Raw genomic sequence first — 72,089 nt, 5'->3', positions numbered from 1 at the left:
AAAGTCTATGCCTCTTGCCATTTGATGCTATTCAGATACTTTAATGGATGCAGTAATGTATGGCATTAATGATATGAACTTACATATTCCTAGGGAATGTCTTGAGATTTGCATTTGAGCTCGGTTACATGTCTTGGACCTTTGGTTAGTTGCTAAAGTTCTTCCACACTTATGAGCTTGAGAGGGCACTATATGTATTTCTCCCTTATGTATAGTCTTGATGTATCTTAGTTTTCGGATGCTTATGTACTTCATGTATTGAGCTTTTCTTGCTCAATTGACATTCAATTTTGTTCTAGTGGAAGTCACTTGAGTTGGTTGCCTATTTTTGCATTTGAGTAAAGCTTTGGGCTTTATGCAGTTGAGCTTAGTCAATTTAGATCATGGGACTCGTTGACATGTGTACATGCTCTCTTTATGCTTACTGATTGTAGTTATCTTTTAGTAGACTAATTTGATTCATGTATTGGATGCCGGCACTTATCTTTGTTACTGTGATGTTAGTGATGTATTCACACTACTTGGCTATGTATTGAGGTTTGCTACCCTTGCTCAGTCAGTCATGCATTTGGCAATTCTCTTGTATTCTTCCTAAGACCTACTACATACATGATGTCTATGCCTACTAGATGTATAGTTTACTGCCACATTGAGGTGTGACAAATCTTGGTACTAGTTGTATGCCTCTTCACTACTAGTTGCTCTTTACATATCGCAGTTGTCTCCCTAGATATTCTTGGTAGTGGAAACTTGGTCTTTTGTTTGGTTTGCCCACTGTTGGATTCTTTTATTGCTCCATTTATTATAGCAATGCTGCAGTTGGAGGTTCATGTATTATTTATGAGAGTAGCAATATTGCAATTGTAGGTTTATGTATTATTTGAATTTTTTTTAAAAAGTTGGCAGTTAGTGGATAGCCCAGCACTTTGGTATTTCCCTCCATTTAGATTTATCTTGGTTGTGATTTGGGGTTGATTTGTAGTCATTTACAACAACTCTTCCTCTTGTACTATGCTTTCATTTTTTGGCATGATGACTAGTGGATCAAATGATAGTGTTATCTTAACAATTGACAAATTGGATGGCACTAATTACAGTTATTGGAAGATACAAATATGGCAAGTTTTGGTGTTAAAATTATAGACTAAGCCATTCACACATGAGGGTGTCAAGCCTGAATGCTTTGATGTACAGGATTGGAATCAATTGGATAAGTTATATAAATCTACAATCATTTTATCACTCTCTAAGCAAGCATTCTATCATGTTGCCTTTGAAGGGTAGACTACCTGGTAGCTATGGGAGAAGATCTATGATGTTTATGATAAGCAAATCCCTGCCTCTCAGATGTAGTAGCTGAAGCAACTCACGAACTTTCATATGAAAGAGGGGACTTCCGTGCATGTCCACTTAAATGAGTTTCATTCTATCATTTTAGCCACTTCTCTTTATAAGGGATCGACTTTAAGGAAAAGCTTCCACCATTGTTCTTGCTGATTATATTACCTGAATCATGGGATATATTTTGTATTGTTATGTGTACAAATATGCCTACTAATGGGCTGAAATCGCAAGATGTAGAGGGTGCATTACTAAATAAAGAGATTAATAGAAAGAATATTGATGCTTCCCGTAGCTCTCATGCTCTTTGATAGTCAAAGGCAGTAAGGTAATGACTGCCATAAGAGAGACTCTTAGAAGTCTCATTCTTAGTCACATAGACAATCTTGCAATAAGTCCCATGGCCATAAGTTCGCATTGACTTGTCATTATTGTAGAAAAATAAGGGTCACATTTGGCCACAGTGCCATAGAATTCGTGATGACAAGCACAAGAAAAAGAGAAAGGACAAAGTGTAGAAAAAGAGTGACGATCGCAACATTATCCCCAGTAAGAGATTAATGTAGTGTAGACTAATTCTAATAATGATTGCATACTCATAGCTTCTTCTCTTGATGTTTTGTAGTTGATTGATGCCTCCTCCATCCATGCTTAATGTTGCCTAATTGATTCAAGGGCTTCATTTCATGTTACCACTCATCAAGAGTAGTTCCACTCCTATCAGAGCATGATAGCATCTATCGAATTGGGTAATAACCTAGCATTGGATATTGTTGGTATTAGAGATGTACAATTGTAGTTTTCTTTAGGTAGCATCTTTACTTTGCATGATATATGCCATGTTCTGACTTTGACCAAAAGCATACTCTTTGCTACACAATTGGATGATGTAGTTTACTTTGTCTCTTTTGGTGATTTCTTGTGGAAGATTACCCAAGCATGAGATATCAAGTTTGACACTCTTTATCCCTCACTTATATTTGGTTCTATTGAACATGTTTGGCAATGGCTCCAGTACCACATGTATCATTATGGCATCATCACCTTGGACACATGTCATTAAAGGGTATAAAAATGCTTATCCGTTTGCAATATTCTGCCCCTTGAGTATAAGAAGTCAAGCATTATGCACATAGGTGAGCCTTTGGCTCTTATTCATTCTAATATTTGTGGACCTATGGTAGGCAAACATATAGTTCGTATAAGAAGTCAAGCATTATGCACATAGGTAAGCCTTTGGCTCTTATTCATTCTGATATTTGTGGACCTATGGCCAACAAGTCATTAGGTGGCATGAAGTATTTCATTACTTTCACTGATGAGTACTCATAAATAAGATATGGGTAATACCCCATAAAGTAAAAGTTAAAAGTCTTGGCTACATTTTAGTGTTGGCTTGCTTTTATTGAGAATTAGTATGGGTATAGACTGAAATGCCTATGATTTGACAATAGGGGTGAGTATGCATCTAAAGCCTTTGAGCAGTTTTGTGATGAGAGGGGCATTAAGCATAAATTTACTGCCCCCCCCATACACCCCACTCCAGAATGGTATGGCTGAGTGCATGAACATGACAATTCATGAGAGATCTAGTAGTTGTCATTGCTCTCGCAAGCAAACCACCAAGACCCATGGACAGCTTATTACTTCAAGCATTTCAAGTGTGAGAGCTATGCCTACCTCTCACATAGCCATGTACACTCTTCCACACACCAATGTAGTGAGCTTACCTCCAAATCTAATTGAGTACCTCCTTCCATGAATCTGTTGATAGCTCCATGATTCAAGATGTACCTTCAAGAAAGCTCTATCTCCAAGCTTTGAGCTTTGACCTCCATAGCCATGTATGCAAGAAGTGGGAAGAGAGAAGAAGAAGATGGAGAGAGGAGAAGAAGAGCTTCTCCATGGTCCCTCACTTACACACACACACACACACACTCGCTCTCTTCCTCTCTCGTTGTAAACCTTTGTATAAGGAAAGAAAAAAAAAATGCACAAGGCAAAGCAGAAAAGGGCGACCCGACTGAAGAAATAGGAGGAAAAAATGCCAAAAGAAAAAGGAAAACCTTAAAATTTTAGGGCAAGTGCAAAAAAGAAAAGGTGCATTTTAAATGCAAAGGTGCACCCTAAATTTTTGTAAGAGAGCACCATGCTTCCTCTTGTGCAATTTGTAAATATAGACGGGCATGGATAAATGCACAATATAACTAGGAAGGGAATAGGAAAAGAGGATCTAGGCTAAAATGATCAGTCATGTAAAAAAGGGATGGGTGCCCAAAGGGGATTAGGGCTTGTATAAAAGGTAAAAAGTGAATGAAGAAGCTGATTCTTGTATGTGGCCAAAACTAGCTCTCTTCTTCTTCTTCTTCTTCTTCTTCTTCTTGCTTGCTTGATTGCTTGCTTGCTTGCTTGTGCTTGTGCATGAGAGAAGGAGTGTGAGGGAGTGAGTGTGTGAGGGTGAGGGACCATGGTGGAGAAGCTCTCCACCTTCTCCTCTCTTTTTCTTCTCTTTTCTTCTCTTCTCTTGTCTCACATGTGATAGTGGAGCATGCAGCTTGGAGCGGAGTACTTGAGGGAGGATGCAACTCAATCGAGCATGAAGATAAGCTCATTACACTTGTAGGTGTGATAGTGCACATGACTATGTGAGAGGTAGCCATTGCACTTGGCTTGAAATGCTTGAAATGATAAGTAGTCTGTGGGTCTTAGCGGTCGAGCATGAGCTCCCACACTCATGCACAAGAAGGAAGCAAGAGCAAGAAATAAGAAGAGAACACATTTGGCCACATACAAGAATGAGCTTCTTCATTCATTTCTTGACTTTTATACATGCCATTATCCCTTGCTTGGGCAACCGTCCCCTTTTTGGTGTGTTGTTTGTCCTTCTCTCTACTCTCTTTTCTTCTCCTTCCTATCAGTGTAGGCCTCAATCCACGCCTCTCATTCTTTACAACTTTCATGGCAGAGAGCCCAATACTCTTTTACAGAATGAATTGCAATGTGTCTAGTGCTTTTCTTGCTAACATATTAAGATGCGCTTATTATTGTGTGCTTCCTTTTACATTTGAGACATTTTTCTGCTCAACGTGTCTTTAGATTTTTTTAAGTACACCTTTCTCCTTCATCTTCCTCTTGCCTTGGGACTATCTTCAATTTCTAATTTTTTAACTTTTTCATCTTGGTCTTTTGAGGGCGTTGTCAAAGGGGTTTTTGTCGAAAGGTCGAATCCACCGGGGATCAGAAGTAGAAGGAAGTAGATATAGGAGATGGAAGAGAAGATAGAGAATACCCAAGTGGTAAACACGACAAAAACAAATCACAATGAATTGAATCAATATGTATTGAAAGAACCTGTAATCTTTTCCTTTTAGTTTAATCTGCAGTTTTCAGCTTGTTTACAGCGATCGCGACGCGCGCAATTTCGTCCATCTGTCTTTTTATGAAAATCCCCTGATTGGCTGAAAAAGCAACTAGCTTTTTGCATGCCATCTTAATCTAGAAGTTTTTTCTAACTTTTTGGGATTTTTACAATAAATAATATAAAAAATAGACTAAAATTATCCAAAAATCTAGTATTTTTGGATAATCCATGCAACTCACACTAGTACTAATGGCTCAGATTACATTGACTCTCTAGATCAATAGAGAAGTCAGATGATGATGCATTCCATACTTTTTCACACTATGTCCTCATAACATCATGACAATGTAACATTAGCCCTCCTAGCTGGGTGATGCCGGTCCCATGGCACTTGATGGTATGGTCTAAATTTGTAGAGGCTTGATGAGAAATGGTTTTGAAGATCATTGGGGAGGTGGGTCACATTGAGAATGCTTTGTGAAGTGAATTTGGGAGGTTGCCCATATCAAAGATTGATGATTGGTTGAAGAAGGTCTTTGTAGGTATTGGTTTGTCACACCGTTGTACAATGATCTTGAAAAGAAAAAGAGTGCACTTCCTAGGGGATTGTGTCTACCTTACCATGCAGCGCACTGTGCAGGTGATGGTGGAACTGGGAGATGGGTCACAAACCATAGGAAAGCCTAAGGTGTCATTCCACACTTGAGGACCCAATTCATGTAAATGGATGTGCTATGAGTGAGTAGCAACTAGCTTTGGATTTTTATTAGGTTATACTTGGCCTATCCCTTGTGGGTTTCATGCCTTGATTTTGTTAGAGGGTAGGGTGAGAGCTATTCTTATGCTTTCTTGAGTATTCTGTTTTGTAGTAGCTTGATGCTCTTTATGGTTGTTGTATGTGCAAATTAGTTTGTGGATTCAATGGGCTGAGTCACCCTATCCCGTGGTCGCCAATGAGAGTGGGATTTAAACACCCAACAAAAGCCAGATAAGTACTGAATGATGCAAATTTAAAGTGGAATTTAAAGCTCGTTGGAAGCGAAAGATGCGGATTCGACAATTTTAAGTGACTCGAGGAAGATGGGAATTCAAATTATTTTAAAATACCAATTTTCATAGTGGTTGTGGATTTTTCATAATTTTTTCAAGTGATGGGTCAAAGCAGGACCAGTTCCAGGGGCCAGTTCGGGACTTCAAGACGAATGTGTAAGATTTTTTGGACGTGAAATTGGGTGCGCTGAACGAGGGAGAAGTGGGAGGCCAGGGGTCAAAATTTGACCAAGATTGGAAGAGTCATGACCCTTAGGGCCAAAGGGGGAAATTTTTTTCACATGATAGGGGGAGGGGGGTGTTTTTGACACACGCAAGCAGAAAGAGGGCACAATCATGTCGTTTGATGATGAGGGGGGGTTGGAGGCAAAGAACAAGCTATCACTTTGATCATTCCCACATATTTCTTCAATTTTCACTCTAATTCACTTGTCTCCATGTGGAGAATGGCTGCCCAATTGAGAATATGGAAATTCAATCTTTCTCTCTCCTCCAAGAGGCAATTCATGCGGGTGGAAGAAAGAGAAGAACGGGATGAAGGATGCTTGTCCAACATGCACCGGATTGTTGCAAGATGCTGAGAATTGATGTTCGATGCTATATAGAGATTGAGGATGGGTTTGATGGCTATCCATGCATTCAATTTTCGTAACCCAAAATACACGGTTTAACGATATATCTATTTTATGAAGAAAATTTACTTGTTTTTTACCATTTATGATCCAAATGAAGTGCATATGGAATGAAAATTTATATGAACCTTTTTTGACATATCTTTGAGGGTTGTGAGTGATAATCTATAGAACTTTTAATTAAATGTGGTCGTTATTAATAAGTAAAAGCCCAAAATGCGGTATGTAAGCAAAAAAATATAAGGCCTTTACATGGCCACAGACCATTATTATAAAAGGCATTATGGACTATACTCGTGGATTTTTAGCCATTAGCAAATTCTTTGGGCTTAATAGGCCAATTAGCAAACATTTGAGCCTTAATAGGCCTTTAGCTAAGCTCCTCAATCAAATTATGACCTTGAATGATAAAAATGAAAAATAAAATATTTGAGTAAACAAACTACTAATACTTTGGCACTTATGGCCTTTGCTTTTCCAAATCATCCCAAGCAACCTTATTTTTTGGCCCAAATATATGGCCTTTGATTTACCTTTAAGTCATTGGCCTCATTATTTTCTTGAATGGTCTATGGCTAATTAATAAGGCCAACTAGCCAAATGCAAAGGAATGAGTCCCAAATGGCTTATTAATGAGGCCTTGTGAGCACACTTTATCCACACAGCCTTACGGTCAAATATTAAAGTCTTCCAAAAGTCTTTGGCCTTATTATTTTAATAAACTACCTATTAGGCAGATTCCAAGGCCTTGATGGTCCTATCAGCCGAATAGTAGGCCTTAATGGCCTTAACACAAGCAATCACTTGCAAGTTAGTAGGAAGGTCTATGTGTCCTTAGCACAAGCCATCATTCCAATGCTTGGTAGTAAGGCCTTAGTGGCCTTACACAAGGTATTAATTGGTAGTAAGGCCTTAATAGCCTTACATGTTAGCCAAATAACCTTTTGGCCTTGTGCACACAACCCATTCCCCAACTTGTATCCCTAACATGCAATGGTCGAATTCAAGCAATATGCCATACGTGGATTCTTTTCCATTTGTGTGCATGGCTCAAGGTTGCCCAAGGGTAGCGGTCATAAGGAAACCTCAATAGAGGTGAGATATATGAGTATAGATTTCAAGAATTCAAACAAGCATAGGACACCAACAATGAAAGGCCATGGACATTGTACCTATAAGTTTCTTGCTTTAAATGGGGTCGAGAAGGTCCCTCATTTCAATCGAGCCTCACTTTCTCTCATTTGCCTTTTTGAGACACTTTAATTCCTCTCATGTCTTTTGTGATTCTTATAAGTTCATTACCCATGAGCTTTTTATTGGCCTAATTTTGCAAATAGCACAAATGCAAAAGCCCAACATAAAAGCCAAAAGAAAACATGAAATACTCTACGTCTCAAAAGGCTATAGACTCATCTCAACCCCCTTACTTCCTAAACCTCCTACTTGTGATTTTCTCTTTGTGGACTTACAAAAATGGAAAAATATCTATAGTTTGTTAATTAGCCTTTTAATCTTAATTTATCATGCTTTTTCTCCCTTTAAAAATGGAAATGCCTACAACTCCCAATAAAAATCCAACTCACACAAACAATGAATCAATTGTCTCCTAACTCGCCCATCCTACCCTAACCCTATGATGTTTTGGAGTGCAAGCTCCTATTTTGTTTCTTGGTGTAGAGAATATGCACCTAATTACTTGATTTAATTGGTCTAGGCAATGGAACCAAAATGTCATTGCTCTCATAAGCTAGAAATATGAGACTTGATAAATTGCTTATTGTCTTAAGTGCTTCGAGAAACATGACTATGGCTACCTCTCACATAGTCATTACATCCTGTAATGAAGGAAAAATGCTCATGGAAAATAGTTTATGGAGTCCATTATTAAGCTTGGGAGAATACAACTATTGGAGAAGAGAGGAGTGACTTAATGGATTCAGAGAGAAGTATAAAAGAACACTTTGTGCCATTGTAAATAACTTCTTGCCAATTCGATAAATCGCCAAGATCTCCTTCAGCTTAGCATTAGTTATTTCTTTATTGTACCTTGCAACAACCATGGTTTCATGGAGCTCTAGGTTAATGGAAGACCATCATTTCTTGTCCCATTTCCATGTTTTCTACAATTAGATGCTAGTCTAATTTAGTTAGAACAATGCCTCTTTATATTGTATTAGAGCTATGGGTTAGATATTGTCTAGTGACATTTTCAATCCATGGATTTAGTTACAGAGAATAAGACATAGGACTATTGTTAGATTCTTAGTCACCAAACTTGGTTGCACCTAACTATGACTAAACACGACCTCTATAGCAAACCGATACTATTCTGAAGAAGATGGACAAGAACTTGGTAAAAATGGTGGCCTTCATGCCATTTTAGCAAGTCATGATCAAATTTCCAAGCAAGTTTGGTTGTGATTGGACAAATTAGGGTTAGCACACTTTGGAGGAGACTAAAAGTCCTCCTATTTTTGAGAGATAGGGTTTCTTCTTTTCCTTCTCAAGCTCTCTTGTAAACTCTCATTTTGGATCTCACTGATATCTCTTCATTGGAGTTTATATGGCTCAAATAACCTTCCTATCTTAACTCTTTATGATCTATGGAGTACAACGATAACCATTGTGGCAACCTTTGAAGGCACAAAGGATAGAAACACTTTAGTGCAACTTGTGCTACCTTGAAGGCTTGGTTCAATGTAAATGGCTTGTGTTGCTATGATTTGTTTAACTTTATGACTATCTATGCTCCCTCCTAGCTATTATCATCATGCATGATAATTCTTGAAAAAAAATCTCCACTTCCTTGGGCCATTTCATCTTATTCAACCTTCTTTAAGTATTTGTGGTAGAAATCACCCCCATTATCTTCTTCTCTAGCTCTAGTGCATAAATGGTAGCTCTAAGAGTGATCTAGACCTCATTTGATGGACATTCCTAACCATAGTGGCTCTGATTGGTGAAAGATACCTTTAGTTTGTATGTTTTTAATATGATACTCTTCTATCATTGATGAAGAAGTCAATACTAAGCCATGGTTCTATATTTGTAATATTCTTGGCATTAAGTACTTCACACTAGTAGAGACAACACTTGTAAAACCTATAGTAGCAGCATCACTTTGAAGGTCTACTCCAATTATTTCAGTGGATAGGTCTCTATGTTCCTATCAACATTAACACCAATGCAAGTTGTATATTCTGTGGTGCTAGATTGCATCTTCAATTTGAGGTCATGAAGAGTTGCAAATAGAGGATAGGGGAGAAGATCTAAAAAGCTAGATATTTGTTGAAAAGTTTCTTCTCTAGTTTGATTATGATGAGCATGAAGAGCAAACCAAAAATATGAATTGTGTTTATCCTATCTTAGAATGCAAATTTGTAATATCTTGTCTAGTTTGGGGATTTAATAATAGAGAACTTGTTGGTGGCCACAACCTTTATCAATAGTGGAAGATCTTATTGCTCTGGGTTAAAAATGTTGGTTATGTTTTCCATTAAAGGATGAATCTTTATAGTAGGAAAATTGATGAGGATTGAGCTTTGATGGAACACATGGTAGCATGTGATATTGCTTGATCCAAGTAGACAAATTGATTATAGAATTGCAACATAAGTTTAAACATCGCAAACATTGGAACGTAGAATTTTGGTAGTAGGTCCAAGCTCGATGGGTTTGGGCCAAGCTATGGCACCACAGAGTCGTACCATATTGACTCTAATAGATGAGAGAGCAGCAACGTCCCCAATGGTAATGATATTTTTGTTGAGATGTTGAGCTCTACATAAGCTTGCATCCACTTTGGTGATGTGGCAAGATATTATTCACTAGCATGTTAGGTGACTAACATGAGGATACACCAATGAAACTACAACTAGACTACATAGTCCATTCTTGGTTATGGCACATTCATTGTGCCACCTCTTCTTTCTGTAGTTGGTTTGCACTTATTGATTAAATATACATATGTTATGGTACTTTCATATTAGTATTTTATCATGTTATAGACTTAGTTATTTTATGTGAAAAAATAAGAAGAAAGATGAAGAAGAAAATTTCTGCCCTATCTCTTTGTGTGCTCATCTCCATTTGCTTTGTGTGACTGCTCTTGATCTGTCCATCTCTCTCCTCTCTTGTATGTTTTCATGGTATTAGATATATTCCATAGCTATGGGAGCTTGATTCAAGGCTGAGGTAAAGGAATTGGAGCATGAAAGTAAGGGAGCAAGCAAAAGATAAGAACCTCTTCCACCTTGATCGATTTGCCTTGGGTTATAGCCACAGGAGGCTCCTAAGGCTAGCAGGGTTGTAGTCTCTGATTGTAGTAAAACTTGGTGACAAAGAAGAATAGTGTATATATTGCAAATACCTAGTCTGTTTTTTGGTATATGAGGGCATTTCAACCTCTGTACTAGACCTACAACAAGTGGTTCAATAGTAGTTTTTGGATATACTGCAATTTCAGTTGTGTCATCCATTTAAAACGTATAAGTTATAGATATCAAATCTATAAGGTTTTAGGTATTTACTAAGTTACAAATACAAAATGCATCTCCATATAGATTACATATTGCAATTACTCTTGTGTAGTCAGTGAAAAAGGTTGTGTATTTAGTTGTGGTGCACCTGGTATCAGCTTCCTTGCAAATTGCAGTTTTTTGCAAGGTTGCCAATTTTGTCAAAATGTCTGACAACTTCAACCAAATTGTCATTCAGAAGCTTGATAAGAATAATTATCTTACATGGAAGTTCAAGATGATAAATTTTTTGAAGGACAAAGGTATTTGGAATTACATTGAAGAAGACATGGCAATAGCACCCAGATTTCCCACACGAAATGCTATTGCTTTGTAGAACATGTAAAGGCTAAGAAAGATTGGGAGTAAACATAAAGTAAAATCATGTATTGACTATAATGTTAGTGTCATAGATAGCATGATAGGCTATTTACAAGAATCTAATTCCCTTACTATCGCATGGAAGAATCTAGCAAGGTTGTTCAAAGTAAACACAAAGGCCAGAAAGCTACAACTGAAGACAAAGCTAAACCAAGTGGCAAGAGTGAACTTGTCTATTAATAATTATGCCTTGAAGATCAAGGGTATTGTGGAAGGTCTTAGATCTATCAATATGATAGTTGATTATGATCATGATGTTGTGCATGTATGCTTAGATGGACTTGGAGATGAATACAAGAGCTTCAGGTCATCTCTGAATACAAGGGATAATATCCCTGATTTTGCAAATTTGATTTCTATACAGATACTTGAGGAGAAGAACCTTGTCTTATATTCCTCTTCTTCTCAAAGCAAGAATAATTATAAACAAGTATTTTACTCTACTAGGAGAGGTACAGGTCATGGTAAAGGCTAAGGTGGTAGGCATGGTCAAAGTTATGATGCATAGCAAAATAGAGGAGGATAGTCCTGAGGAAGGGGGAGTCAAAGAGGCCAAGTTGCACATTCTAATAGGCAACAGAATTTTAATGATAGCATGCAGTATTGGCATTGTGTTTAGAAATGCCATATTTCTGAAAATTTGCTTCAAAAAGAAGGCTAAAATTAGAAATGGAAAAAAGCATCAAGGCAATTATGCATCCAACATAAAAACAATGATAAGAGAAATGAACAATTGTTTGTTATATGTAGTGCTTTATGAATACTAAGACTATTGATGGTTCATCAAAGAATTATGTATGGTATGTAGACTCAAGTGCCTCTAACCACATGTCTTCTCATGGAGAGTGGTTTAGAGAGATGAAATAATCTAGAGTTTTCAAGTTATGTGGAGATAGGGGATGATACAACTCACCCCATTACTCATGTTAGAAACGTTTATTTGATTATGTAGGATGGTAAAACTAAATACTTGTCTAATGTATTGCATGTATCAAATATTGCCAAAAACTTGGTTTCTATTGGTCAAATGGTGGAACAAGTGTTGCAATTCAATTCACATCTCATAATTGTTATGTAGAAGATCTCAAACATGATTAGAGGTTGATTACAAAAGGAAAGCATATTGACAGATTGTTTACTCTTGATGTAAATCTACTTGAAATGGATGTTGCCATGTTTTTAGGTATTGTGGTTGATATTGAAATTTGGCATAAGATAATCGGTCATGTGAATGTGTAGTGCTGACTGAAAGATATGCAGTTAAAATAGATTGTGGATGGCTTGCCCAAGTTTAGGATTCATGAGATGCATAAATTATGTGAAGCATGTCATTTTGGAAATCAAGCAAGACATGCACTTCCATATGAAAAGCATGTATGCAAGAAGCTACTTGAATTGATACATTTTGATAGATGTGTGGGATCCCACAAAGACTGCAACTTTGAGTGATTGCAGATATTATGTTTCCTTCATTGATGATCATACTCACAAAATGTGGGTTTACTTTATGCATGATAATTACATACGTAGGATGGTCATGCTTACTCTTATGGGGAGCAGCATGCATACTATGGGCAGCAACATGCATTTGTTGATTATGCAGATTTTTATGGGCAACAATATATAAATGAAGATCATGCATATTATGGGTAGCATTGTGAATTCAGACACCATGTTGATCATTATTTTTATGTTGGATAACCATCCCATCGTTAGTATTATGGTGGTCATCAACCATTTCATGGGCAACAATTCCCACATTATAGTCATCAATTCCTTGAGCAACTTTCTTTTGGAAGTACATATGACCATAATTCTTTGGGACAACATGCTATGTATGATCAATATTCTTTTGGGAAGCATAATGTGTATGTTCATGATGTATATGGTGCAAATGTATGGCCTTTTTATTTTGACCCACATTTGAATGGTCGATTTTATCCACATGCATTTGGGCAACATCATTATGAGAGGCCACATCCATGTTCTCTGCTATTGAACAAATTATCTACTTCCTGTGCAAACTGCAAGTCTATTGCTGAAGCAAATAATGACAACAAGTTGATTAATTATGTGGGAGAATATTAGCCAATGTTATGAAAGGAGATACTTAATGAGTAACACAATAAGAGAGTTTCATTCCCAAGTTTTATGTTATAAATGTGTTAATCCTAACACATGCAACACTAAGAATGCAAGAATAACTTGGTTCATTGAGAAGGATATGGATGAGTATGATGGGTCCAATGAAGAAAATGTACTTCAAGCTAAAGCAACTACACCTAAAGAAGGTATACATCAGCTTGTGGAAGGGGCTTATGAAAATCATACTAAGTTTAATGAAGATCATGAGAAGAATGATGGTAAAGTTTGGGCAGCTAATGAAGATACACAACAATCTATGGAAGAAGATGATGCATTTAAGTTTCCATTTGATCCGGGGGATTATGATAATGATTCTTTATTTCCATTTGACTCAAGAGGTGATATGAAAGGTATTTTTCTATAGTAGTTACCTCTGGATTGTTGAGAAATGACAAATGATGTATGCTTCAGGAAGAGATCTCCTAAATCCCATATGCACAGTGAGGAGAGTGGAACAACCCAACTACTATAAAGCAATGTACTTGACTATCACTTTCAGTGTGAGTAATGCAATATCATGATGCTTTGTACTTTCAGTTAGTGTCATTGTTATTATTAGTCTCTTACACAAGACTGTGTTTATGAGTCCAAGCTTCCATCTTGGAACCTAATTCACTTGTGTAATAATTGGTCTATTCATTGTCCATGTCATTATGAATCTCATCTTCATTTTCCAACCTCCATAGCTACCATGCTCTAGATCTGTGATCTTTAACATGGTATTAGAGCTCAATGGAGCATGGCTCAACTCTCCTCTCACTCCTCTCAGCTTTGCTCAACCTCAAGTCAGCTTATTTTGAATGCATGACTTCAGTTTTCACTTGAATCTCACACTCACTATTTGGTAGCCATAGGACATGTAGCACTTGGATCCTTCATAACTCTCTATATAGCCCCATCTCAACTTGATTTCTTCTAGGGATTTTCTCTACATATCAAGGCACTTCATCCCATCACAAAAATTGAGCCAATCGATGCATGGAATAGCCAACATTTTGAAAAAAACCTAGCCCATTGAAATTCTACGGCCTATTGCTATTCGTACTATTGATTTAGTCTTTGTGCACCACGATTCACCCTGCACATATAGGGCTTTTGAAGGCCTATACATAAGCTATCTCCCATATAAATATTCTTGGCCTTTCAGTTTTAATGTCATTGGTATTGTCTGTCTCTTATACACGATTGTGTTTATGAGTCCAAGCTTCCATCTTGGAACCTAATTCACTTGTGTAACAGTTGGTCTATTCATTGTCCATATCACTATGAATTTGGTCTTCATCTTCCAACCTCCATAGTTGCCATGCTCTAGATCTGTGATCTTTAACATGGATGTGATGATTATTTCCATGGCTATCTATTTATTCCCAGGGGTATTTGGCTTTAGTGACATTCACTTTTAGCAAGATTTGAATAAATATTTTATAACTACCCCTAAGTTCATTCAACCATCCTTTCGAAGGCATTACGAATTCCTCAAAATAGGGGGATTATTATAGCCTCAAGATAATGGATAGTTTGCTAAGTAAATTTTTTGTGATGGAATGAATTATCCTAACCATATTGAAATTTAGTTGTTATGACATGAGGGATATCTTGGATTTTATAATTCATTTCTATATCTCATATGTCTCAATTTCACATTTTTATCAAAAGTTATGATTTACTTACCACAACAACCCTGTTTAGGACAACATGTAGGCTTTTCATAGTTTCAAGCTTATGATGCAACTTATTTCTTAAGGAGGATTATTCATAACTTCATAGAGGATATTCAGTAATAATGTTGAATCATGATGGATTTCTTTTTCACATTATTCATTCTTGTGCTCTTCCAATTATCAAGCTTTGAAGACAAAGCAGCTTCAAGAGGGGATGGTCTATAGTGAAGGTAAAATGCTACTACATGATGATGGATTTTTTTTACATGTTTCATTCTTCTAATCTTCCAATTCTTAATCTTTGAAGACAAAGCTACTTCAGGAGGGGATGGTTTGTAAGAATGAAGAAAAAATGCTCATGGAAAATGGTTTATGGAGTCCATTATTGAACTTGGGAGAAGACAACTATTGGAGGAGAGAGGAGTGACTTAGTTCTTTAGGGAGAAGTATAAAAGGTGTAACGTACCCACCTTGATTACATGACGAGTGAAGTTTTAGTAGTCGCCCGAAGTTTACCTTCCAGCCGCCGCCATTCATACTCTAACCAGAATGATTGGCTAGTTAAATCTCGTAGGGGACGCATCTTGCCGTTACCCACAGAGAACCAACCCCTGAAGGTTCTTCATTGACCTAACTGTCATCTATCACCAACTAACTCACATCCGGAGGTGTCCTTTGAGAGGCTTCTTGTCCGGAAGGAGCAACTGCCATTACCCTTGGTTCATGGAGTACAACGCTTTTTTTCAATAGTAGACTAAGGATTTATGAAATTTCTCATAGTGCTCTGGCACAGCTGCCGTACCTTTCCCCTAAGATAATTTACAGTTCGGGTTTTGAGACCAAACCCTAGATAAGTCAGTGAATCAGCCCTTCCTAGAGTTTCTTACTAGTGTTTGTTTTTGGGGAAACCTCTCGACTAACCGAGACCACCCTACCTTAGGACTGGATTCATCGGGAATCCATCCACCCACTTCCCTCTATGGAAGTTCTTAGTTATCTAATTACCCACCACATTACGTGAAACATATAAAAACAGCTTCATTAATTAAAAAGAATCCTTTTATGCACAATTGTTTGTTTGCATAGTTTACTCATAGACATACAATCAAAATAAAACAAATTCATTGATTATGTTCCATAATGTGTGTTCTCCCGCCCATATAGGAGAAAAATCACAATTTCACGTGTTGCCTCATCCGACGCATCTGCACATCACCAAGATCAAATCCACCTATAGCTAGCATTTTTAGGTGTCCCAAGTAGAACTTGGGCCATACATTGGACCAAGTAGGTCCTAGGTGCATAAAGGATTTACTAGCCAGAGCCCCCCTGACACCTTAACCACCTCCTACTTAATATGATCCCTGCTGGGAGACCTTTTGCCATCAGATTCGGTCCATACTTTCGTGGTGGTAAAAAAACATCCCTTCTTGGTATGGGGATTCAGCACCTATCCTTGGGGGAGCTATAGGGCTCCTCAATTTTTATCTATTCCAATACTTAATTCAATTAGGATTTAATCTAGAAAATCACAAACAAGATTGATGTCTTCAAGCAGTAATGACTCAATCAATCATGCAACTTTCAAGTGATGATTAATCTAGTAGCAATCAATGCTTGAATTTCACATAATGAACACTTCCCCTTGGAATATAACTAAGGGTATCTAGATTTTGGGGTCTCTAACTTCCCAGTTTAAGGTTTATTCTTGTAACCAAGTTTCTTGGCCTTAAGTCTGTTTCTTCAACTTAGATATATTTCCGGTCTTAAAATCTTCTATCAAAGCTTCTAGATTAAACTATACCCTTGACTACTTTCTTTGGGGTTCATTCTTAATAAATCCATCTTTAAAAATTCCTCATGGTTTCTCTTTAGTTCTAAAATTTCGTAGTTTCCCTAACACTTTCTAGCCTATAAGATGTTCTAATAATTTATCAAGTGAATACTCTAAGATGGCAGTATTTCTTAAGAGACTTATCTTATTTCTATTGAATTTGGATAGAAATTTTTAGAAAAAATATGTGGTATCAAAATTGCTAAAGGGTTGTTATCCGCACTCGTGACTCAGTTTAGTGACTCCCCTGCTCACAACTCCAACTGTTGCTTCCACATTAGTAGGGTCATTCGCGATTTTCACTTTTGAACTCTTTTTCTTCAGGGCCATGATGAAAATATGATTCGTAGAAGAAGAAGAACACAGTAGTAATACTGGTTAGCAAGGGTGCAAGAATCTCGATGATGATGATGGTTATTGCGGGATTCAATGATGTAGGCCTCGTGGATGGTTTTTCTTGCCTCGTGGAGAGCAATACTTCTCTCTCTCTAGTAGACAGAATAGGGACGAAAGTAGAGGTATGACTTCTAACCGGATTGATAGAATAGGATAGATTTCTTCAGTGTCTTCTCTTCTCCGATTAGAGTAGATGAGGATGAGAGACCTTCTACGTATCCCCTTCCTTGGGTTGGATGGAATGATGTCTCTTTGTCTCGCGGAATAGAGTCTCCTCCTTCTCGATTAGCATCTTGTCCTCGTCAAGATTTCTCTTATCCCCCTTCTTGGTCATTCCCAAGCCCTCAATTTATAGTTTTGCAAGGGGATAAAAGAGAGGATGCTTGCTTTTTAGCGTTTTTCAATGACATCATCGATGTCAAAGAGAGAATGCTTTCTTTTAGCGCTGTTGATGACATCATTCATGACGTCAAAGAGGAAGCTCCATTTTTGTAGCACAAAGATAAAAATTTACGAATCTATGGGCGAGCACCGTGTGGCGCGTCATCGAGTGGCCATCACTCCAAGGCTTACGACCAAGGCATATACCTTGGCATACTTGGCATACTTGGCAACGGGCTACGAAGGCTTCATTGGCACCATTGGCTGTGCACGAGAAGCTCCCACTAGCTTGTAATAAAATCTTCCCGAGAGGCCACCCATCCCAGAATTGTCGCCACTTAAGTGCACTTAACTACCAAGTGACTATCCACTAGGCTAGTTCTTTTGTTGTTCTATACTACAAACATATTTTTAATAAGCTAGTCTTGGGAGGGTCTCCCGAGTCTTTCTTCCATGAATTGGCATATAATACCTCATTAATAATAATTATTATCTTCATAATAAGAGTCAATTTCATAATTAGAGCTAGTTTTTTTTTAAATGTGTAACATAACTCAAATTTCTTTGGAATGTATACGCACATTAAAATAAACTACGTAACGGGGACATTACAAAAGGACACTCAATGCCATTGTAAAGAACTTTTTGCCAATTTGACAAATCACCAAGATCTCCTTCAGCTTAGAATCGGTTGTTTCTTTCTTATTCCATTTTCATATTTTCTAGAATTAGATGCTAATTTTATTCAGCTAGAATAGTGCTTCTTTACACACACTATCATTTGGAGAGGAGAAGTTTCTGGCCTAAAACCACTAGGGTTTTGAGAATATAATTTTATGGATGAGAGACAAAACAGACTATATGCAAAAGAAAGATACAAGAAAGCAATCAAACTATATCTTGTATTACTATAGGATTACTTTGCCTACATGTTGGATCTAGAAGAGAACAAACATATCAATCATGCAACCTCTCTAACCAAGATTTTTCACAATCTCTCACCTTGCAATCTCTCCTACCATCTACTTCCACTCACTTGGCTAATCTTAGACTAGATTTGCAACTTATTAGGCAAGTAGAATAAATCAAGTGAATAGTCGAATCTGGAGAACTCACCAACTATTGTAGCCTAGGTGCTCATTGATGAGCTCCAAAGTTTCAATGATCCCATCAACTTTGCTTGCAAGCGTGACACCTCTTACTCATTTGTCCCTCATGGGAGTAAGAAGTCGATCTCCTCCACTTGTTTCTCCAAGATGTAGTGTCACACACACACACACACACACACACACACACACTCTCTCTCTCTCTCTCTCTCTCTCTCTCTCTCTCTCTCTCTCTCTCTCTCTCTCTCTCTCTCTCTCTCTCTCTCTCTCTCTCTCTCTCTCTCTCTCTCTCTCTCTCTCTCTCTCTCTCTCTCTCTCTCTCTCTCTCTCTCTCTCTCTCTCTCTCTCTCTCCCCCCAATCCCCTCAAGCTCTCTAGCTTCTGTCACAAACTGTCTCTCTACTTAGATTGGGAGAGCGTAAGAAGGAGAGAAGAGATGGAGAAGTTGTAGACAAGATGTAGAAGAACAAGCTCACAAGCCTAGTTGGAAAGAACTTCCCAATCTCCATAGCCTAGTTCACATGCAATAAAGAAATCTTCAACGATGGTCGACACACAAAAAGAGAAATGAGATAAGGTTTTGATTATCACTCATTTGGAATGCTTACATTAAGATTTTTTCAACCTCATATATGAATTTTTAATTTTAAACCTTGGGCACGGTCTAATTCTCATGAGTGCCTACTACTCTCGCTCCTTTCATGTCTACCTTCAAGATCCTTTTAGCCATGTCACACTATCTAATTCCCTAGAAAGCCTCACTCACTCTACTTGCATGCTATTAAATGTACCTTAAATTTACAATTTGCATAAGAGTGAGAAAAGTGCTTTAAAAATTTAATTTTATAACTTTTCTTTTTTTTGGTTTAGGCCTTGTGATATTTTAATGTTAGCATATTTCTCATTTATCATGCCACATGATCCTTTGTAATTTTGTGCTACTTGTGCTTCTCTAATTTTGAATTTTTTTGAGTTTCCTCAACTCTTTCCTTTTCATATGCTTCTCTCTTTTCTCCACCTTTTCTTGCTTTTTGGCCATTTTCTTTGCTTTTTTTAGCTCATAACTTGTTAACACCACCCCCTTCACTATTTGAGTTCCAATTCCATCACACTAATAAAGGTACTTAGAACTTTCATGAAATGGAAATTGGAAGGGTAAGAGGTCACATGATCTCAAGGGAAGGGTGATCATCGATAGCCCTTCATAGCACTTTGATGTACCTATATAAGGAAGTAGTGTGTGTTATGTGGGAAGAGTGAGCGGGTGGTATGTGTGATTGGGAGATGGGTCTGCGGCATTAAGAGAGCCAAGTCTCTAGTGGTGAGGTGTTTGTTAAGACGACAGGATTGCCAATTTATTGGAATGTCTTGCTATTGAGGAACTTGAAAATCTATGGGGGGGAAAGGGGCTAGGGGATTGAGGATAGAGTTGGCCGACTGAAGTCACTAGATACCCTCAAGTTGAGGACCCCTAGGTGTATGTGAATGCTTGTTTTTTTTCTTGTGGGTGTGATATAAGCACTACTCCTTGTCCTTTCCCTTGTCTTAAGGTGGTGGAAGTAAGGGCTTTAGTGATTGCTCAAGACAAGCCTTACTCATTAGGTATCCCTTGATGGAAATACAAGTGCTTGCTCGAGTACATGATACGAAGGGGTGATCATAACTAGTAAAGAAATATGTATCTTCCAAGAGGTTGAGACAAAAAGCCAACAACATGGTAGTCCAAAGGATCAATCTAGATATGGTATAAGGGATGTAGACTTTTCTTCTTTGTAACTCTTGTGTGATTCAGTACAACCACTAGCAACTTACGATGATCATTCCACTCAAGTTGAATTTCATATAGTGATAAATGATTTTATAAAGCTAATTATCAATGCATAGGGAGAAACCAATATCACCTAGTAGATGATACACCTTCAACTCTACAACTTACATGTTCTTTGATATTTAGATACATTGACGATCCAAATCTATATCAATGCTCTATAACTTTGTACCACATATTATATGCTCATGAATCATATTTTTTGGAGAAATATAGGTCTTTGGAAATGTGGAGAACCTAAGGTATGGAAAAGTCTCACTATTTGGTTCGTGGTGTATATTTCAAGAAAACTTGTCATGGAGGTGGTCATGTCAAGAAAAGCTACCTTATAGAAATGTTTGATTGATTTTATAGATGCACCTTCGATCACTCCATCACATTGGAGAATGCTAAGGCGATCCCATTGGCAAAACACGTCTATAGTGAATACACATGTAGCAGGGTGTATGATAAGGCAAAGGGAAGGGTCAAAATGGGTACATATGTAAAACTGCATGTGAACTCCTCTTAAACCCTAATACTAGGTTTCATCTCAATTGAGCTCTTTTAGTTCATTTCCTATTTCATGCTTCTATTATCTTTTTTTTTCTTCTAATCCACCTCATGGTCCGCACCAAACAAAGTGTGTGATGATATCCACTTACTTGGCAAAGTCTAAGGATAATTTTTCACTTCTCCATTGCGGTAAGACAAAGAGATTTCCAATTTCAGTCTTCAAGCCTTTGGATGGATGGTGGCTTGGTGGTGGTGGTGGTTTGGGGGGGGGGGGGGGGGGCTGCTCTCAATTGGCCTTGGAGACTTTGAAAAGAGCCCATAAGCAAGAAGACTCTTCCAAAGAGGAAGAAGTAAGTGAGGATGTCAAAGCTAACAACAATGAGTCAGAGAACAATGAGGGTGATGCCTCTATGGATAAGAAACGTGAAAACACTAATGATGAGGGAAATACTAAATGATAACATTAATAGGCCTCATGATAGGATAGAATGGCCCGAGGCTAATGGAGATGCAACCAAGGTGCGCTCAACAAGTGGTAAGGATCCCTTGCAATGCTCCAAGCTAAAAACAAAGCAATCCAAACAACTTGCTCCTCCTCCTCCATTACCCTTCTCCCCGCTTTAGAACCCTACACCTGAGCCCTAACCCCAAGCCCAACAAGCACAAGGATGGCAGCAATGGCAAGGTACAACCATGACATCTATCACCTAGCAAATCTTAGGGAGATCTTCAAGTACCAGAAGAGCACAGACCTGCTATGATAAGGAAAGTGCCCTTTACATGCTTAGTGAAGGAGATCCTTCACTCTTATGAATATCAATTCCACATGTAAGGGATTACAGTAGAGGCTATCCATGAAGCTATAGAAGTGTACCTTATCGCTCTTTTTGAGGATACATATGTGTGTGGGATTCATGCCAAGTAGGTGACCATCATGCAAAGAGATATGCAATTAGCTAGATCCATAGGAGGGGAGAGATATTAGAGCTACCAAGGGCCCAGACTTTTTGTAACACATTGCACAATGAAATGTACTTTGTGAGCTTTGATATGTAATGTAAAACCTTTGCTTTTTATTGTGCCTCGAATGTCTCATAGTGTATTTTTGTGTGACAATATAATGATTAAATTTGCAATGTTAATTGAAAATGCAATGATTAAGTAGAACAAACAATCGATCATCAAGCCAATGGTCTAGTTAACCTTTCTACTTTGTTGAATGATAAGTTAGCATGCGTTATAAAAGTGACAAAGTACATGGAAATTTTTCTTTAAGATTTTTAGGGTTTGATAGGCCAGAGTGCCTAGTTTTGGCTCTAAAAGCCTACAAATGCTGTCAAACAGGTGATTTGAGAATATGTGCAAAGAATGCCTTGAACACTATTCCCAATATAGTTAATATTTGGCTACATGATCAAATCTTGTCCCCTTACTTGAAAGTGGAGTCTACCCTAATTACCATATAGGTTGTCTTTACAAGTTCCACTTTGAAGCATGGGTCAAGATTTAGCCACATGGTCAAATCTTTGCCCCTTATTTGAAAGTGAGACTTGGAAGATTTCCAAATTCTCTAATATGGTGTTCTTGGATGTTATGGCATATGAATGGGAAAGATAGTGGTGTCATCTTGTTCATTCATGCACTGTAGGGTGTAAGGCATCCTAAGTGCCAAAACTAGGCACTCTGGCTGTCAAGCCACAAATTTTTAATTATATTTTTTACATCTATCATACTCTAAAAATATTAATACAAGTATCATGTAACATCGGTTCATAAAATACTTCAATCTTATCATAATTGAATGCTAAAAAATAGATGATATGCTTGAGAGATAGATTGCAATAGAAATTAAATTTATACTATAGTGCAAATTACAAAGGGCTTTTTGTTTATAGGGTTATGTTCAAAATCATAAAGCTCAATACAAGTTTTAGGCCATCTTCACATGCTTGATTTTCTCATGGGTCTATTTTCATCTCTTCTTGGTCTCTAGCGAAAACCTTACCTTGATTCTCCCCTATATGTTAGCCTAGCTGGCTCCTATGGCTTTGCCAATCCCTATGACTTGTAGTATCCTTTCATGTAGGCATGTGCCAAAAACATGCTTCACTAACTCATTTTGACCAAGAATGGTCTTGTGTATATTTGAGGTAATGATAGATGCACACAAAGTACTTTTGGTAGGGCCTTCAAGATAGAGAGTTGGGCCCATTCGTATGGGGTGAAGGTGGTATGGACATAGTAGTGTCCTATGGAGGCATCCTTCTTGATAGCTCCCCGACCCTTTTGACAACTTCCAAAATTATGGATGTTGAGCATGACCTACATTGACATGAAGTTAGCTCAAAATAGTACACATACTAAAATAAAGTGTCTAGACTACACTTACTTCCTACTCGACATCAGCAACAAACTCTAAGTGTTTGGTCAAGTCCGCACTTAACTTGGACTCGTCAATCAAGTGGACTTATTGCTCTTCCAAGGGTACCTCTCCTGCCACCAAGCTGGGGTGCACTGCCTCAAACTCTTAGGTACCAACCGTGGCATGCTTGGCCAAGTCCACGACATCTCTAAGAGCTATGAGTGTGACATATGTATCTACTAGCTTTGCTTTGTTGTACTACATAGGCAGATCGTTAGACATGAGGGAGAAGTCATTGGCGATTGCTGGCATCAACAATGCATCATCCTCCCTCACTCTAAAATATTTCTCCACAGCATGGGGAGAAATATGAATTCTTTGTCGTCGATGAAGACTTCACTCATACTTTCTATGCAACAATCCATATCGATGGTAGAGGGGGCAACCTCCTGCTTACTTGAGTCATCTCCTAAGGTTCTATCCACAACAACTATAGCCCTATCGACCATAAGATCTAGAGCTTTTGCCTTTTCTACAGTGTCTACTTCCTCTCTAGCATTGTCCATTGGTGAAGGCTTTGGATTAGGGACATCCTTCAGTAAGTCTCCCACTTGATCTTCAACATCCACTATTACTGTAGGGAGGTAAAGGAATTGCACGGAGTTATTAAGAGTGTAATCCATCATTGAAGAAGGAGTGAAGGAGGCAAGTGCAAGGATGCTTGGGAGAGGAGAAGTGGTTGGAGAGTTGAAAAATGAAAATGACACACTATGTATGCTGCCTAGGGTAAGGGCAATGGAGTTCATATGCTCTTTCATAGATTTTAGCATGGTAGAATGCTGACCCTGTGATGTTACCAATTTCTAGGATAGCATATTGCCATTCTAGCTTAAGCTTCTAGATTTCTTGTAGGGTTAAAATTTTAAATGCTCACCTCAATCTTTGTCTTCTTGTTGAAGCTAAAAATATTTCTACATGGAATTTTCATCATGTTGCTCCTTACACTTCTTAGTAATTCTCTTACCTATCTGGATCAATGTCTACATAGCCCTTATGGGTAGAATCTTTCAAAGCTTTCTTTGAGAAAGTTTGAAGTCAAATATTATGGTTTGATCTCCTTCTAGCTCCTAATACTTCTTCACTAGTTCATTTACATCTTCTCATTGCTCTTCATACCCTCTATAGCCAAGGGGATGGTCAATCACCTCCTAAAGTAGGAGATTTTAGGGACCTCAACAATCTCAAGTGGTGCTCCTAGACTCTGGTGCCAACTCCATGACTAGTGGTTAAGGTCCCCAAGGCACATCACATGCACTCTCCCTTGGCTCATCAAATTATTAGGGCTCCACAAAATCTACCAATGAAAATAAGATTTATGGTTGCTCTATAGTAAAGGAGAACTCAATTTGGAGGGTTCCAATTCTCCTAGCCCACCATACATTTTCCAACTCTTGCTCATCATACCCAATGCTCTTTAAATGGTTTGTAAGCGCTTCTCTATTTGGTGTTGGGGTTGCAATGTTAAGAACTTGATAAAAATCCAAATTACTCAATGCTACATTGACAAAGCTCAATTGTGCCTTCAATGTAGCTACATCATTAGTGCTAGAGGTGGGAAATGTGCAGATAGATTTTCTATAGAGCTCTTAATGCTTTAATATTACAAACTTATACACATTTTCTTCACTTTAAGCTAAATTTCTCTGCTTAGTGAATTTTCTGGCTCATCAGTCAACCTCCTCAATGCTTCACCCAATTTTTCTTTACTTCATTCTCCATTCAAGTGATTGTTGTGATCAGTCTTATGTCAACAATCTTTTGCAAACTGGCATAAGCTAACTTAAGTTGTTCTTGAGCCTATTGATTATCTCGGATCTCTCTACCATGGAGCAATAACCTTCTCCTACTCTAACTGTATTCTTAGGTCTACCATGTGAGATTTCACTTCCCCCTATTTTCTCGTCTGCTCCTCTAATTTCTTATCTTTTGTTCCTAATGCCAAGTCTTTTTTTTGTTAGTCATGTCTAGAGGTCTTGCAACTAATGATTGGCTTGGGTTGTTATGAACCTCGTATAGGTCTCATTTTTCTTTCCTAATCTATCTTGGATAACCTATTTACTTTGAAGTGCTTCCATTTTATGTTTCCAAAGTTCATCACATAGCACCTCCATAGCATCCAGATTCCCTACTATGCTTTTTACTGCCATACTATCTTCTTGAGCCTTTCTCTTTCTTTATAATGATTTCTTAAATTTGTTGGACAAGCATGTAGCTTTTTTCCTATCTTTGTTCAACAAATGATTGCAGGCCTATTGCAGGATGCTCTTTTGAATATTCTCAATATGTTCCTTCATCTTGGCTTCTATCATTTTTGCCTCCTTCTTACTCATTCTTTTTGCAACATGGGATGTTGCTTGTTCCTCCTAGGTGTCTTCTTCATCAAAGCCAAGATACATGAAATTTCTTGACTTTATCCTCTACTTCTCTTCTTCCCTCATTGCCTACTTCATTACCTATTGGATGTTTGACTTCTTCTTTCTTGTTGCTTTTTCTCTCTTTGGCTTTTTCTCCTCTCTCTCTCTCTCTCTCTCTCTCTCTCTCTCTCTCTCTCTCTCTCTCTCTCTCTCTCTCTCTCTCTCTCTCTCTCTCTCTCTCTCTCTCTCTCTCTCTCTCTCTCTCTCTCTCTCTACTATAGATCCTCTTGTTTGTGATTGCTTTTGCATCATGTTTCCTAAAGTAATAACTTTTCCTAATTGTGTGATAATTCCTAAGGTAGGCGATGAATGGAGAGTCCTATTCCTACGTTCATCGCCCTAGTAAGTGTAGTCATCACAAAGATAATGAGCATCCCTCTTAGCTCAAAGGAGCTTGCATCATGAGATTGAGTAAGTACTTTATTTGCCTTAACAATGGTTTCATGCTCCTATTTAGAGACTATTTAGATCTCTAATTATGATCTCTTCAGTAAGTATGTCTTCCATGAGGTGTTTCGGGATCCTCATCTATGGAAGAGTAAGATTTTTGTAAGTGAACTTGTGGCAAAAGATTTGAGTGCACAACTCCTCCTCCATGTCCTTCAATGAACTACACCACTCAAGTCTGAGCATTCCACATCTAAGCTATGTGCTACAGCACACTATCTTCAACAAGTGCCATGGGACTAGCACTTATCTAGGTGGGGACAAGTATTAATGAAATTTAGGAAGTGCAAAATAGTAGCCACTAAAAATAACAATTGCAAGAATAAAAAATGTGAAGAAAGTGGCCAATGGCATTAGGAGTTACTAGAAAAATCATTTTTACAAGCTACCCTAACTAGTAGTTGCCACATAAATCGAAACATCTAAACATATCGAGTGATAGTCAATAGCTATATAAATAGTAGGAAGAGCCTAAAGCTAGACCTAGAGAGATAACAAATTAATTTTCAAAGATATTTAATACCTTGGTGTCCCTCAATGTCTATTCTCTATTCATTTACCACACTCGAAACTAGTCCATTGTAAGTTAGAATTAGTTGTCAAATTCTTGTAGTATGCAAAGAATACTTATTATAAATGTGAGAGCCAAGCTCAATCCCTTCCAAATTGTAATCTCTCTTAAAGTCAATTTTTTTTCTTTTATTCACTCTAAACAGCACACATGCAAAATCTTGCAAGAGTAAAATGAAGATTCGATGATAGACCCATCCATCAAATGAGCCAAAAGGCATGTTCAAGGGAGAAGACCAAACATGAAAGATGAGACTTGAGAGTGAACAAGGGTTGAGGCTACCCACCAAGGAAACCCTATGTACTTAATGTGTAATTTGAATAGAAACCCTCATTCTTGTGTGTACCATTTATGAGTAAAGATAATAGAGACCCTCATTCTTGTGTGTAGATTTTGTGAGTTCAAGATTTATTCTCTTCTTTTTGCTTCCACCATAGCTTACGTGAGAGAGAGAGAGAGAGAGAGAGAGAGAGAGAGAGAGAGAGAGAGAGAGAGAGAGAGATAGAGATAGAGATAGATAGAGAAGAGAGAGAGAGAGATGTTGAGAGTGTGTGTGCATGGGACTTTGAGAGTGAAGATGTGTCTCATGTTCCATTCATCTCCTTCTCTTCTTCCCCTCTTTTAAAACACATGAGCTTCTTGAGGCATTCATACATTCTCTTGGCAACACACAGTGGAGCATAGCAATGGTAGATTGAGAGCTTGGTGTGCAAGGGGTATACGTTCGGATCGTGAGGTCATCTACCACTTCCTCTGGCAACAAACTACAACGAGAGGGTGAGTAATAGGTGAGTCTACTACAAACTATGAGTCCTTCCTTGTTTCTTTGCTTTCATGGGATGGAGAGAGAGATAGAGAGGTTTGGTGGCTCAAAGGCAAGGTACAAAACAATTAACTAAGAGGTTGTCTTACCTCAAGCATAGAGGAAACACATAAAATAATGTGTCCTTCCAAAGTCCCATATGGTTGAGCTCTCCATGATCTTAAAAATGTCCACAACACAATGACTTTTATGTCAATGACTTTAGGAGAAAAACTCCTAGGCAAAGGCATCATCTCAAGCACAATGAACAAAAAGCGACTCTTTGCTTCAAACACAATAGCTTCTTCATATGCATTTCCTTTATTTCGAAAACTAAACTCTCAATTCAAGGCTCACAAACAAATACCATAAGCATCACACTAAGGTAGTGGGCAAGTAGAAGCTCTCAGACAATCCTTTAGGAAGACCTCAATTGCAAAGTCTCATCAATCTACAAGGATAGCGCCTAATCCATGTGTTGTCTCCACATCTCCATGAACATGCTCTTGAAATGTTGGTATGAAGAAGATGAAGACAAGTATGTGGAAGTGAAGACAGTGAAGAGGGCTATATGTGTGCTTATGACCACCTCAATCTCTCACACAACCTCGGCTTCAACAACACCAACACCACATCAACTATGCTTCCACCCTCCTCAGCTTCTTCTCAGTCTTCACCATCACGCCCTTCCTACATGTGTTGGCATTGCCCTTGTCCTCATCAATGGCTTTTTCTTACGAGTGCTTGTCCTTCAAAAGTTCCATTGTCCATCCATGCTCAAAGAATACTCCAGGTGCCTATCTCAAAATGTGTACATCCATGAACCATGAGTCCAAACCGAAACATAGCCTTCATCACAAACCATTCATGCTATAGAATCCTACTTAATGATGATTCACCTACCTTTGAGCCAAGTTACCAATCCTCAAACCTTGAATCAACCAACCAAATTCTTGACTTACAAACATCTTGGTGTCAACTAAAGCTTTCACTAGCTAATAGGAAAGACCCTAGCACAGCATCCCAAAAACACAAGGTCATAGTGATTAAGTCCTTTCCATATCTTGCCTACCTCAAGGTGCAAAATGCCACCATCCCCTACTTAGAACTGCTTAGACCCTCGAAAAAATGCTTCAAAGCTAGACCCTCGAAAAAATGCTTCAAAGCATCCTCGACCCCCTCAAATTGTGAGAACACCGCCCCTATTGCTAATAGATTTGAGCCACATTGGAGCATATGTTGTAGCACCTATTAGGAAGATCTTAGGATTGACCTTTTTTCTTTTTCATCTCTCCTTTGTGATAGATTTTTGCAGTTTGTTTTCACTTCTAGTCATACTCTAATTACACTCTGGCGAGATACCACTTCAATTGTACTTTTGACCAGGTCTCACAGGCCATAATGGCCTTCTAGAGATGTCTGATATCTTTCTTTCTTCTTTCTCTCACACTCTCTCAAGCATCGTAGCTTTTTCCCAAGGGTGTACCATTTTCCAAGCTATAACCCATAAGATTCTGAGCTTCAGTCTCTTAGGAAATAAGATTTTAATTCATTTCTTAAAATATTTCCTTTTAAACAGGTTTTGCCATGAAATTAGACACCCTTTCCACAAAAAGGGAGATAAAATTGACAAGCACATCCTTTCCACAAAATCAGACGTTCATTAAATTAAAGCTGTCTAATTAAACCACTCCAGACAAACACTCAATCAGCTGTCAGCATACATTGAGATGCCTCTCTTATTGTATTTTGGACTGGAATTGTCTTGACTGTAACGCAAAAAGGTCATGAGAGTAATAGCACACACATACCAGGAGAAATTCGCAGGTATGGATGCACTCAAACCACACATGCTCAGGCAGACACTTATGCAGTACAGATACCATAACCTGATCTCAAATGAGACTGTATTGATGTTAGTTGGCACAGGGATATAAGAACTAAATTTATAGCTGAAAAGAGAACTCTTGAAGTTTTATGATTCCACTGCATCTCGGTGCTGCAACATTTACATCCCCATTCATCATTTTCTTTTGAGGGGGAGTTCTGCTATACAAGAACAGACCCAGTCAAATGCATGAGGAGATTAATGACTTTCTAAAATGATTAGATACTCAAAATGTCTTACTAAAATACACAGCCTCCTTGCACAGCCTAAAATTTACAAGAATTGTACGCTACCATCTTCCCTATTGATTGCAAGCTGCTTTCTGATAAGGGAAGGTGTCCCGACTCACTCCGCTACTCAGTGATGTGAGGCTGGCTAAGTCTTTCTGAGAAAGTGTTCGGCCCATGCCCGTAGTAGCCCCTGCCATGCTAGTAGTTCTTCCTACACCTAAAAAATCAAGAGTAGTTCTGTCAGCCCCATCTTCACCTCTTTGTAACCCCCTGAAACCAGCTTGTGAAGAGCCCAATTGCAAGGGGGTTTTTCCAGGTAGCACATCTGTCTGAGGATCCTGTGTGGTCTCCCCTAGCGCATGATGCTTCATAAAGCTATCAGCATGTTGCATGTACCCTTTTACACCATTGGTAGAGGGTCCAAGTAAAGATGACGGGGCACCTCCAAACAATCCACCTCCTGACAAAGCGTTCATAAACTCCTGGACACTAGAAACTTCAATGCCTCTCCCCTGACCCATTGACAAAGGAGAGTGCCTTGCTCCTTGACTATTGGATGGCATATCCCCCACTTGCCTTGTTACAGGTTGGTAAGGAGGTAAAGATGACGAGAAAATGTTGGCAACCCTGAGTCTTTCTTGGTCATGCCTTGAACTTGGTCTTGCCCCTCCCTCTGCTGGGGCCATTGCACTAGGATCATTGCCTCCAACACCACTTCCGAATCCTCGGAAAAGGAACTGATTACTTGCTGTTGCACCCATCTGTGCAGCTTTTTGAAGCAAGGCTGTGGCAGACATCTGAGCACTAGCTGTGTGTTGTGGTGGACTGAAACTTGAAGATGCAGATGGAACACTCCCAGTTCCCAAGGTGCCCAAACCTGGCATAGTTCCACCAGCATACCTGCCTCTATCCAGATTGCTCATCACTGCTGCAAACCCAGGCATCCCAGCACTTGTATTCTGACCAAGACCTGACCCTTGTGATCCAGAATATCCATTCCCTGAAGTGAAGAGATTAGTGAACATCCCTCCTGCCCCAGAAGTAGACAAAGGCATCATACCACTCAGTAACCTGTTATAGGGGTCATACCCTTCTGATGAACCTGTTACCTCATTCACTGCTCGGGAGCTTGTTGGCATCATCCCGCCTCCCATCATGGGCATGCATCCTGGCGGACCCGGCCCAGGGCCAGAGCCTAGAAATAGAGAGAGTGCAGGTGGACCTTTACTGGGTGCAGCTATAGATGTACCTGGTCCTTGAACCCACTTAGAGGGTAAGGAGGCAATGCCACTTTCTGTCAGAGGAAAATTGGGCATACCATCAGCAGACAGTCCAGGCCTTGAAATTTCTGATGAAGAAGGTGGAGCGTCATTTGGATCCTCACTCAGCTGAGAGTCAGCCTGATGAGGAGATAAAGGTGGCCCTGCAGCTGCAGCTGCACTGCCATTGTCAGAGCCTACACCAGGTTGCTCAATGCTTCCACCTTGCCTGTGGGCTGATACTCTTGCATTTTCTTCAGCCAAGGCATCACAAAATGCCCTATGTGTTATGAAGCTGTCCCTCCTGCATTTGAACCCATCAATGTAACTTTCAGCTTCAGTTTATTAAGATCAAAAACCAAGTATACACAAAAGATGTTTTGCAACTAACTAAGAAACCAATAGAACATGTATTGACTGCTGGGAGAGCATGTGGCTGGAACAAATGGTATGCCATAAGTTGCAGCAATGTCTCATTGTTCAGGAGAATGCAACTGCTACTGCTATCGAGTTTTTAATTTACAACTGCAAGAATGGCAGGATATGTAGCTAACAAACAAAACACACACTGAAAGATGTAACAATTGATTTATCATTATGTACAAATGATGTATTCAAGATGCGTGCCGTGAAGCATGCATATGTGGCACATATAACAGAACAAACTTTGCCCAGCATGCAGCAAGGATCCTAAAGAAAACTTTTCCAATTGATTTTGTTTTCATTTACCTTGAGAACAAAGTTCCACAATCACAACGATACTCCCGTGTTCCACAGGTTTTAAGGTGGGCTTTCCAATCAGATTGCACAGCATATCGTTTAGAGCATTTGTCACATTTCCATTTCTTGTCACCATGCTTTCGGCAAAAGTGTTTCTTGATGCCCGTTAGGTCCCCAAGTGCCCTTGCAGGATCATGATGTACGCAGTTGGGCTCTGGGCAAATGTAGACCCTCTTTCTGATCTCATTGCTTGTTCTCTGCCTCAACTTCCAAGGCAAGTTGTGGCCTCTCCTGTGCAATTGAAGGTTTTGATCACGCTGGAAACCCTTACTGCATATCTCACAGACAAACCTATTGGTTGCAAGAAGAGTTCTGGGAGAAAGTGCTATGACTTCAGCATCCGGATCTGAAAGTCAATGGTACATGGATTCACTTTATAAGAAAATGAAAGTGCAAAAAGATACATCAAACAAATCAACCATCAAAGACAAAGACAGGAAAGCCAACAAACTACATAAAAGTTCCCTTGAGCTGAAGATAGGCAAGTGTCAACAGTGTTTGACCATTGAGTGTTATTTCTATCAAACAAGACCACATCGTATGTGCTGCAATGATTTGAGTATCTATATGATGCTCTCTTATACAAGGACCAGTAGAATAAATAGTAGCAAAATGACCCACAAATGGAATGAGTTACAATAAATCTGCTCTCCTACGAACATATTCAGATGAGATGTACATATCTGTTTTCCTGTACACATGTGAATACACGATTATGTGCATTATATGATAAGATTGATACACTCATATGATGCTCTCACATACAAGCACCAGTAGTAACCAGTTGCAAAATAACCCACAAATGCAATCAGTTCCAATAAATCTGCTGTCTAATGAACACATGCAGTGAGATGCCATTATCTGCTGTATTATGCACATGTGAATACATGATTATGTGCAATACCTGATAAAGATTGATACAGTAACAAAACTGACAGGCGTGGTTATTATGTTTATATTGGCAAGTGCAATACCTGGTGTGCCTGGGAGGTTCCTCTTTCTTTTGACTGCAGGAGCAGGCTGCTGCTGGCCTGAGCTATTGTTGCTTAAGGCCTGAAGGGCCTGCAATTGGCCGTCTGCCCTGTTGCCAGAGGACGACCCACTCGCCTCACCAGAGGGGGAGCCAGCATTATGGGACATGGCGTTGCTCCCAAAATGGCAATTTGACCGATTGGGGCGTCAGGAAAACGGCTCGGCGGAGGGTATCAATGGGGGAAGCCCAAAGAGGAAAGCGGACTGAGAGAACGCAGCTGATTGCTAGGGCTGATGGATTGGGAACTTGGGAGGGAGGCTATCATTTGAGAGAGAGAGAGAGAGGGGGGGAGTCCTGCGAGGCCTCGCTTGGCGTTTGCTGTCTGGGGCTAGGAACGAGACAGGCAAAGGGGCATTATTTTATAGGTCCCAGGGAAACAGGGCTATGGTTTGAGAGAGAGAGAGAGGGGGGGGGGAGGGAGGGAGGGGAGGGAGGAAGGGAGAGCGTTGAAATGCTCGGCAGCTCCATAGCCGGGGCCGCATCAGCACAAGCCGACGAGGAAACCAAGTTTTGTTGTTTTGTAGTAGGAAGCATTACTTTAATGCCATTGTTTTATCTCCTTCCTTCTTTTTCCTCATGAGTCATAGCATTCCACACCCATCTGCAATTAATAATTATCATTTTTCAATTTTTTTTTTGTAGGGCCATTTTATCTATTCTATATGTGCTGGTATGCAAATTACATAGGAATATTTATTTGTTCCATATGTGTTGGTATGCTAATTGCATGTCCTTTTCTCTGTGTCCATTTATATATTTGTGTGTGTTGTGTCCATTTATATATTTGTGTGTGTTCTTTTCTCCTTGCTGGGATGGGTGAAGAAGACAATGAGAACAGTGCCCAAAGAGCCTTCTTCTCTTTGTCTTTTATGTGCCTTGTATTCTTCTCCCCCTTTTCTCTCTGTTCCCCTAAGTCCCATAGATGTTAGGACCTCTCTCTCTCTCTCTCTCTCTCTCTCTCTCTCTCTCTCTCTCTCTCTCTCTATCTCTCTCTCTCTCTCTATATATATATATATATACACACACACTATAGAAGAGCAAAGAAGAATATCCACCTCACACACACACACACTTCCCCAAGCACACACCCCCTCCCCTTGGGAATCATGCCCTTCCACTCCAAGACAACCTTGCTCACATCATCCCTCCGGCCCACCAGTACCCTCCCGATCTTCCTTTCCAGAGGACTTTTCACACTTTTAAGTCTCTTCACACTTTCTAGGGGACATAGAAAATGGTTCTAAATATCGCACCTTGACATCCTCGTTCCCATGGTATCGCTCGCTTCTCCATGCCTCCATGTACATGCCCATCCAATTATTACTACCACCCTTACTTTGCCCCCACAACTCATCATACACGACCATATGGCATGTGTTTACCTTGTCAACCTTGCAATGCCAAATTTCTACTTCTTTGTAGAAGCTCCAAATGGCTTCGATGTGTAGTTACATAGATTCTGTTGTGGTACAAGACTTTGACATCAATCATACAAGAAACTTCAAGGAGAATCTGTAGTTTGTAGTGACTTTGTTATAGTAGAATCTTCAATAAATCAATGCTTGTACATAGCTTTACATGCTCTATGCACAAACACATGTTGTTTTCCCCATGCCATATGATTTACTTTACCCTAGTTCGATCACATTTGTCTAAGCCATTTTGTCCACTCCCTCTGGTTTTATGCCTATTTCATATACTTGTTGGTTTTATGGCCAAACCCAAGAGGACCCCAAATTCACTATCCACTGTTAAAGCTTCCAAGCCATCAACACTCCTTCATTCTATTAGTTTTGGGTATTATGGCATTGGTTGGGCATCATATCTTTATGTCTACCAAAGCAACACACTTTTCAGATATTAGAATTGCAATCACCTTTATGCCCTTCATGAGAAAGGTCGTACTTCTCCCCCTTATTACATTCTCATCTCATGGAGCACGTAAATCTTGAATCATAGTGATGTTTCTTACTTTTTTAGAGCACACTTATCAATGTCTAATAAGTACACAAAATCTAGCAACTTTATTACTAGTCATAACACATGTATTTATTCTTATAAGTCTTGCCATTCTTCTATGACTCTTAGCCCAAGTAAATAAGGCCAAACAAAGAAATTGTACTTCATTATCATGCATGTTGATTTTTCCTACATACTCATTCCAAACTCTCACATGTGAGTTTTTGTAGTAAATTTAGATGGTTTATGAGTAAACTAGCAAATACATATAATGTGGCTATGCAAGTATGTTCAAAATGTGCAACACTTGTATGGCGTATGTCATTACTACGCAATTCCTCTTAAAATCATGAGCATATTATATGTAGAGTTATCTTTTACCAATGGGCTATTTCAAAGCTCCTAATGATATAAGTGACATTTCATCAATCACTTTTCCCTTCTACTCATGGAGAATGGATGATGGACATAAGAAAACCTTGAGGAAGAAAATGACATTTCTATTAAGTGTAATGAAGGGTAAACCTAGAGCTTTTTCAAGTAGAAACCTTGCACCATAATTGTAAGGAGAAAGCAACACTTTTAGCTAGCATCGAGGTTGGTCTTACAATGAATTTAGAACCCTTTTGTGCTTTGAACTTCTCACATAAATTTGAAGCCATACTTTTTCCATGATTATGTATGAGGGGAAGGCATGGACCATAGCTATTGTTTCCTCAACGTCCTGTGATGTTGTTGAAAAAAGATCTATTGAATATCTTAAAGAGCCTTAAGGCATTGGGGCGCCCTCATCAAAAAATTATATTTTTATGGCTTTCAAACATGAGTATGCAACACCATATATCTAAATTTTTCAGTGTATATAAATGGAGAATCATCTGCTACTCAAATTATTCAAATAGGTATTGTGCAATGGTCAATATCATTATATATTATTAAAGACAACCTCAAATATGAGAGCTCTTTTGCCCAATGATCATCTTCCCAACTTTAACAACATGGTTAACATGTCATCATACTCATGCACCTTGAGAACATCAAAGTTCACAAAGTGAAGCATTTAGGCTCACTCATACGACCCTCAAGGTTTATTTTAAACCTTGATTAGTATTGCTTAAATGAAGCTTTGAATACTCTTTGTTGTGTAGAAAAATTTGTAAGAAGTAGTATTGGAATATATTTATAAGTGTGTTTTTAAAGTGAAAATAATATCTAGATAGAGAAGGGTTTACAACATCTTGTAAATTGTAGAATTAATAATTAAATTAGCTCTTTTTTTACTTTGATGCTAGGTGTTTTGGCATCTCTATTGATTATGTAGGTTACAAGTTAAAATCTTGTAATTTGAAGCATTATGTATCTCAAATAGGACAACAAAATATTTCACGAAAAAAAAAAGTAACTCCAGCCAGTTAGTTTGAGTTCATGAAAGTATTTGTCCACCTTTCACAAGGACAAATCTACAAGAGGAATGTAAAAGATGGACCATTTCTATAATAGTGTTACAAGAAGTCCCACCATAGTTACAAGCATGATTGATATTTTTCTTGATCATGCTCTTTGTTAGATTTTAGATAAATTATCAAATGGTTTAACAAGTGTGAAGGAGATAAGGACCACATTTCTATTATATGAAAAACAATGTTGTATATTGTTTTTGGATGTACTAATGTCACAAGGTTTGAGATTTGTGATGTACTTAAGTTTTGGAATACATCATATAAGAATATTCACAATGCCTAAATGAATCCAAGAGGTAATCTTTGTAGGCAAAGTATACCTAAGCACATCGAACAAATCTAAAGAATAGGGAAGCTTTAACTGCATGATTGCACCAAACAAAATTGTGACACTAAAATTATATTATAAGAGGTAATTTTTTTGTTTCAAGGCACACATTTCAAGAGCATACAAGTAAAATCAAAAGGTGATTAATAATACAAGTACAAAAAAGCAATGCTAGAGTTTAGAGTACTCAATATAATTTACAATGGAATATATGCATCTAGAGGGCATCCTTGCCTATTATGTTTGGCATTTTTCATGCATGCAAGCTAGCTTATCTCCATCCATATCAAGTAATGTGTGCCAATACCTCTCATACCCCCTCAATGCTATCTTGGGATAAGGCCACATGGAGCCCCCAAAATAAATCACCTTTATCATATTCATTTTAATGATTACATTCAAATCATTAGGTATGTTGTTGGAGCAGTGTTAATGGTAGGCTCCATGAGAGCTTAACAATAGAGACTCTTATGGTTTTAAGAGTTTGATACATACAAGACTCAAGTACCTCTTAGCTAATTGGCACCCCACATTTCCCATTCAGCTTGTGTGACTAGTCCTCCTCTTTTTTGCATGCATTTTGACCTCTATGGACATAGTTTAGATAAAAACAAATACAAATTGCATTGCAAGGTTGACATCCATTTGTAGGTCTTCGAGAGATCTTCTAGTGTAACCTCAAGATTGATTTACAATTTTCATGAGAACCAACCCAAATCTCACCTAATGTTTATAAATTTAAGATTCATTTCACATGTATATAATGGATTGGAAAATATTACGTGTATTGTCTGCACCATTATCACCCTTCTTTGCACTTTGATGAAATATTCAATACCTTTAATATTGTAAGGGTTAACATTTACCTCCCTTGCTAGCTAATTGCCAGTCCCATGGCATGCTCCAGAGTGCAGTGCAACAAAAGATTCAGGTCCTTAGGTATAGCATGACTATTGGAGACAAGGACTATGAGTTGTTGACATTGATGGTTAATATTGTGCCTTGTCTTCCAATTACCTACACAAAACAATGTGCTCTCTTTTGGGGATATGTCTATTTTATTGTGAAGTGGGGTGGTGCTTATGCAAGTGCAATCAGGAGATCGACGATCTAACACCAAGCTGTTCTTGGTGTGTATCCCACACTTGAGGACTTGGTGGAAGGTAGAGTGATGCAATAGAATTTGGGGGGTGATAGGTTTGTCGAGCAAGCCTAGGATGCCGTGCCCCTAGGTGCCCTAATATGTCTAGCAGGGGAAGGAATGGGGTAGGTGGTTAGAGATGGAGCTAGTCAGTCAAGACACTATACCTCTAACTTGAGGACCCCTAGCTATGGTGCTTATGGTGGGTGCATCTAATCTAAGTTTGATCTTTTGCTTTCTCTTTGCCTTTTTTCCTTTTTTCTCATTGTTTTCTTTTTTTTTCATTTTTCTTGAATAAATAATTGTGAAGTTTATAACTCAGGGAGTTGTAACAATAATGGTTATGACAAACAACTTTGGCTCAACAAAGATTTATTTGAGTGATGACAAGAAAAGCTCAATAATGGATGACTTTGGGAAGAATGGGTGGGTATTGCAATTGAACATACTATTGAAACTATCATTCATTATGATAGGCATAGCAATACACAAAGGTGGAGCCCTCCATTGCAACTTGGTTGGTTTTGGCATTGATATCAAAGAAAAATGGCGATTATTTTTTCTTATACATTGATGGTTTCTACTTCAATAACTTGACTAATAGCCTTAAGCAATTGTAGGTGGTGGCAGGTGGTGAAGGCTACATCTAGATAGTTACTGAATTTTTTGATGAAGCTAGAGAAAGATTCCTTCAAATCCCCTAATTGGAGTAAATAAATATTTTCAAGGTATGCGGCATCCACATTTAGAATCTTCAGGATGTTACATCTCCATGATCCTATAGATTCTAGTCAAAATGATGCCTCTATGGGTATGGATAGTGAGTTACATCAACTCTTTCTATTAGAGAAGAACAACATAATGTGAACCAAGCATGCTTATCTATCTCTATGATAGTGTAGCACCATTTGGGTTGCATCTTCCAAGTTTTTATAGGTTTCATGTGGAGGTAGGTCTTATATCCTCTTCTATTGTGTGTGCTCCAACAAATGTAGCTACATTTTATTGTTCCAACCACTTCCTCCTCTTATTGGCAATTGTCTTGTTGAGAGTCTCATTGGTGCAAATACGTTGAACCCTTTTAAAACTTAGCTTCTATGAGACATTGAAGTCAAATATAATAATAATAGATTGACTTTGATACTCCTCGATCTCTTGGAGTGCTTCTTTAGGGTCTGCTCATTCATTATTCTGGTTGGCTATAAGAGGTCTATAGGAATTGGAATATCTAGCACCTTTTGTATTTGAGATTTACTCTAATTTTGATCATCATTTTGTAATGCTCTTGAGTGTACATGGATGTCTCTAGTCCTTTGTGTGGCTCTTCATCACTCTACTAATTCCCATTAGGTCTATGTAGTCAAGTCATGGTGACACCACTCTTAGTGGTTACATGGCTACTATGGCACCCTCCTCTTGTGGCTTGGAATAGATGCTTGATGTTGAAGGTATTTGTGAGGATGTTCACTTCCAAATCTATTTCAATTGGTGGTTGTCATATCTTACATGTTTGAATATATTCCACCAAACTTTATTCGTCTTCGCTCACGTGTAGGTATCTTAACTTCCTCACCAAAGTCATGTTGTAGAGAGGATATGGTGAATGAGAATTCAAACTTTCAGGTTCTTTACACCTTAATTAATGGCATTATGATGGTAAAGATAGCATAGAGCTCTTGCTCCATATACTAGATATGCTAAATGCCCATCCTCAAAAGGTGCCACCAATGATCTATGGCTCTCAAAGTTGTAAGGCCAGCATTATGAGGTCAAGTTGGGTCGTGCCTTAGATGTTAGAGGTCTATGACCAGATCACAAAAAGATGATCTTTTTGGATCTAGCTGGTGGGTTAGATAGAGTAGTTAAGCTTGTAGCAACTTCAGACATAGAACATTGAGTTGCAAGGTGTCTGAGATATTAGGGGCCCCTATTTTGGGGTCTAAGGGCCACAAAAGAAGCCCCTTGCGAGGGGGCTAGTGGCCCCCTGATGTGGATTAGGGGTAGCATCCCTAGTCCAATAGTAAAGGGAATATTTATCGATCAATTAGCAGAGGTTTGTAATATGGTAGGTTAGGCAAGCCCACCTAGCTACCTTTGTGGGCTTTAAAAAATAAACCTCCTCAAAACCCTGATCATCTATCTGACCCACTCAAAGTTCTTTCAACTAGCCTTAAGCTCTTCACCTATCACCTATCTAGATTTTCACCATCGAAGCTTCACAATGGAATCACATGGGTGGACATAGCCATCTTTATATCACTTTATTATTTTTAGATTTACAATAATTTGTGTTCTTCTCTTATTTTTTGCTTACTCTTTATTATGTTCTCAAATGTTGCACTATGTAATTTCTACATGTTGTTAGAGCCTAGGTCAATCTAAGAATTGAAGAGTATGTGAGAGGCAAGGGCTTCAATTGTAAAGAGGAGTAACATTGGCATCTTGAAGTGGTCCTAGAGCATTAGATAGTGTTGTTGTTGTACTAGCAATCCAAACATTAATGTTTGTCCACCAACCCTTAAGGAAGGCAAGTTAGATGGCATAAACTAAACTTTAGTGAAGGTTTGAGTATAATGGTTTCTCCCAATGCAGATCTTCTACAGTCTTGGGAGTAAACGAATATAGATGCATTGTGTGCCTTAGTTACAATATGTTCTAATAGTGTTGTGACCTTGGTTTAGGATACAACTAAGGCATTAGAGGCTTGGAATATCATGAAGAGCCAATAGGAACATGAAACCAAATAAGGATTCAAAACTTGGAGAACTACCTATAGTAGTAGAAAACTTTACTAAAGGAAAGATAACATAAGAATTCATCACTTAGATCAAGAATTAGGTGACCAAATGATTGGCTTTGGGTCATATTAGTGAGGAGCCAGCTTGGGGCATCTTTGGATTTGTCTACACAAACTTGGGGGCATCTTTGGATTTGTCTACACAAGTTTGATGTACTGGTAATTTTTCTTAATACTTAGGTGAGACCTCAAACTTTAACATTTTAGAAACTTTATTCACTATTAATCAAGGAGGAGTTATGGATTAAAGCTGCGAGAAGAAAGTAGTAGTGGGATGTTACATTCTCTCCAAATTCAACGGGCAAAGGTGGTTCCTCCATCAAAAGTGATGGTGATAAAAATAAGAAGGGTGGTAAGAAAAAGTTCTAAGGAGACTGCTTCTACTATATGAATGCAATTGCATACTACCATATCAAGAAGGCAATGGCATTTCCACAACAAAGCAATAATAGAGCAAAGGCTCCTCTAGAGTTCGTGCATCTGACTTGTGAGGTAAGATACATACACAAGAATTGGGAGGATCTTCTAATTTCATATTGATCATTAAAAACTATTAGAAGAAGATATGGATGTACTTCCTTTGTGATAAGGCTCAATGAAACACAAATAATCACAATTTGATAAGAATCCACACGATTTTCTATAGAGAATCACAAAGTAAAGAGCGAATGAGGAATTTATATTATAATATAAAGGAGACAAAGGAGTAGTAGCCAATAGTAGAGTTAGAATATGCACTCCAATGAAAAGCCCATTCCACCCAACCACCCTTGAGCTTTATGTCATGCACATTAAAAGGGATCCCAATCTCAATTTGATTCACAATCACAATCTCAAGTTTGTGGAAGAAGGTAAAGAAAAAACCAGTTTCAATCAATTGTTTACAAAATGCTTTCACACATCCAAAAGAAGCTTTTTGACGAATGGCATATTTTTTTATAAAAACACACATCAAAGCTTATGCAATCTTTCCAACTCGAAACTTGCATGCAACCTACCAAAAATGGAAAGAAAGCACCTAGATTTTTAAAAAGTATTGGAAAGATTTGATTTTTTATTTTCGAAGTCTTATATCTCCAAAATGGTGAGGAATTTAATCGAGCCTATGAAGAGGACAAACTATTCTCCGCAATGCTCTCTTCAAACTCCATAAGAGAAAATTTGGCCAAATTCTGCTTTGTTTGATCACAAATTAAGCTCAAACACAGGGCATATCCGTGTGAGAGAAAATTTTGACAAAAAATTTGCCATTACCAAAATTTTTCAAAACACTATTTTTGAACATTACCATTACCATTTTTGAACATTATTTACATACATGTAATAAAAAATCTCATTGTCTTTATTAAGGTATATCACATTCTCCCATTCTCCTAGAAACTATGTCCTTAGACTTGGAAAGAAGGTTATTATTGCTGCAAGATATCTAAATGAACCCAAGCTACATCCTCTGTAGGATATGAATTCCATTTTACCAACACCTCTACAATATCTCTACATCTAAGATGTCTAACTTTGCAATCTAATATTAACTTTGGCTCTACCTTTAGTGTCCCATCTTCTTCTAGTCTAGGCTTGTCCTATAAAACATAATCAAAGTTAGCAACATTTCAATAAAGTTACATGAAAAACAAGGCAAACCTTAACATGAGATGGAAATTCAAGTTCATATGCAAGTTAGCCAATCTTCCTTACAATTTTGAATAGTCCTGCAAAACGTGGAGACAACCTTCTATCCTTCCCAAGAAGTAGTTAGTTGGACAAGGCTCAACTCTCAAAAAACCAATATCACTTTCATCAAACTCTAATGCTCTCTTTTTCTTGTCATAATGTCTCATTTGCCTTTATTGTGCCTCTTTAATGTGTTGCTTCATTCTCCTTGATTCTTCATCCATTTTCCCAAGAACTTGTTTTGAAATTTGTACTCTATTTGCATCATCAAAAAAATGAATGGGATGAGATAAACAATTATAAGCATACATTACTTCGAATGGACTCATTTTAATTGATGCATGCCATGAAATATTGTATGAAAATTCAATTAATGCCAAATATTCAACCCAATTTTTTTGTTTTTCATTCGCATACATCCTAAGCATGCCCTCTAAAACTCAGTTCACTCTCTTTGTCTCTCCATGATTTTATGGATGAAACGCAATTATCTATTTTTGTGAGTCTACCACTACCACAAAGATAGTGTCATATCCACCCTTAGCAACAAGCAACTTTGTGATTAAATCTATAGATAAAGATTCTTACTTTTGGTTAGGTATATCCAATGGTTGTATTTTACCAGCCATGAGTTTTTATTTGATTTTGACTTATTGACACTCCAAACATTCCCTCACGTATGTTCTAATATCTTTCTTCTTCCTTGGCTAAAAGAATGAGTTCTTGACTTTGTTGTAAGTCTTTAAAAATCTAGGATGAGTAGAGAAAGGAAAACTATGACATAATTTAAGAATTTCTTTCTTGAATTTTGAGGCAAGCAACAAGAATGCACAAACGATTCAAATAATAAAGATTCCCCTTAAGCATATGAAATTTTTCATCATACACTTTTCCCAATTTTCCATTCAAGAACAACAAGATTTTACAATACATGGGTTCATCCTGCACTTCAAGTCACACACCATCAATTAAGTCAGTTTGTATAATAGATAAACTATTACACATAGATCTATGACTTAAAGCATCAACAACTTTGTTTTCCTTTCGAGATACATGTTTGATATCAAAGTCATATTCACATAACAACATTCATGGTGGCACCTTACGAGGGTGGGATATCTAATAATATAGTGTGGAATCATACAAGGGATATTTGCCCCACCTCTAGCCATTGACCTTTATTCCAAAAACCTCCCACTTAAAATCCAATGTACTTTTAAGAGACAATATCAAGTGAAGTTACTATCTAATGCCCATTAGCAATTTGCAGTATGCAAAGTGCTCAAAAGATAAACTCTTTGTGAGAAGATTTGTAAGGTGATCATCTATATGAATCTTGATAAGTTTAATTTGCTTATCATCAAGAACCTCCCTAATGCAGTGATAATTTACCTAAATATGCTTTGTCTTTGCATGAAAGATAGGATTATGTACAAATTGGATGACACTCTGACTATCACAATGCAAAATGGACATCTCTCTTGTGATACCCAAATCTCACACTAGATAAGTAAGCCATATGGGTTCCTTGCATTCCTTAGTGGTGGCTACAACATATTTGGCCTCACTGGGAGATGAGACTATACACATCTACAAGCAAGAGGCCCATGAGGCTACACCTCTTGTAAATGTAAAGATAAAGCCTATTGTAAACTTTCTAGACCACACATTCCTTGCAAAATCAATATTTTCATGACCACCCAAGGATAGATATATTATTTCTTCCAAAGTATATGCATAATTTAGCTCTGATACCATTCAAGTATCTCATGATACTATGCACTACTTTGCAATGCTTCTTGTTAAGATTTTCCATAAACTTATGAACTACTCTTACTTGTATGCAATGTCAGATATGTGGCAAAGATATCTGGCATTGCATGAACTACTCTTACTTGTATGCAATACATCAAGCTACCAACTATAGATGCATAAGACACCTTAGTCGCTTCAAACTTCTACTCGTGCAATTTAGGGATATTCTTTTGGGTATGTTTTAAATATGGAGTCAATGGAACACTTGTAGATTTTCCTCTCTTTATATTGAATCACTCAAGTATCTTTCCAATATACTCCTTTTGAGGCAAATAGAGAAGCTTCTTGTATCTATCCTCCTTCATAACCTATATGCTAAAATGTGACTTGTATTCCCCAAGTCTTTCATGTCGAAGGTTTCATATTTACTTTGCAACATCCACATCCATAAGTGACTTCCCGATTATAAGCATGTCATCCACATAAAGGATCAAGATCATCAGACTACCATTCATGGTTATCCATGTATAAAAGTAGTAATTGATCTCACTTCTAGTGTATCCTTGAGATCTCATGAAGGCATTATACTTATGATTCCATTACCTAGGAGAATGCTTTAACCCATGTAAGCTCTTGTGGAGCTTGCATTCTAAGTGTTTCTGGCATTCCATGACAAAGCTATCTAAGTATTTTATATAAAGATATGCTCTTGCAAATCCCCATGTAATAAAGTTGTCTTAGCATTCATCTGTATAAGCTCGATATCCTCTTTGTCAACTAACGCAAGCACCATACAAACGGTAGTCATTTTGACTACTGCTGATAAGAATATCCCATCAAAGTCTATGCCTTTGCATGTGTAAAGCCCTTGGCCACCAATCTTGCCTTGTACTTAGGCAATGCATCAAATAGAGATACTTTAAGCTTATAAATCTATTTCCATGGTAAGATATGTTTGCTCTTAGGTTTAAAAAAAACTTCCAAGTAGCCTTCTTGACCAAAGAGTCCATCTTTGAGACTGGAGAGCCCAAGTAGCATTCTTGACCCAAGAGTCCATCTTTGAATACAAAGCCCAAGGTTATTGCTGCCGCACAGTTTGTAGTGCCTGACTCAAGAGATAAAAGGACCAGTGATCATTCACGTCTTCAAAAAATCACAAACTCCAAAGATCCTAACAATAAACCCTCCAAATTGAAGTCTCAAAAGAGACTCTTGTACCCTATAGCCCATTTGAAGCTCTTAACCTTGCTTGCTCCATAGCCTTTTATAGCATGTGGCTTCATTGAAACTTGTTTTTTGATTTATATTTCAATTATAATGAAAAAAAATGTCATATTTTGTCAAGCATTCATTATTGATTTACATCCATTTATAATTATGTTGATGCTATTTTTGTGGTCAAAGTAGGCACTTCAACATTACAATTTCTAAATACAAAGGATGAGGTATGCCTAGGTGAATAGTCATTCACAATGAAGTGCACGAAATAAATATCCTAGGTAGATAATAGGTGTGTGAAAGGTATACATCCAAAAAAAATTTACAATACATTTGCATTAGGAATCTAGCTTAGTTCAACAAATAATTCAATTGAATGGTTAAGTTTACAGTGTAACTTTATTTCATTGTTTCTCAAGGCTTTGTACAAACATAATTTATATGTGGTAGAACTGGATTAGACAATAGAGATCAAAGAACCAGAAGATGAGGTAGATGAATCAGTTCATGATAGTCAAATAGATGCCCAAACACAACTACATGAAGTCAAGAAAGATCTGCATTCTACCCATCTCATGATCGAGGAGATTTCATCACACTGACTAGGATGGCAATATGTGGTTTCAAAATTTTGCAAGATCAAGAAACTTATCATTTTTTAATCTAAGTGGACTACTAATAAAAAAATATTTTTCAAGAAAAGATGAAAAAATATGAATAATTATACACCCTAAACCTCCCATCTCGATATTTGCAAGGCTAACAAAGTGATTCTAGGCATATCCCACATTCAACAATCTCTATGGGATCTAAGGCAAATCATTGATGCGATGATCTAGAGCTCTTGCTCTATGCATATTGAAGAGTGAAGCTCAAGTGAGAGCACGAGCAAGCAGAAGGAATGGAGGTATGAGCTATGGTGGATGGAGTAAGACAGTAAGAGAGAGAGACTCAAGATGTGGAAACTCCAATACTCACAATGTGTGGTCGACCTCCCTTATTCTTTTAATTACTGAAAGAATAAAGAATCAAGTGATAGTGATGGGTGCCCACCACTTGCAGTGTACAGGTGTGCAAGTACTATTAGTGGGGGTGTAGTGAATACACGAGTAATGTAGGCACATGTACCTTTACCCCAACAACCTTCCACTTAAAGGAAAATGTACCTCTAGTGAGGAGAGTACAAGAAAAAAGTGAAAAACTACAAATATACATAAATTATAACAAGAGGAGAAAAAACATCATCTCATTCAATGTCTATTATCTTCCTAAGGAAGGCAAAACACTCTGTCGAGAGACTTTTAGTGAGCAGATTTGCAGGATTTTGGTCAATTGAGATCTTGACAAGCTCGATTGACTTACCCTCGATGACCTCTTTGATAAAGTGACAATGCACCTCAATGTGCTTTGTCTTCACATGGAAGACTAGATTCTTAGCCAACTGAATAGCACCCATAGAATTTGAATGTAGTGTAGGGACCACATCAATGATACCAAGGTCGGCCTAACTAGAGAGCCTACTTGCAAGCCTCAATAGTAGATAGAGCCATGCATTTCTACACCTTGGTCATCCAAGACATAGTACCTCCAACATAGGGAAAGACATAGCTAGAGAGGTGGACTTCCTACTATTTGCATGTCTTGCATAATTTAGGTCAGTGTATCCCATGACTCTTGTATCTTGGCCACCATAACATATACACATATCTGAAATGTCCTTAAGGTACCTCATGATACCCTTCACAATATCTAGTGCCACCTACTAGGTGTAGCCATGTAGCATACCACAACTCCCACTGCAAATGATATGTCAAGATGAGTGGCTATTATGACATACATCAAACTGCTACTATGGATGTATGTATAAGGGATCCTGGCTATCTTGGCTTGCTACTCACCAGACTAGAGATAATCAACCTGACTAACCTTCACATGAGAAGGTAAAGGACAATAAATAGGCTTCATGTCTTACATATGAAACCGCTCAAGGACCTTCTAGATGTACTCCTTCTATGACGAGTAAAGGAGCCACTTAGAGCAGTCATGCATGATGTGTATCCTAAGAATATGTAAGGCATGTCCCATGTCTTTCATCTCAAATGTACTCCTTCTAGATGTACTCCTTCTATGACGAGTAAAGGAGCCACTTAGAGCAGTCATGCATGATGTGTATCCTAAGAATATGTAAGGCATGTCCCATGTCTTTCATCTCAAATCTCTTCTTGAGATGACTTTTTAAAAATCATCTAGCTCATCATGAGTACTTATAGCAATCAACATATCATTCACATAAAGTACAAAAATCATAAGGCTACCATTATAGGCCTTCTTCTTGTATAAAGACGAATCCATAGCACTACTAGTATATCCTTGTGATGCCAAGAGGCATATTCCATGGTGGATTCTGTGAGGTTTTTTAGTTGATTCTATAAAACTAGAGCCATACTCCACGATGGATTCCGTGAGGTTTTTCGGTGGATTCCGTAAAACTATATGTATTTGCTAGGGCTCGTATACAAGATGGATTCCTTGTGCGAGAAGTTGATGGGGACACCTATCCTTTTTGGGCGTTAGATTAATTTAATGTGCACGTGGGTGATTTCACAAAATACATATTTAAATTAATGGGCATTTATGAGTTTAGAGTGCACTCGTATTAAATTAAGGTTAGGACAGGGTTCCAACTTATTTTATTATTTTGTAGTTGAAGACTACTAGGTATTCACTTTTGTGGGTTTTATCTTATTATTTTCTAACAATTGTGAATGCTTCATTTGATGTGTAGAGCAGGTGCAACAATGGCATTGGGGAGCATTGAGCAATGGCGTGTATTCAGATTACCTAGAAGAAATTATCATTTTTGATGGGCGTGCACCTTATCACTAAAGACGTGGCATCAATATTTATTTAGGCACACTTATTTATTAAAGGGCTTGATAAATATTTATTATTTTGTATGCGCATAGGTGCTCGGTTTAAATATTTCATTATTTGACATTGTATTTGGGCACAGCTTGACTTTTGGGGCACCCAAACACTTTACTTTTTATTTGGGCAAAAGCAAACACAAAAGCCAAAAGCATGCTACTTGTAAATTGGACTATTTTTTAGCTTGGAGATTAATAATTTTATAAATACATGCCTTGTGAAGCACTCACACATGGCATGGGGAGAGATTGTACCCAATTTGTCTTTTTGTCGCATGTCATGCAAACCTTTCTTCTTACTTTATAAGATTTTGTAGAGTTCTTTGTTCTTGGGGATATTTCGGAGTTCACTACACGTGTGTACAACATCCAATTTGTGCACCAATGGTATCATAGCCAAGCTGAGATCAAGGGCTTCCAATCGCTTACCATCTCGCGTGAAGACGAAGCTCTTGGAACGAACGAGCTCTATAGGCTACCTCACGATGAACCGTCAATACCAGCGTATTCCTGGTGGTGAAGAACCCCCTGTTGTGCTGTCAGATCACAAAGGACCTCTTCCATGAATCGAAGGACCATGCAAACCTCTCTTCTTGCTTTATGAGCTTTTATAGAGTTCTTTGCTCTTGGGGACCTTTCGCAGTTCACTACGCACGTATACATCATCCGATTTGTACTAGCGGTATCAGAGCTAAGCTGAGATCAAGGGCTTCCAATCGCTTACCATCTCAAGCGAAGGTGAAGCTCCTGGAATGAACGGTCAAACCATCAATACCAGCGTGTTCTTGACAGTGAAGAACCCCCTGTTGTGCTATTAGATCACAAAGGACCTCTTCTAGGGAGCGGAGGACCACCTCCCAAGCTCCTTTGCAAGTCATCTTGTTGGCAAAGAAGCAATGGATCAAGTTTGAGCTTAGAAGCTTAAAAAGCTTAAGAAAGAGCTTAAGCTTCCAATTTCAAGGACGAATGGTGGTAGAATGCACTTGACGGTGCCAATTCTGATCACGATATCCTCTTGTCTTGTGTGCTGCCAAACGACTTATTAAAGTCCTTAAAAGCTTAAAGCTAAGCTTTACTAAAGCTTAAAAGTTTCATTTATAATCTTCTACATAGCAATTGTTCCTATTGTGATATTCTCAAACCGGTCTTCAAGCCTCAGCAAGTTTCTGTTCACACATGCACTTTGGCAAAATTGAATTTTAGCAAGTAGGCTGTCACATGCAGTCTATGCAAAAGAATTTTTTGCTTGAAAGAAGACCATCATCAACTATCGTACCCGCAAAAGAAGCAAGATTATAAAAGCCTTAAAAAAAAAAAAAACAAGCCTTGTAAACCAAATTTGAGCTACGCTCATCCCTCTAATAAGATTTCGAGTGTGTGAGGTCGTTTGAGATTCTGAGAGATGTCCGATCAAAACATGGAAGATTTTATGGCCGAGTGATTTGCCAGAGCCAACTATGGAGCAAGAATTGGACCTAATTATGATGCAACTTCAAGAAGAGCGAAGAGCACGTCAAAATTTACAAGCACAAGTGGCTACACTTCAACGATCCACTATTAATCAAGACGGAGCGCAACCTGAAGATGTTATTCGATGTACGATTGACGTGACACTCGAAGCACAGACTCTGAGGAAAGAAGCCAAGATAAGTAAAAGAAATTTCAAAATTTGAACTTTTAATAGGCAACGAGATGAAAAATTTGTTCTTGCTTTCATCAGTCAGTTTGATGATTATTTCCATGAAGAGAAATATGTTGAAAAAGATAAACTTAAATGTGTCACTAACCATTTAATAGACAGAGCATCATTATGGTGGAGTGTTGTCTGTAAGAATGTTGAATGTCCCTCTACTTGAGAGGCTTTTCAAAAGAAAATTTTGCATAATTTTCTTCCACCTCAGTTCCATGAAAAAGAAATCAAATAGTAGGATCTTCTGCAACAAAGAAATTGTGAATCCATTTTGCAATACACTGAGCATTTCTAGAGTGCCTTACTACAACTTTGAATACTTGAAGATGTTCCTGAGGCGATCCACAAGTGCAAGTATATGTGGATAGATGGAGAAGGACATGGCAGAGAAGGGGAAAAAACTCGATCTTCAATGAAAGAACAATAGGTAAAGATTGGAATTTGAGACAAACCCTAAGGTTGAAAAAGGAGAGGTAAGATAGCTGGTGAGTTGGATTAATAAAGGGAAAAATAAGCATCATAGAGATGGGCCATTTGTTGATAGTATGATAAGCTAGGAACAGAGGGACCTAAAACAGATCGTCAATGGTAGGCATCAAAGAAAGATGAATCAAATGGATGGTTCTTAGAAAGATAAGCTAGGAGATCTACCCTCAGTTGGTTAGTGCTCTGCACATAAGTAGAAGCTGTATTCTGGCATTGGTTTAGGACTATAGAATCAATCATTGAATGCCATGAAGTGTCAGGGTAAATAGCTACCTTAGAAGAATAGCACTAGAGCATGTCATCTATCCTCAACTCCAAATGGTTGACATATAAGGCGGCTTGTAAGACCACATCCCCCACATAGCAAGCCAGATCTACATCATCTGAAATTAACAGATCACCTTGTAGATACATATAAGACAGCAACATAGTATGCATCGTTACAGAATCTTCAAAGACCATACAGACAACTTCTGTCAGTGCTTAATATAGAAGGCCAACTTCTGCTGATAGTGGACAAAAAAGGAATGGTTCGGAGGAACATAATTTTGAAATTGCTCAAATGTAGACCATAATAAATCCATCTTGGACTGCATTCTTTCCACTTTATCTTGAAACAACGGACATAATGTGGCCTGTCTCTAGAGAACTAGCAAGTCTTGCTGAGAGATAGAAGGAATCATAGGAACACTGGGGCTTGGAGAAATGGACCGTGACTGTGCCAGTTGATCATGCAATTGCTTAATCTGGGAAGCTTGGGATTCCAACGTATTATGAGGAGTTTGCAAAGATGAGAGTTTCGTATCTAAAAGAGTCTTAAACTCGTGAGCTTCTTTGGACATTTTCTCTTTCTCTTCCGAAACTCTAGTGACCTCTGATTGAGCCTCTGCTCTGAATTTTCAAAGAAGATTTTTCTTCTCTCTGGGTCTCAATCATTTGTGTCTGCTGCTCCATCTACTTAAACAGATCGGCAAGAGTGTCTTTAGCAGAGGCTAACTCTGTAGTTTGTTATAGAACTGGTCTTTGGATTGTATCAATTCTTCATTGAAAGAACCATATAACTGTTGAACACAAGTTGTCACTGAGAGTTCAATAGAACTCTGGGTGTCGTTACAAAGGAAAGGAATAGCATCCCATGACACTAAACTGTTCAGCGAAGGAATTGATATTTCCAAAGAACCCTCTTGATATGCCTTGAATAAATTGTTGCATGTGAGGTAGGCAGGGAGGTCACTTCCAAAGGTAGCAAGAACAGTTACTGAAGGAATGACTGGTAGAACTTTCTCTGCTACACGCTTCAAGCGCTTCTGTTGAATGACCAATGGAGGAGGGAAATCAAGATCCTCTATGTCAATGGGTTCTGAATCCTCTGAAGGTGGAGGGGGAGGTACTGGATCAGATGGAGGAGGCGGTAGCACACCCTTCTTAAGGCTTGAGTATGTCAAGAAAGCAGATAAATATGAACCATAAGTTACATTAGTAACATTTCCTCTAGTCACTTTGACAAAATGTTGGTCCATCTTCGTAAGAAGGTAAGTACTCCAATCAATGGCAACCCCTTTTAACACCATCCTGGAAGCTCTAAAGAGCTCCTTGGAAAAATAGTGGGATAGTGTTTTGGCAGGCATGAACCTGTCTTGGAGAAATTGGTAGACTAGCTTCTGGAGAGGATCAGTGATCATTGAAAAAGACACTTCTGAAGTGTTAATCACCTTCTTGACATCAAGGACCTCTTTAGTATGCTTCTGTAACAGCTTGAGAATCTCGCCATTTGAGAATAACTGTTTGGTTGTAACAAAGGGTTCTCCTTTGTAGGGAAGAGACAAAGCCTTCCCTAACCCTCTAGGTGTCAAAACCACGGAAGTACCACAAACCAAGTCCGATTTCTTACTGTATGATGCAAGAAACTCATCACATAGGGCTAGGCCGTCTTGAATCAAAGGGAGTGAAGCAGCCACAAAAGTTGCAAGGCGCGCTTTCGCAATAGGCTCAAAAGTCAGTAGGGAAGAATAATCCCTATTGATCAATGTGACATACTGAATAGGAGGAGGAGCTTGAGGCGCCATTCAGAGGGAATATACACACACCACAAACACAGACAATCACAGAGAATGCCTACAAAATAACAAAATAGCTATAAGAAAGAAATCGATTAAAATAAGCACACATAGCCGTAACTAACCAATTGACCACCCCAAACAATCCACATCCTAGAAAAAATTTCGGCATGACCCCTACACATATACGACCGAAAGCTTCATGCTATGCAACAAGCAATCACCTAAATCCCCGTATCAAGCAAAAAAGAAAAAAACTACAAACCGCACCCGTAATTGTATCACACAATCAAACCATAATACTTCAAAAACCTAATCAGGACATAACCAGAACTTTGATAAACAATACCAGCTTAAAGGACTATACGTGCCTATCCCACAAAGCGTATTTATTGAAAAGGAAAAAAAGTGCAGTGAGAGAAATGATTTTAGTGAAGGGTTTATTTTAATAAATTATTAATAATGGTTGAAATTTTATTAGGTTATAAACCTTAATAAGAAAACAACAGTTCATTTTTAAATTATTAGTTATAATTTATTAATGTGAAACAATGCTTTTAACAAAACCTGGATTGTGATTCCCAGACTCAGGTCTCTAAATGCATATTCATTGATTAAAAATTTAATGTGTCTGAAGAGCTCTTCTTTTTCAACGCGTGCATTTTTGTGATGGCTGGTTCATTTTTATTTAAAATTAAAGTGCATCTAAAGTGCACGTAGCGCGTGCAAAGTGAATGGCGGGTTGATTCTAAGTTATTAGAAAAATGCGTGTTTAGCGCGAGCGCGCGTGAAAAAGTGGGTGAATAAATAAAGCATGAAAAATCGATACCTGGTAGGGGTGTGTATGCAAGTGATCCCAGGAGGCATATTCCACGGTGGATTCCGTGAGGTTTTACAGTGGATTCCGTAAACTTAGATGATCGGGGCTCATACACAAAGTGGATTCTTTGTGCGAGAAGTTGATGGGGACGCCTGTCCTTTTCCGGCGTTTCATTAATTTAGTGTGTACATGGGTGATTCCATAGCGGGTGATTCCGCAAAATGCATATTAAATTAATAAACGTTTATGAGTTTAGAGTGCGCACTCGTAATAAATTAAGGTTAGGATTTATTTCTAACCAGTTGATTTATTTATGTAGCTGAAGATTGCTAGGTATTCACTTTTGTCGGTTTAATTGTATTATTTTACTAACGATTGTGAATGCTTCAGTTGATGTGTAGAGATAGCAGTAGTGGCGGAGGAAGGCATTGGAGTCTAGCGAGTATTCGACCTATGGATTATATTTTGATAGGTGCCATGCCTATATTTTGTTATGTCTATTGAGGCATCGATTATTATTATTATTTTGTATGCGCCTATGCGTACGGATATGTTATTTCTATTTGGACATTGTGTTGGGCGTGCCAGACTCTATGGGCACCCTCCATTAGCTTTATTTCCTATTTTTGTAAAAGGCAAACTCAAAAGCTAAAGCTTGTCATATTTTTGTAAATTGGGCTATTATTGAGCATGAAGATGGAAATATACATAAAATGCATGCTTTGTGAAGCGCTCACACAAGGCATGGGGGGAGATTGAACCCAATTGGTCTCTTGCTCTTGTCGTTCATGTTTTTTTTACATTGTTTTTTGTGCAAAAAGGTAGAGTTCATTGTTCTTGGGGACCTTTCGGGATTCACTACGTGAGTATACTGCGACCGATCTGCGCACCAGTGGTATCAAAGCGGAGCTGAGATCAAGAGCTTCCAATCGCTGCCTATCTCGTGCGAAGACGGAGCTCCTGGAACGATCGGGCTCTACGGTCAGTCTCGTCGCGAACCGTTGATACAGGCAGACTTCTGGCGATCAAGAACCCCTATTTCTACTCTCAAATCGCGAAGGACGAGGCTGTACAGGTAGAGAACCACTCCCTCATCTCCATAAACAAGTCGTGGAAATACAAGAAGAAGCTCCATATCTATCTTCTTCAAAAGCTTAGTAATAAAGCTTAAAAGCTTAAGGAACTTCAAAAGCTTCATAAAAATCCTCATCGTGGTGCAAAAGGAGGTCCGAAAAATTCGCAACGTGAAGAAAAACAGCCCCCCCCCACGATTTGCGCCGTTGCTGCTCCATTAAGCTTACTTTCTTAAGCTTAATCTATTAAGCTTAATTCCTTAAGCTTAATCAAGTCCCACAAGGCAAGCAACTCACCAAACTTCGGGTCTTGCACTCCAAAAATCAAGTTCTGCAAGTCAATCGTGATCAAGTCCTGCAAGTTTGCTAAGTCGGCTAAGTCTGCAACTCTACAAGTCACCTAAGTCTGCAACTCTGCAAGTCAAACTAGTCAATTGGAGTCAGAACTGACTAGTGCTCAAAACTCCTAGAAGGGTTGTTCCTGTGCAGAAACTCTGAACTGCAAAGTTGTTCGTGGCAAGGTATTCTACCCATACGCAGGTTCGCTGAAGTATTTTCAGCATACGAAGAAGGAAATATCGCAGATTTTCTGAAAATTGAGAAAGAAATACCCAAAAACACATAGCCTTGTAACCTCGAATTTGAGCTATGCTCATCCCGCTAACCTGATTTTGAGTGAGAAAGGTCTTTTGAGTTTTACAGGATGACGGAACCACATATGGATGATCCTATGGCTGAAGACGACCTACCTGAGCCTACCATGGAACAAAAGCTGGACCTAATCATGATGCAATTGGAAGAAGAACGAAGGGCTAGGCAAGCATTACAAGCGCAATTGATAAAATTACAAAGAGCGTCTACCGACAAAGAAGAACCTCAAGCTGAAGATTTGATTCGAGGTACCATCGACGCCACCCTTGAAGCTCAAACCATTCGCAAGGAATCAAAGATAAGTAAACGAAGTTTCAAATTTCGCACTTTCAATGGCATACGAGAAGGAAAGACTGTTTTATCATTCATTAGCCAGTTTGATGACTATTTCCATGAGGAAACCTATCCAAAAAAAGATAAAATCAAGTGTGTTACTAATCATTTGGTAGACAGAGCATCACTTTGGTGGACTATAGTACGCAAGAGCATAGAATGTCCTGCTACTTGGGAAGATTTCAAGAAGAAGTTCATGCAGAATTTCCTTCCACCGCAATTTCATGAGAAGGCTATCAAGCAATGGGATCTACTTCAACAACGGGATCGTGAGCCTATACCACAGTATACAGAGTGTTTTTGGAATGCACTCCTACAGCTACGCATGCTTGAAGATGTACCAAAGACAACACATAAGCAGAAGTATATGTCTGGACTTCTTGGACATTACTATGCTGAAGTGAACATGTTCAAGCCTGCTACCCTTGAAGACGCCATTTCACTAGCTCACGACATTGAAGATAAGTTATGCGGTAGAGACAGACGACCACAACAATTCCAAGCCAATGGTAATTATGGATCTAAACAATTCAATTCCAATTTTAGAAGGTTTAATCCAGGTCGTTTCTCTTCATCATCTTTCCGCAAGAATTGGGCTAAACCACCTGCATTACCATCCAATGTCAATCCAAATCCTAAGCCTATTCCACAAGCAAATCCAAATGTACCTAGACTTCCCGCCATTGCAAATAATGTAACCAAAGCCAAGCCAATAGTATGCTATAAATGTCACCAGCCTGGACATCTCGCAGCAAATTTTCATTCAAAGAAGTCACCAGCTCATATCAACTATCTTGGAGCCATGGATGAAGACGAACATGAGGATATGCCTGATTTCACTGAAGATGAGGACGACACTACTACTACTTCCGACACTTTACCAGGTATGCCTACTCCACATTCATTATTGACTATGAAATGTTTGGTGCATGGAAAGGAAAAGACTATCTTGCATGATGACGGTAGTACTCATGATTTTATTTCAGCAAAATTGGTAAAAGAATTGAAATTACAGAATGTACCTATGCATTATCGCATAAAAGCTACATTTTTAGGCACTAGGTATAATGGTACATAGGAAGTGCAAGATTTAGAGATTCAAATTGGTTCATACACTGAAAGAAGAAATTTCTTAGTTGTTCCATTACAGTCGAGTGACATTATTTTAGGAATGCCTTGGCGACACCAGCATAACCCCGATATAGATTATTCCACACACACAATGACTATTAATTTTCAAGGAAGATCTATTACATTATATGGTATGCATGCATCTAATGTTTTTCCACTACTGTCGCATACTCAAGCAAAACATGCACTACGCAAGAGTAGTAAATCATATCTCATTTGGGTGAATGAATTGCAAGCAAAGGAAAATCATATGCACCCTAGGCATAAGGAATTTCTTGCATATTTTAAGGACTGTTTTGCAGAAGACCTACCACCAGGTTTACCTCCTTCACGTCCAGAAGACCATAAGATTGATTTGATTCCTGGCACACAATTACCTTGCAAAGCACCATATAGGCACAATCAAATAGAGCAAAAAGAAATCCAGAGTCAAGTTGAAGAATTACTAAATAGAGGTTTAATTCGACCTAGCAGTTCTCCATTCGGTGCACCTGTACTCTTAGTCAAGAAAAAGAATAATACTTATCGTATGTGTATTGACTACCGAGCTTTAAATAAGATCACTGTAAAGAATAGGTATCCTATACCTAGAGTTGATGACCTTATGGACAAACTGCAAGGATCTTCTATATTTAGTAAAATTGACCTTAAGTCTGGATATCATCAGGTGAGGCTACATAAATCTGACATATTTAAGACTGCATTCAGAACACAGTTTGGTCACTACGAATTTTTAGTCATGCCATTCGGATTGACTAATGCACCTGCCACTTTTAGTAGAATGATGAACGGTATCTTTTTGAAATATCAGTACTGTGTGATTGTTTTCTTTGATGATATTTTAGTGTTTAGTCAAAATGAGAAAGAGCATTATGAGCATTTGTCATTAGTTTTTCAATTATTGAAAGAAAATCAACTGTTTGCAAATCCTGAAAAGAGTGAATTCTTTAAGACAGAAATTGAGTATTTAGGTCATATTGTATCATCTGAAGGAATTAAAGTTGATCCTAAGAAAATTGATGCAATATTGAATTGGCCTGTTCCTAAAAACGTGCATGAGTTACGCTCATTCCTTGGTCTTGCTAGTTTCTATAGGAAGTTTGTACGTAATTTTTCATTACTTGCTTTACCATTAACAAAACTTCTCAAGAAAGGAATTGTTTATCAATGGACCGAAAATCAACAGAAATCCTTTAACTTACTGAAACATGCATTAACCAATGCCCCTGTTTTACAGTTGCCTGACTTTAATAGACCATTTTTCCTAGTTGTGACTGATGCTAGCGGATCAGGAATAGGAGCCGTATTAATGCAAGACAATCATCCAATAGCATATTCTAGTTGTAAGCTGAAACCCTCTGAGCTAAAATATTCCACATATGACAAAGAACTATTAGCAGTTGTACAAGCATTAAGACAATGGAAACACTACTTAATGGGTTCAGAATTCATGATAAAGACCGATTAGCAAAGCATTAGACATTTACTTAGCCAACCCCAAATTTCTGACCGTCGTATCAAATGGGCTTCCTTTATCCAAAGTTTTCATCCTATCATTCAATACCAACCTGGAAAAGAAAATGTAGTTGTTGATGCATTGAGTAGAAGACCTGCAATTCATAATATTTCTGTCATATCTTTTGATTCTTTGATTGCTATGAAAGATATATATCACCAGGATATTACTTTTCATTCTGATTGGAATAAATTAGTTCAAAATAATTTCATTCCTGTTGATTCATTGTCATATAATGATGGATTTATGTTTTATGAAAAGAGACTGTGTGTTACTATTCCATTCCGATCTTTTGTTTTAAATGAAATTCATTGTCCCCCATATCAAGGTCATAGAGGTATCATATCTACATTACGTATGTTAACTGAAGATTTTTATTGGCCGCATATGGATGCAGATGTATCTAATTTCATTTCTGAATGTTTGATTTGTCAAAGAATTAAGAGACATCATGGTAAACAGTATGGATTACTAATGCCTTTGTCTATTCCATCTAAACCTTGGGAACATATTTCTATGGATTTCATTACTGGTTTACCAAATACTAAATCTAACCATGACATGATTTGGACAGTTGTAGATAGATTTAGTAAGCAAGCATATTTCATTCCATGTAAGAAAACTTTAACAGCATCACAAGCAGCACAATTGTTTTTGAAAACTATTTTTACTAACCATGGATTGCCCAAAGTTATCATTTCAGATCGTGATTCTAGATTTTGTAATAATTTTTGGATTACTCTCTTTGCTAATCTAGGCACAAAGATTGATTTCTTCTCTGCATTTCATCCAGAAACTAATGGACAAACAGAAGCCACAAACAGCACCATTCTAGATCTTTTATGTGCATATACTATCTCTAAACCTCAGACATGGGACACTCATTTGCATTTATTACAGTTTGCATATAACAATACACCGCACACATCTACAAAGAAAGCACCGTTTGAAGTCATTTATGGATATAGGTTATCTATACCTGTTGCATCTTTGTCTAATAGAATTCAGAGTGCTGATGATATTGCTAGTATGCATAACAGTATTTTTGATGAGGTTAAGGATATGATTGCTAAAGCCCAACAATCATATACCAAACAAGCCAACAAGAAAAGACAAGCCATGAATTTCAAAGTTGATGATTATGTTTGGCTGAGAATAGAAAAACGTAGACTCCAAAGTGTAGATAGACATCCAGTTGTCAAACTAGCTCCCAGATTTTATGGACCATTTAGAATCATTCATAAGATTAATGATAATGCATTCAAGTTAGAATTACCATTTCATTGGAAAATTCACAATACATTTCATATTAGTTTATTGAGACCATTTAGAGGCCAATTACCTGTCCACCCTGTTTATGAAAACCCACCTTTATTAGAGGAAGAGACTGAAATACTTGAACCAGAAGCTATCATAGACACTGACTTTATGACCACTAGAACTGGCCGAAGGTATTCTAGATATCTAGTTAAATTTAAGAACCATCCTGTAGAGGAAGCACAATGGATGCATGCTAGAGACTTAAATGCTTTCCCCACTCTGTTAGCTCCACATTGAGCTAATAGCAATTGAGGTCAATTGCTATCCCACCCCGAGGGTATGATGCCAGGAGGCATATTCCACGGTGGATTCCGTGAGGTTTTATGGTGGATTCCGTAAACTTAGATGACCGGGGCTCATACACAAAGTGGATTCTTTGTGCGAGAAGTTGATGGGGATGCCTGTCCTTTTTGGGCGTTTCATTAATTTAGTGTGTACATGGGTGATTCCATAGCGGGTGATTCCGCAAAATGCATATTAAATTAATAAACGTTTATGAGTTTAGAGTGCGCACTCGTAATAAATTAAGGTTAGGATTTATTTCTAACCAGTTGATTTATTTATGTAGCTGAAGATTGCTAGGTATTCACTTTTGTCGGTTTAATTGTATTATTTTACTAACGATTGTGAATGCTTCAGTTGATGTGTAGAGATAGCAGTAGTGGCGGAGGAAGGCATTGGAGTCTAGCGAGTATTCGACCTATGGATTATATTTTGATAGGCGCCACGCCTATATTTTGTTATGTCTATTGAGGCATCGATTATTTATTATTATTTTGTATGCGCCTATGCGCACAGATATGTTATTTCTATTTGGACATTGTGTTGGGCGTGCCAGACTCTATGGGCACCATCCATTAGCTTTATTTCCTATTTTTCTAAAAGGCAAACTCAAAAGCTAAAAGCTTGTCATATTTTTGTAAATTGGGCTATTATTGAGCATGAAGATGGAAATATACATAAAATACATGCTTTGTGAAGCGCTCACACAAGGCATGGGGGGAGGTTGAATCCAATTGGTCTCTTGCTCTTGTCGTTCATGTTTTTTTTACATTGTTTTTTGTGCAAAAAGGTAGAGTTCATTGTTCTTGGGGACCTTCCAGGATTCCCTACGTGAGCATACTGCGACCGATCTGCGCACCAGCAAGAGATTGAGGGCGCACTGAGTAGTCCCAAATGCAAGAAATCCAACAAAAAAGCAAAAACCACTGACTGGAAAAAATAAAACACCTTAGTATTTTTGTTGTTTGTTAGTGGGATCACATTTGGTTTAGGTAATGCTCATTAATGTTTGGGAGAGATTGTTATTATTATTATTATTGCTATTAAATTATAATTTAGGTGTGTTTGTATTTTGTATTTTGTGTTATATTTTTTCTTTTTTGGGTATATTTTTTATTTTAAAATATTCCTAAAGCAGTCAAATGCATTGATGAAATGTTTTGTGATTTTTTTGAATTTAATTTTGAATTTAAGGGATTTTAATGAAATTTTCTCAATTTTTAATGAATTTTAAAAGGATTTTAAATATTATTAATTTTTTTGCAATTAATTTTTTATATTATAATTAGCAAGATCAACCAAAAAATTACCCAATTGAGGAAGGGAAATTTCAATAATTTTTTGATTTTTAAATTGATTTTTTTATGATTTTTTAATATTTTTAAGTGTTTTTAGGTATTTTTCTCGGATTTTTGGAAAATCAAAAAAGATACCTGGATGCGTATGAACAACGGTGTGTGCTTGGGGACGACACGCACCACCGCACGGATAAGACCAAGCGTGCATCCTCGCGCATGAACACCCAGTGGAAAATTCCCACAAACTCGTGCACGAACTAGGCACACAACACGGAGTGGCCCCCACGTGATGCCACGCGAACATGCGCACATGCAAATACATGAGCTTAGGAATACGGGGAAATGGGGGGTGGGGTAAATAGAGGGAAGGGGGGTTAAATGTGGGGGTAGGGTCAAATGTGGGGGGTAGGGCTAAAATGGGGAGGGAAGGGCGAAATTTGGGGGGGGGGGAGGATGCCTAAGGAGGTGGAAAGGGGAGGGGAAAAAAGGTAGTGGAAAGGGGAGGGCCCAAGGAGGTGGAAAGGGGAGGGGAAAAAAAGGTTGGGGGGGGGGGGGGGGGGGGGGGGTTGCCCAAGGGGGTGGAAAGGGGGGTGGCGGCCGCGTGGTGGCGAGGTGAGGCAGGGACGAGGATGAGAAGGTGAGGTAGCGAGGCGAGGCAGTGGAGAGGATGAGAAGGCGAGGGCAGCGGCTGGGGTGGGAAGGGGGTTGGCGGCCGCGTGGAGAAGGAGAAGGAGGCGAGGTACGGCGGAGGGAGGAAGGAGGGAGGAGAGGAAGGCGGCGGCGTTGTTGGCCAAGGTGGGGGGCACGAAACAGGCGGCGGCGATAGGAGAGGTCTGAGATGGCGTGGTGGCGGGAGAGGAGGGGAGGATGACCATGGTGCTACGATGGAGAGGGAGGGAGGCGAGGAAGAGGGAGCCGAGGGAGATAGGAGGAGAAGGAGGTGGGAGGAGGCTCGGCGGGAGGAGGACGCGAGGTGGGAGGAGTTGCGACGGGTGGAGGAGTAGGGCCGAGGGGAGATGCTGCAGCGTGTGGAGGATGTCATGGAGAGAGGGCATTGCGACGTCTGCACGAAGGAGGGAGGAGCAGGAGGACGCGAGGCCTGACATGTACGGTAATGGTTGTTTGTTTTTTTTTTTTGTGTTTAAGGTGTTGATTTTTGGTTTTATATTTGAGTTTGTTTTGTTTTTTTTTCTTACAAAGTGGTTTGAATTTGGGTGTTTTGTTTTGTTATTATTATTATTTTTTTGTTCTTTTTTTTGGTTTGGTATTTTAGTATTATTATTATTATTATATTACTATTATTATGTCGTTTTAATTTGGGTTGGTTTAGTTGTGTTGTATGGGTTGTGGTTTGTGCAATGTGTTGTTTGTGTGTATGTGTGTGTTTTTTTTGTTTTTTTTTCTGTGGTTTGCTGTTTTTGTTTTTTTTTTAAATTGGCGAAATCCAGTAAAAAGGGAGCGCACCCCCGTCCCACGCGTATGCGCGGGGTGAGAGTTAAAAAATTTATAGTGAGTGACGGGATCAGACGGGGCAGGGATGGCGACACATGAGGCACAGAGGCCATAGGGGCATCCTGAGGCGCTTAAAACTGAAAACAGGTGCGTTCACACGCGACATGAGAAACGTCCACCTACACGTCAAAAGGAAGAAAAATAATAAAACCCAAACCAGACACCGGATTGAAAAATCTTAAAAGGAAAAATATGCCAGGAGACGAGGGGAAGATGATAGAAAAATGCGACACGGGTTCCGGGGCAAAATCAGGGTGTTTACATGGAAAAAACACGAAAAACGGCTCCAAAAATACATACGAGGATTAATATGGAAAAAGCCGCTCGTCAGAACGCAGGACATAAAGAATGAAAAATGTGCTAAATAATGTGCCCGACAAACCTATCATGTCAACACATGGTTTCGACCAAGAGAGGACGCGTTCACATGGAAAAAACCCAAAAATCGTACTCGAAAAGGGATGCAGAAATTAATATGGAATGATCAGTGCATCGGAATAGAGGACAGTAAAAAGGAAAAATGTCCAGAGGAAGGGAATTCACATGAATGTCACGTCCAAACTCACTGCTGGTGGAATGAGGAGGGGTTCACATGCAAAAAACACAAGAAAGACACTCGAAAACACATGGAAAAATTAATAACTAAAAATCCAGCAATCGAAAGAGGAGGGAGGAAAAAGGAAAAAGTGGGGGAAAGACTGACGAGACATGGCTATCAAATTAAACGGGACATCCGGTGCAAACATGGCATGTGCACATGGGAAAAATATGGAAATTATGTAGAAAAGATCTCAAAAACCCGCAAAAATTAATAGCGGACCAACCATGCATCGGAAGGACACGGAGAAAAAAGAAAAAAATGTCACGAGGAAGATGGAGGACAAGGCTGTCATGTCAAATTTGTTTTTGGAAGCAATAAAGGTGCGTTCACATGGAAAACCGTCCAATTTATGGGAATCGCTTCAAAAATTAATAACTCAAGAACCATCGGTTAGAACAGGGGTTGGTAAAAAGGAAAAATGGGCAGTTCAAAGGGATGAACAAGGCTGTAAGGTTGGATATGAGTCTCAGTAAACGTAAGGTGCGTTCACATGGAAAAATGGCCAAACAAAGGATAAAGGCAAACGAACAATGAACAGCCTTGGGGACAGGGTGTAATATAACAGATGAGTGGGGAAGGGACCCCATCAGATCATAAAAAATAAATTTCCACATTTGGAGGTGAATAGATGTATTTCAATGATGATATGCAGAATAGATGCGCAGGGACGCATCCCCACACTTAAGACCTTACCTGGCTGGGTTAGATACAGCAACATAACCTAGAACTCCTCAATCGACTAAACTCTGGCATCCTCACACTTAAGACATCACATACACTTGCAAACAGAAAAGTAGGGTTAGAAACACTTGCCTCGTTTCGCGTATGGTCAAAGGAACCATCAGTGCTACAGAAGGGTTGGAGTCGGTGGTAGGAGAGGTACCATGGCTCGCTCCAGCGTTCAGCCAGCATGGCAGGGACCATGCAACAGCACCCAGGGAGGTAGCTGATTGATGAAGTCCATCGGGGGAGGTGTCATTGACGAAGGATAGTCACTCAACTCACTCGCACTCAAGAGGAATGAAAGAATAGTCACTCGCCCCATAACTTATATCACTCGAGGTAATATTGATGGAAGCCTAAATCTCACACCCGGTTTAGGAATCAACAAGGGGATGGTGCAGAGGGAGTATGCCAGGGTGTACAATTGATGGTGCGTTAGTGAGTCCAACCCGTCTGGCATAGGTGCAAGCATGAAGGCCAGGGAGCCTTGTAGTGCAGTGTATAGAACAGAGTGACGTGTCCTGTGCTGATAGGAGAGACCCATCCCGTGGGTACATAGGGAAACAGAAACGTACCTGACTCCAATGGTCGTAACGTCCCTCAATCCTCACCTTTGAGTAATTGATTGAAGAAACGTCCGTCACACTCAGCCCACCCTCTGTCTCATGCTTTGTTGAAAGATAGAGAGGGTAGCCCATTTCTCAAACCCATTGACGTAATCCTCACTGTCACTTGTGCAGAGGTTGTATGCCTTGTGTGCATTTGATGGTGCAACTGTGCATCCCGCCCTATGCTGGCATACAATGCAATAAGGAAGGCCAGGGAGCCTTATGGTGCAGTGCACAGGAATAGATTGTGTAGTGCACTGTCACTTGTGCAGAGGTTGTATGCCTTGTGTGCATTTGATGGTGCAACTGTATATCCCGCCCTGTGCTGGCATACAATGCAAGAAGGAAGGCTAGGGAGCCTTATGGTGCAGTGCACATGAACAGATCGTGTGTTGTGCATTGAGAGGCCCATCCTGTGCGTGCAACACTCCGTTCACACATCTCACCTCTCATTTGATTTGAAGGAAAAAATTGGTCACTCACCCCACCCTCTGTCTCGCGCTCACTGATAGATACAGAGAGCAGCCCATACTCACGTCCCCATCTTGTTAGGATAAAATCTCACATCACTCAAGGGGTTTCTGATGAAGATCATGTTGGCTGTTGTTGTCATCAAGATCTTGGAGATGAGGCGTACCCATGGAGGCAGTCACCAAGTCTCGTACTTCAATGATTTGTAAGAAAGGTCGTATGTTAAGAAGGACAGAGGGACTGATATTGCAGAGATAGCGCGCCAAGGGAGGTGGCTTCAAATTACTTGTTGGAAAGGTGTGGCTGGTGAGTCAGCTATCCTAAACTGTGGGGTGTTACCATCTTTTCCACAGTGAGCTTCCCGCCCAAGGGTGTTTCCACCTTTTCTTAGAATGAGGCCTGTTATAATAGGGAATTTCTTCCTTTTCTCCCATAATATTTTTGTTTGTTTTTTTATTTCTTTTTTTTTTCCCGTTAAGAAAGAAAATGGTAGAAATACCATGTGTCAGGACCAACCTCACCACCGTTGTTGGATCAGACGAGAAGAGAACAAGGTCGGGTTGAGAGGTATCTATGAGGGGCTAGCAGAATAAGATCGCCTCATGAGGAGAATCATAAGGGCTATCAGAAGCACAAAGAGAATGACAGTGCAATGCCCAAAAGGGAGAGGGTAGGTCGACTGTGATTGTCAAGATCCCCATGGAGGGAAGTTCTTCTTCAAACGATAGCCATTGATCAAGAAAGGATCATCGTATCAATGGTCTGTACTTGAACAGAGCCATTAGGATTGACAACAAGTGCCTTGTATGGGCCCATCGAGCGTTGTTGAAGCTTGCCAGGAAACTTGCCCAATCTCGAATCATAGGCTAGGACAAGATCACCTTCTTTGAACTCCTTGTGCTTGATGAAACTATCATGATAGGCCTTGCGTCACACTTGAGTGGTTTCCGTGCACTGTAGGGCCATCCGCCGTAGCTCATCTAAGCATTCCAAGTGTAGGAGGCGGCGTTGTAGTGACTCATCATCTCTGAAGTGTTCTTTAACTGCCACTCGCAAAGAGGTCAATTCTAGCTCAACACGGAAGACGGCTTCTATACCATACACTAATTGGAAAGGGGTTTGTCCTGTAGCTGCCTTATGGGAGGTTCTGTATGCCCAGAGGGCCTTTGTAAGTCGATCGTCCAGTCGCGATGATGTGCGGCAATCATTCTTGTCAGGATTGAGCAGAGGATGTGATTGGTGACTTCAACTTGGCCATTGGTTCTGGGGTAATAGGGAGTGGACTTGCGATGGCGGATCTTATACACCTCTGTCAGTTCCTCCATGATTTTGTTAAGGAAATGAATACCTCAGTCACTTACCAGCTCAAGGGGACTGCCAAAACGGGTGATAATATTCTCGTACATGAATAGGGCTATGCTGTTACCATCGTCCCGCTTCAAAGCTTTAGCTTCACACCATTTTGTGACATAATCCGTACATACTAAGATGTATCTATTCTGCTTCCATTTGGCGGGTGGATCAGTGGGACCCACAAAATCAATCCCCCACCAACCATCTCATCAGTCACCCTTTAACATCTACTTTGTTCATCAGGAAGGATAAGGCTTCGTGATCCATGTAGAACTTGAAATGCATGGACAATAGATAGTGTCGAAACTTCTCCAGTGCAGACATCATTGCCAAGCACTCAAACTCTGTCACTATGTAGTTCCGTTCCCTATCAGTGACCTTTCGGCTTGCATAATAAATTGGTTGATTTAATTTAGAGGGGCCCTTTTGACATAGGACAACACCTAGCCCTTCAACTGATGCATCTATGTGCACATAAAACTGCTTCGTCCAATCAGGAGGCTGCAAGATAGGTGCTTGGATAAGGCACTGTTTTAGGGTATTAAAGGCTTCTTCACAATCATTAATCCAAAAAAAATTAGCATCTTTCCTTAGGAGCTTGTGCAGAGGGGTTGCCTTGGTTGCAAAATGTGCAATAAATCTTTTGTAGTAGCCCACATGGCCAAGAAATCCTCTCAATTGCTTGAGGTTTGCTGGTGATGTCAAGGCGGCAATCTTCTCAATCTTCATCGGGTCTGTTGCAATCCCTTGTGCAGAGACAATATGGCCCAAAAGAACTCTTGAGGAGATGCCAAAGACACATTTGTCGGGGTTGAGAGAAATCCCATACTCTCGGCATCTATCAAAATAGTGCTCTAGGTGTCCCCAATGCTCTCGGATTAAGCTATAGACACAAAAGTCATCAAGATACACCTCAATGAAATCATGAAGATGATTCTAGAAGGCAGCCATCATTACTCATTGGAAGGTGGCAAGAGCATTACGGAGCCCAAATGGCATCACTTTATAGGCATAGGTCCCCCATTCTCTGTGGTAAAGATTGTTTTGGATTGGTCCTCTTCTGCAATTTGGACTTGGTTATATCCGCTAAATCCATCCAAGAGGGAATAGAGCTCATGGCATGCCATTGTATCTAACAGTTGGTCTGTAAAAGGGATAGGGAAATGATCCTTCTTCATCTTTGAGTTGAGATTTTGAAAATCTACACATATTCGAAGTTTCCCGTTCTTCTTGGGTACTACCACAATGGGCGAAATCCATTCACTATTAGCCACGGGATAAATGAACTCAGCCTCAAGAAGCTTCAATAATTCAGCCTTCACCAGAGTAGGATAATTAGGATTCATACGCCTTTGTCTTTGCCTTACAGGTTTGGCATCAGGCTCTAGGTCAATGTGATGTTGGCATACTATGGGATCAATCCCCTTTAGGTCTTTGTACGACTAAGCAAACACATCTAAGTTCTCCTTTAGTAAGTCTCACAGGACCACTAGTTCTTCTTCTGGAAGATTGAGACCCACTTTCAGGTGATGTTCAGTACCATCAATATCCAGCAACTTCACTTGTCTTTCACCTTCCACTTCGCGGATGAATGTCCCACGGATTGCTTCTGCATAGAGGTTTGACTCTTTCAAGGGAGTAGTCTCCTCATCTGATGTTCCATTAGAACTAGTGTCCTCCTTCTGAACATACAACTCATTTGTTTGTTGAGGTTTCTGGAAGGGTATCAGAGCTTTGTTTGCTTCTATGTGAGTGGTGATTTCTTCTAGACTTAGGGATTCATCTTCAGAGAATGCATCCAGGAATGTCATAAAGCACGGACCTTCTATAAGCCATGACTCTGATGGCTCTGGCTTCTGTTGCATCATCATCATCATCTTTTCTCCAAAATGAATGGTCAGGGCGATAGGAGCCACTGGTGAACTTAATTTTTATGCCTTTGATCCATTGCTTATGCAGATTCTGCATACTTTGTGGTCCATTGGTCAACCCAAATAGAACCATGGTCATTCCATCCAACACTTCCAACACCCCGATATTTTCGACCTCTGAGGTCTCTGTAGGGCTATCAACAAGATCGTACACTATGAGAGGATCTTTTTCAACCGCACTTTCATAAATTGCTTCCTTTTCTTCCTCATCATTTTCATCCTCTTCCTTTGGAGGCTCTGTCTCTGCTTCTGTAGAGGCTCTGTAGGAGAAGAACAGATTTTCCGCCTCCGCCTCCGTGTCTGTTTCTGCTTTTGTCTTTGGCTCTATCTTTGCTACTATCTCTACGATTGGCATGTAACAGGGAGAACACTACATCCATGCTTCTATTTCACAGTCAGAGGTGATTTCAAAAGTCAATTCTAGTTGAGGCAGGAGGTATTCTCCCATGGACAAGGACTTTGCTTCCCTCAGTAGTTGGCTTACAGTGCCCATTGTTAGGGACTGTGCCTCCGTTTTCTTGGGAAAGATCTATTTAACAGCCTCTTCGTCTCCTGATATACCATCTGTTACCTCATTGGAGGAGTCAATTATGACTTCGATGGATGTGGATCCATTGCCTTTTTGCGATCCGTACAATTTCAATACCACTTTGTTGGGTCCTCTACCTAGGGTTAGGGTCCCTTTGAACCAATCCATCCTGGCTCTTACTTCAAAAACCAAGGTCTTCCCAACAACAGAGGGTATGAGGTCCCATAAGAATTTGGTTTGACCACCAAATATGTCAGCCAATAGTCTCTTCTTGCAAGGGTTGTTTTTACGTATGGGAGGATTCCCAACGGTTTAATTCTACTTTGGTTTGCAAATCTAATAAGCGACTATGTAAGTTGAATTCCTTGCAACCCTAAGTCCTTCATTGTCACATCCATCATTATGTTTACTGATGAGCCTCCATCAATCAATGCATCTGAAATAAAGCATCCTTCAATCCATACACTAATATCTGGGGTTTCGGGATCTAGGAAGGTGTTAGCCACATCTACTTCCTTTAGAGGCTCTGGGGCCTTATTGGTATTGGTCGCTGTTGAAGGAGCAATCCTTAGTTCACATCTTCTTGTCAAGATGCTTTTGAATTTCTTTCGGCAGTGGAAGATAGTATCAAAAACTCTGGGAATGTTAAGTTAGGTTTAAAAGTGTATAGGTATTTTACCAAGTCATAATATTTGATAGGATCCACAGGCTTCTCCAGCCTGTTGGGAAATGGGGCTACACCCATTTTCATATTTCCTTTTTCTTCTAGTAATGGCTGCATTGGTACTTCTTGTGTTTTTGGAGGTGCTTCTGCATCATCTATCTCCTGGACCTCTGGTCCTATTTTTGGGACTGTCTCTGTGACTCTCTGTGGCACTACAGTGCTCTGTACTGCATTGTTCTGTCATGTATTACTCTGTTCCTTTATTGGCAGGTTGAACTTCATAGTCTTAGCAAGGGAGTTGTTCTCTTCTTGGACAACTGGTTCTTCTTGGCGTGCGTGATAGTGGCAACTTCCAATTCTACCAAATTGGAGGCAGGCTCTTGTACCTTCTAATGGCTATCAGTGCCATTGGCCTTTACAGGGGATGGACTTGGATAGTCATTTGTAGTGTGACCTTCTCCTTTGCATCGGATGCATAAGGGCTTGTAATCCACATATCGTCTAGGGTTTGGACAATTCGGGGAGATATGACCCTTTTCTCCACACCTGTAACATTCCACATGTGATCTTTGACACCGCCGCCAGACTATCGGCCTCTATAACTTTGAGAGGGAAACCTCCTTGGACCGGAATTAGGACCAAATTCCCTAGGCTTTGGTCCAATATCTTGTGTTGTCATTTTGGACTCTAGCAAGTTGAATCTTTCATTTTCATCTTTCTGTCTTCGTTCATGCATCTCTTTCAAAGAGAAAATATCCTTTGTATGATTCTTCGGCAAACTGTATGAACAAAAGGCTCCAAGAATGGTTGATTTTCGGGTACATTCAGTGGTTAAATGTCCTGCTTGATGACACTTTTTGCACCATGTATTAGAGCGCATCACATCTCTCCCTCCTAGCTCCCATAGTAGGGGTGGATATATGGGCAGTATTCACCTTCAGCGTTTGTAGCTGCTCTGTAATCACATGCATAAGCTCTTTCTTGATACTTGCAACTGAGTTGGATAAGTAGTCCTTTAGATTTTCACCTCCTGAAGTACTTGTAATAGAGATTTGGGAAGCTTCTCTGATTATTGCATACATTAGTTGGGTCGATCCAGAGGGTCCTCTGTTCTGGTTCTGATTTAGAGCTCCTATTGAGACTTGGGGTTGTTGATTCCAGTTGGTAGGGTTCCATTGTTGTTGAGTCACCATTGGAGGAACTATTTGAGGCCACTGTTGTTGTGGTTGAACCATCATTTGAGGCACTGTCGTCTGTGGCAACCACAGTGGATTAGGTGCATTATACTACAGCACTGTTTGCATCTGGGGATAGGGGTAGGGAACTGTCCCTGGGACTACATTTGGTGGGTATACGATTCCTGGCATGGGAGGAGGTAAAGCTCCTCTTCCTGGAGTCATTGACAACCTTGCTTCAACTTCGTCATACAATCTTGCACCTTCCACTACAGCTTGCAGATTGACTAGTCTTATCAATTCCACAAACTTGCAAACTTTTCGTTGTAGGCCTCTGAGAAACACTCCTTTCTGGATACCTTTATCCAAATGATGGTTAGTGCATCTCTTTAGGATGGATTCCATTCACGAGACATAAGCTTCTACTCTTTCTCCAGAGGACTGACTTAGGTTCATGAACTCCTCTCGCATCCGCTCTTCAAAACCTTCACGCTTGAATTTAGTGAGGAAGGCCAACTTTAGGTCGTCCCATGTACCAAAAATTCCTGCTGCTTGTCTCTCATACCACTGAAATGCTGCGCCCTTGAAAGTGGCGGGGAATATTGCTAACCAATTCTTAGGGGTTCTGGCATTATTAGCCACACATGCTACCATAAACTCTGCTACATGAAGATCAGGGTCTTCATTGTACTCTCCCTTAAAAATTGGCAATGGGACTACATTTGCTGGCCTGTCATCGATATTTCCAGGACGAATCTGACTAGGAAGGGGACCTTGAGTCGCCATGGGGACTTTTGTAAAGAGTGCTTTTAGGGCATTAAAGAAGGCTTCTGCTGCGAGCTCATTCTTAGCTTTGATTCTTGCCTTCTCTCTTCTCACATACCTTTGGACTCGTTCGAACACTTGCCTCTTGATTACATCATTCATCAGGGGGTTGCCTCCAACCAGTTGGTCAATACTCAACAGAATAGAATCAGAGAGGGGTTTCAATCTCTGCGGGATTCTCTAGCCAATATTTCCTCTACTTCCTTCTTTTCAACATCTATGAATTTGGCTTTCAAACCACTACAAAGGGGGAGATATTCCGTTCTGAAAGTATCAAAACTCATTCTTCTTAGGATCGTTGTTGTGCCATCGTAATAATGCCAGCTTCTAAGGGTTTCAACAGTGTATGTTGTGAAAAACACTTTTTCTACCAACTTCCAGTGGATTGCTAATTGGAAAAACAGAAGATTGTTAGTGCACCAAGCATCCCATGTATCTTGCTGTTGAGCATCCACGAACAAATTCCAACTCTTTTCCTTCTTGTTTTTGTGAACCTCCACAGACCATGACTCTTGAATCTTCTTCACGATCTCCCACTTGATGATGTTTGGAAACTTCTCAATGAATACCAAATCTTCCATGGATAGTTATTCTCTCTGCTTCTACCCTTTAGTTTGTTTCCAAACAAATTTCCACCAAGATGCAAGTTTCTGCTGCTTCAACAGGAAGAGGAAGCAGTCCACCACATAGAGCTTGTATCATGATGGTAATATGTTTTTGCCATTGTGGGATGAACTTCTTGTGAAAAGTAGCTTTGGCAATAAGAATCTCCAACTCTTCAGTGGAAGAAGGAACTTTGCAAGCATCCATT

The 72,089-nt window shown here is 39.1% G+C and overlaps 1 protein-coding gene across 1 annotated transcript; it reads right to left on the bottom strand.

Annotated features, from left to right (window-relative positions):
* Positions 1-29,674: 29,674 nt before the first annotated feature.
* Positions 29,675-33,116, bottom strand: LOC148024761 (uncharacterized). Its single transcript, XM_087694413.1, has 3 exons — positions 32,915-33,116; positions 31,890-32,286; positions 29,675-31,464 (listed from the first exon to the last, which is right to left on the bottom strand). The coding sequence occupies exons 1-3, from the start codon at positions 33,078-33,080 to the stop codon at positions 29,973-29,975; spliced, it is 2,055 nt and encodes a 684-aa protein (XP_087550539.1). The 5' UTR covers positions 33,081-33,116; the 3' UTR covers positions 29,675-29,972.
* Between the last annotated feature and the right edge of the window lie 38,973 nt (positions 33,117-72,089).

This window comes from Lygodium microphyllum, chromosome 15, assembly GCF_053477565.2.
Source record: "Lygodium microphyllum isolate KBCC chromosome 15, Lygodium_microphyllum_v1.1.10, whole genome shotgun sequence".
Lineage (NCBI taxonomy): Eukaryota > Viridiplantae > Streptophyta > Polypodiopsida > Schizaeales > Lygodiaceae > Lygodium > Lygodium microphyllum.
This window is presented reverse-complemented; position numbering and strand designations above follow the sequence as displayed.

Coding starts and splice junctions, on each gene's coding strand:
- LOC148024761 (XM_087694413.1), bottom strand. CDS start 33,080: ATGTCCCATAATGCTGGCTCCCCCTCTGGTGAGGCGAGTGGGTCGTCC. Junction 32,287..32,914: donor GAACCTCCCAGGCACACCAG/GTATTGCACTTG, acceptor ATTGACTTTCAG/ATCCGGATGCTGAAGTCATA. Junction 31,465..31,889: donor TGTGGAACTTTGTTCTCAAG/GTAAATGAAAAC, acceptor GTTCAAATGCAG/GAGGGACAGCTTCATAACAC.